The 71,568-nt window shown below is 50.7% G+C and overlaps 1 long non-coding RNA gene and 1 other non-coding gene across 3 annotated transcripts; both read right to left on the bottom strand.

Moving 5' to 3' along the window:
- Positions 1-17,443: 17,443 nt before the first annotated feature.
- On the bottom strand, positions 17,444-17,516 carry TRNAV-AAC (transfer RNA valine (anticodon AAC)). Its single transcript has one exon. It is a non-coding gene; the product is annotated as a tRNA-Val (tRNA).
- Positions 17,517-25,456: 7,940 nt separating this feature from the next.
- LOC127052673 (uncharacterized) lies at positions 25,457-32,114 on the bottom strand. Of its 2 annotated transcripts, none has more exons than XR_007774854.1 (3): positions 32,025-32,114; positions 30,121-30,203; positions 25,457-25,944 (listed from the first exon to the last, which is right to left on the bottom strand). It is a non-coding gene; the product is annotated as an uncharacterized LOC127052673 (long non-coding RNA). The 2 variants fall into 2 exon arrangements; XR_007774853.1 differs by lacking the exon at positions 25,457-25,944 and adding an exon at positions 26,797-26,875.
- Between the last annotated feature and the right edge of the window lie 39,454 nt (positions 32,115-71,568).

Here is a 71,568-nt window from a genome sequence, read left to right as displayed (position 1 = left end):
AGACAACGGAGAATGCTTCATCACATGACACTTTGAGAAGTGGATGTATAGAACGTGATGAAGATAAACTCTGCCTGGCTCAGACAAAAGATAACAGTTGTGCAGTGATGAGGAAGGAGGGAATCTCTGAGTCACCCGTCCACGGTCGTGTCTTCACAGTGCTCCCAAGCTGGAGAGTGAAGAACCCCCTCGGTCCCACCGTGAGACTGAGGAACAGGAGGCCTGTCACCCCCATTCCTGCCGTCCTGCATTCCTGGTGTCCGGCATCCCAGAGGACCTCCGTGCCAGCAACGAAACCCAACCGTCGTCTGGACTCCCCAGTGCTCCTCCTCAACGGTTCTAAATCAGCGGGAGAGTGGAAGGTCCTCGGCGTCGCGCCGGCACCTGGGATCCACTGCACCTGAACAGTGGGGAAAGGTTTCTGTGTTGGGGCATTGTTTAGTGTTTTCTAGTTTCCAAGGGAGGGTTTATGGGCCTGAGCGTTAAGCTCCCAAACCCAGTCACTGTTTCATTGTATTCATTAAGTTTGCATTTTCCCCTGTTCCCCCAGCTTTCTGTACCTTTACCCTGACTACACTTACCTTTGTTTGTGCCAAACCACCTTGTCTCCTCTTTATTTTATTTACACCTCAGAAGGAGGGAGGCAAAATCCACTGGTGATAGAGACAGGAGGGAGTCGAGTTTGTATCTCCTGAGAAAAGGGGCTTTTTCCTTTCCTATTTCTCCCCTACCATTTCTAACATTTTCCTTTGAAGCGTTGCCTTATTCAGCTTGAGGAAACATTAGCTTTTAAGATAAAAACTACGAAATACAGAACTAGAGACATTTTTTAGAAATCTGGGATTTAGACATTTTATTTAAAGCCGAGGGGAGGGGTGTTGGAGTTTCTGAGAAGGTTTTTGTTTGCAAGAAGCAACATTGTTGTGTCTGTTATTGTACCAAGTGGGGAGATGGTTGTCTATAAAGGAAGAGTCAAGACTAAATGCATCCAGTGAGGACGGGATTTGAACCCGTGCTTACAGAGCACAATGGATTAGCAGTCCATCATTTTAACCACTGGGCCACCTTATCTGAGCTGTAACAAAAGAGACAGGAGGAGAAATCTAAGGCCGACAGAGATAGGGACACTAAGGAGTTTTTAAATACTAAGCGTAAGCAGGGTCTGAATGAGCTCCCCCCTCACATCTAGTGAGGAGCTGGGGAAAGACTTCAGGAACAGACCGTGTTTGCATAGACACACCTACTCTGCCTAGCTATGCAGCATGATGGGGCTGCTTCCCCAAAATGACCAGTTTGGGATGGTCTTGGGTTACAAATCACTTTAGGATTGAGTGGCATAAAATGTTATTCTCATAGACTCTAGGACTGGAAGGGACCTCGAGAGGTCATCGAGTCCAGTCCCCTGCCCTCATGGCAGGACCAAATACTGTCTAGACCATCCCTGACAGACATTTATCTAACCTACTCTTAAATATCTCCAGAGATGGAGATTCCACAACTTCCCTAGGCAATCTATTCCAGTGTTTAACTACCCTGACAGTTAGGAACTTTTTCCTAATGTCCAACCTAAATCTCCCTTGCTGCAGTTTAAGCCCATTGTTTCTTGTTCTATCATTGGAGGCTAAGGTGAACAAGTTTTCTCCCTCCTCCTGATGACACCCTTTTAGATACCTGAAAACTGCTATCATGTCCCCTCTCAGTCTTCTCTTTTCCAAACTAAACAAACCCAATTCCTTCAGCCTTCCTTCATTGGTCATGTTCTCAAGACCTTTAATCATTCTTGTTGCTCTTCTCTGGACCCTCTCCAATTTCTCCACATCTTTCTTGAAATGCGGTGCCCAGAACTGGACACAAAACTCCAGTTGAGGCCTAACCAGCGCAGAGTAAAGCGGAAGAATGACTTCTCGTGTCTTGTTTACAACACACCTGTTAATGCATCCCAGAATCATGTTTGCTTTTTTTGCAACAGTATCACACTGTTGACTCATATTAAGCTTGTGGTCCACTATGACCCCTAGATCTCTTTCTGCCATACTCCTTCCTAGACAGTCTCTTCCCATTCTGTATGTGTGAAACTGATTGTTCCTTCCTAAGTGGAGCACTTTGCATTTATCTTTATTGAACTTCATCCTGTTTACCTCAGATCATTTCTCCAACTTGTCCAGATCATTTTGAATTTTGACCCTGTCCTCCAAAGCAGTTGCAATCCCTCCCAGTTTGGTATCATCCGCAAACTTAATAAGCGTACTTTCTATGCCAACATCTAAATCGTTGATGAAGATATTGAACAGAACCTTTCCCAAAACAGAACCCTGCGGAACCCCACTTGTTATACCTTTCCAGCAGGATTGGGAGCCATTAACAACTACTCTCTGAGTACGGTTATCCAGCCAGTTATGCACCCACCTTATAGTAGCCCCATCTAAATTGTACTTTCCTAGCTTATCTATAAGAATATCATGAGAGACTGTATCAAATGCCTTACTAAAGTCTAGGTATATCACATCCACCGCTTCTCCCTTATCCACAAGGCTCGTTATCCTATCGAAGAACGCTATGAGATTAGTTTGACACGATTTGTTCTTTACAAATCCATGCTGGCTATTCCCTATCACCTTACCACCTTCCAAGTGTTTGCAGATGATTTCTTTAATTACCTGCTCCATTATCTTCCCTGGCACAGAAGTTAAACTAACTGGTCTGTAGTTTCCTGGGTTGTTTTTATTTCCCTTTTTATAGATGGGCACTATATTTGCCCCCTTCCAGTCTTCTGGAATCTCCCCCGTCTCCCATGATTTCCCGAAGATAATAGCTAGAGGCTCAGATACCTCTTCCATTAACTCCTTGAGTATTCTAGGATGCATTTCATCAGGCCCTGGTGACTTGCAGGCATCTAACTTTTCTAAGTGATTTTTTACTTGCTCTTTCCTTATTTTCTCTTATAAACCTACCCTCTTCCCGTAAGCATTCACTATACTAGACATTCCTTCAGACTTCTCAGTGAAGACCGAAACAAAGAAGTCATTAAGCATCTCTGCCATTTCCAAGTCTCCCGTTACTGTTTCCCCCTCCTCACTGAGCAGTGGGCCTACCCTGTCCTTAGTCTTCCTCTTGCTTCTAATGTATTGATAAAAAGTCTTCTTGTTTCCCTTTATTCCCATAGCTAGTTTGAGTTCATTTTGTGCCTTTGCTTTTCTAATCTTGCCTCTGCATTCCTGTGTTATTTGCCTATATTCATCCTTCGTGATCTGACCTAGTTTCCATTTTTTATATGACGCCTTTTTATTTTGTAGGTCACGCAAGATCTCAAGGGTAAGCCAAGGTGGTCTTTTGCCACAAATTCTATCTTTCCTAACCTTTGGAATAACTTGCTTTTGGGCCCTTCATAGCGTCCCTTTGAAAAACTGCAAACTTTCCTCAGTTGTTTTTCCTCTCAGACTTAATTCCCATGGGACCTTGCCTATCAGCTCTCTGAGCTTACCAAAATCCGCCTTCCTGAAATCCATTGTCTCTATTCTGCTGTACTCCCTTCTACCCTTCCTTAGAATTGCAAATTCTATAATTTCATGATCACTTTCACCCAAACTTCCTTCTACTTTCAAATTCTCAACAAGTTCGTCCCTATTTGTTAAAATCAAGTCTAGAACAGCTTCCCCCCAGTAGCTTTTTCAACTTTTTGCAATAAAAAGTTGTCTGCAATGCAGTCCAGGAACTTATTGGATCGTCTGTGCCCCGCGGTGTTATTTTCCCAACATATATCTGGATAGTTGAAGTCCCCCATCACCACCAAATCTTGGGCTTTGGATGATTTTGTTAGTTGTTTGAAAAAAGCCTCATCCACCTCTTCCGCCTGATTAGGTGGCCTGTAGTAGACTCCCAGCATGACATCACCTGTGTTTTTTATCCCTTTTAGCCTAACCCAGAGACTCTCCACCCTTCCGTCTCCTATGTCCATCTCCACCTCAGTCCAAGTGTGTACATTTTTAATATATAAGGCAACACCTCCTCCCTTTTTCCCCTGTCTATCCTTCCTGAGCAAACTATACCCATCCACACCAACATTCCAGTCGTGTGTATTATCATACCAAGTTTCAGTAATGCCAATAATGTCATAGTTGTATTTATTTATTAGCACTTCTAGTTCTTCCTGCTTATTACTCATACTTCTTGCATTTGTATAAAGGCATCTAAGATACTGGTTTGATCTTGCCTCCCAGCTTTGCCCTGACCCTCCTTCCTCTCTGCCATTATAGCCCGTGCTCCCTCCTGTTTCCAACCCATTTCCCAGGTCTTGTTCCCCACTTACCTGTGGGCTTTGCTCACCTGTCCATGTCGAACCTAGTTTAAAGCCCTCCTTACTAGGTTAGCCAGTCTGTGCGCAAATAAGGCCTTTCCCCTCTTCGAAAGGTGAATGCCATCTGTTCCTAGCAGTCCTTCCTCAAATAGTATCCCGTGGTCGAGGAAGCCAAAGCCCTCCTGGCGACACCATCTTCGCAGCCAGGCATTCTCCTCCACGATGCATCTGTCTCTGCCCGGACCCCTACGGGTGCATTATGAGTGAAGGGCAGCAGAACAGACCTAGTCCATCCTGATGGAGGGGTAGATGGGTGAGGAATAGCTTTTATTGGACTGCAGAGAAGGATTGAGGACATCACGCTAAAACAGTGGTCCACAAATATTTCACATTGTGCCCTCTTAGCCATGGCTGTGGCCCCTCGGAAGCCACGGTCGAGAAGCAGGGCTGGGAGTGGGGCTGTTGCTTGCTGGGGAGAGGGATGAGGACAGGGGCAAGGGGGTCATCGCTGGGCTGGGAGCCAGAGGCCCAGACTGAGGGTGGGGTTGGGGAAGAGCTGGGACAGAGTGGGGCTGAGTGGTGCTTCCTCCCTGCCCTCCATGGGGGCTGACTCAGGCCCTGAGGTGCCCCCATGAATGTTCCTTTGTGTCTCCCTAGGAGTCATACCCCACATTATGGGGACCACTGAACCCTACTCGCTAAGCAGGGGCTAGTGATGCCAAAGCCCAGGGAAAGGGAGAACAAGTGTGGGGGCCCCAGCACCAGAACCATGCACCCCCTTCTGTCTGTGGCTCTGCCCCCTTCCACCCATAGCCCCATCCACTATCACCTCTGTTCCACCCCTTCCCCCACCAGCCCCACCCTGTCACTCCTTTACCCCTGCCCCGCTGCGGCCCTGAGACCAGAGAAGCTCCGTACCCCTGCTGCAGCCCCTGGGCCGTAGCAGGGAGTGGGAGTTCCTCCAGCCCTGGGGCTGACATAGGGGAGACTTTTGCAGGGTGGCCTAATTTGGCCGGGGTCCCAGTCATGGGCCCCACTGTCCCCTTGGTGATGCAAGGTTTGGGGAGACTGAGCCCCCCCGACCTCCATTACGTGCCGCCCAGGCTACTGCTGCTCAGTGTGGGGCCAGTCTCCCTGTGTTTTCTGCTGCTTGTGCTGGGGAGCCTGGCCGGCACTAGGGGTGGGGCCCCCAGAAGCCACCCAAGGCTCCAGGGGGTCAAAGGGCACCGTGTGGCAGTGCAAAGGTGCTCACTGCTCTCCCCTGCCCCAATGCTCCTCCATGGGCCCATAGAGGGTTGGGGGGAGTGAGGAGCAACACTATGTGCTCCATGCGTCCTGGTCACTTTCCCCACCTGGGCTGTGCTGTGAGGGGAGCATCAGAAGCTGCTGCTCTCTGCCCTCCCCTTATGCAGCCCAGCTGAGGAAAGTGACCTGGATGCAGGGAGCTCGGATGACGTCACTTCTCATCTCCACACCCCCACAGCCCCTAGGGGTACCTGGAGGAGCAGCATCCCAGGGAGGGGCAATGCTAGCTGCTCCATGCACACAGATCACTGTCCGCACGTGGGTGCAGGAGGGGGCGCAGGGGTTGGGGACAAAGGAGCGGGTGAAGGGGTTGGGGTGAAGGGGGTGCAGGAGAGAGGCAGTGGCTGGTGGCACAGGAGGGGGTGCAGGGGTTAGGGGTGAAGGGAATTCAGGAGGGGGCAGTGGCTGGTGGCACAGGAAGGGGTGCAGGGGTTTTGGGTGAAGGGGGTGCAGGAGATGGAAGTGGCTGGTGGCACAGGAGGGGGTGCAGGGGTTAGGGGTGAAGGGGGTGCAGGAGAGGGGCAGGGGTTGAGGCGTAGGGGTTGGGCTGAAGGGGATGCAGGAGAGGGTCAGTGGCTGGTGGCACAGGAGGGGGTGGAGGGATTAGGGTGAAGGGGGTGCAGAAGAGGGGCAGGGGTTGGGGCGCAGGGGTTAGGGGTGAAGGGGGTGCAGGAGAGGGTCAGTGGCTGGTGGCACAGGAGGGGGTGCAGAGTTTAGGGGTGAAGGGGGTTCAGGAGAGGGGCAGTGGCTGGTGGCACAGGAGGGGTTGCAGGGGTTAGGGGTGAAGGGGGTGCAGGCGAGGGGCAGTGGTTGGTGGCACAGGAGGGGGTGGAGGGGTTAGAGGTGAAGGGGGTGCAGGAGATGGCAGTGGCTGGTGGCACAGGAGGGGGTGCAGGGGTTAGGGGTGAAGGGGGTGTAGGAGAGGGTCAGTGGCTGGTGGCACAGGAGGGGGCGCAGGGGTTAGGGGTGAAGAGAGTTCAGGAGGGGGCAGTTTCTGGTGGCACAGGAAGGGGTGCAGGGGTTAGGGGTGAAGGAGGTGCAGGAGAGGGGCAGTGGCTGGTGGCATAGGAGGGGGTGTAGGATTAGGGTGAAGGGGGTGCAGGAGAGGGGCAGTGGCTGGTGGCATAGGAGGGGGTGCAGGGGTTAGGGGAGAAGGGAATTCAGGAGGGGGCAGTGGCTGGTGGCACAGGAAGGGGTGCAGGGGTTAGGGGTCAAGGGGGTTCAGGAGGGGGCAGTGGTTGGTGGCACAATAGGGGAGTATGGGAGTTAAGGGCAAAGGGGACACAGTGTAGGGGTTAGGGCACAGGAGGGGGCAGTAGTTGGGGTGAAGGAGGCACAAGAGTTGGGAGTGCCGGAGCTAGGGGGTAAAGGGAGAGGGAGATCGTCTAGGGGCGACGGGGAAGTGCCAAAGTCTAAGTTTTACCCAGGGCACCATTTCCCCTAACGCTGATCCTTGGTAACATTTCTTGCTGGGAAGGGGAGGGGAGAGAGATGAGGCGTTTTCTCTCTGTTTCTTTCCTCTCCATTTTTTGCTCCTTCCTTCAATTCCAGAATCCTCCCTTATGTTTCAGACTGTGCAGTGACGCCCTCCCAACCCCAGGCCTCTGGAGCCTTTGGAGCAGAAAGATCCCAGGAGCTGAGGGTGAATCCAGGAGCGAGTAGCTGGCAGGAAGGAGTCCTAGCAGTTCTTCTGGGAGCACAGGTGAGGAATGACTCCCCCTTCCCTAGATTCTCCCCATGGGAACAGGGAGGGTTGTGTGATAAATTCCTGTAACTCTTCTGCCCCTCTGAGTTGGCAGAAACAAGGGCTGGGTTCAGTATCTAGGGGTTCTGCTTCAATAAAACAATACAAAACTGGCTCGAGCCCCCACCCAGTGACCTGGGACAATTACACATCACCCCCCTGGGTGCTTCTAGGAGGCAATACTTCCCCTCTTGCAAGCAGGGTGTCTGAGCCGCTCCACTCCACCAGCCATTCCATGAAGCACTCCAGTGGTCCCTGCAAACTGCTCTGCTGGGGCAGCAAAGAGCCACCAAATGTTCTGAGGGCTGGAGAAAAATGCCTTCTAGTGAGTAGTGAAAGAGCTCAACCTGTTCAGCTTATCAAAAGAAGATTGAAAGGTGACTTCACTGAAGTGTTGAAGTGCCTTCAGGGAGAGAAAAGACTGGGTATTAAAGGACTCTTTAATCGAGCAGAGAAAGGCATAACAAGACCCAATGGCCGAAAAGTGAAAAGAGAAATTCATATTACAAATAGGGCGCAAAAATTCAGCAGTGAGGATGATTCCCCACAGGAACAAACTACCAAGGAAGGTGGTAGATTCGCCATATCCTGATGTCATTTAATGAAGACTAGATGCCTTTCTGGAATGTTTTTGCCCCCAAAGTAGCTCTTGTGTCATACAGGAGGCCTGTGAAATGCAGAGGGTCAGATTAGATGCTCTAATGGTCTCTTCTGGCCATAAAATTGACTAATTTCTGAAAAACAGAGTGTAGCATTGGGAGCAGTGTCTGATGTTTTCCTGTCTAGCTGGCTTGCTGCCTAGAACGAACACTCCTGGAGTGGGGTGATCCACAGGGAGTAGCTCAAACCTCCAAAGGTCCAGGCCAGGGGCAGGACATTGGCACAGCAAGGGAGGGGTGTGACAGTGACATCACAAAGGCCTTTTGCAGGACCTCAGACTATTGGTCCAAGGTGGTGGGGAGGTGGTGACCTCACAGAGAGATGCTGACATCAGCCAGGCAGGACAGGGGTGAGGGGCCAGGGAAACCTCTGAGACCCTTGGGGCTTTGCTTCAGCAAGTCTCCTTCTCCAGGTCTCTCTTTGAGGACTGAGAGAGTATTTGGGTTCACGGACGTGAGCGCCAGGAGGAACCTCTTTTGAGTTTTCTCCTTCTCTTGTAGTGATTTTACTAGAAAACAGCCGTCCCTGTTAAGAAGGTAAGAGCCTCCTCGAAGGAAGGGGTATCATGGAGTTGTCAGAGTTCAGATGCCAATGCCCCACCGCCCCCACTGTAAGGAAGCTCCTGCCACCTGCTCTGTGTTTGCAGGGCGGGAGAGAGCAGCATCCACGGCAGAAATTTGCTCCTGGCTGGCAGAGCAGAGCAGCAAGCTTAGCTGTCAGAACTTCCTGGAGCTATAAAAGGGGAGGGTCCCATGGCTCTGTAGCAGAATACAGGGCAGGCGAGTTCACGGCAGGCATTATGGGATACTGGAGGAGGCCAGTTATGGTTATATAATGAACAGTAGCATCAACACTGGCACTCTGTCCCTTTAAGTTTGCTGCAAAAAGCTCTAGGCCTCTCATCGAAGTGGTTTTATTTTGTCACCAAAACAGGGCAGTTTTGTCACCAGATGTGGCATTGCAGTGTATACACCAGCCACGAGCTGCCAACCGAAGGTGGTCAGACACTGTGTTTTAACCAGATGCAAGCACCATCGCTTAGATGGCTAAAGCACTTGCCTTGTAAGCAGGAGATCCTGGGTTCAGGTCCCTAGGGGAGTGGCTTTTGGGGTACATGGTATTGGCTACTGTCAGAAGACAAGATTCAGAGCTAGACGGGCCTTCGGCCTAGCCCTGTGTGGTTTTTCTTATGGTTTAAATTATGCTCAGAGCCACTGATAATAGAGTTATTGAAAGTTTGGGAGATAAGAGCTGATAGGACAGTGGTCCAGTTCCCTCGCAGCTGACCCCCTCCCTCTGAGACACGGGCAGGTCTCAGCTCTCGCACCAAATGCTCATTGTGGCTGCCAGAATCTGTGGGCAGCTCATTTAATTTGCATTGAGGGTTGAGTCCTGCTTTGTGCCCAGTGTCTGAGAATGAAAATCCTAAACCGCCCTTTGAAACAACAAAAGCAGCAGGACGTGTTATTGTCCCTGCCCCAAAGCAGACAGACCAATGGAGAAATGCCACTGAGTCCACGGTAATACTCCACTGCCATTTTACCTTTTTTGCTTGCTAAACTCCCTCCCACCCTTGTGGGGTCCCAGACCCCGGTATTGAGCCTGAGCTGAGATGTCTACAGTGCAAATTTACCACCCCACGGCCCAAGCCCCAGGAGCCGGAGCTGGCATGGGGCAGCCCTGGATGTTTCACTGCAGTGTGGACATAGCCTAGCATTATGTCTACACTGCCATTAGCACACCCAAGTCACTATTCTCAAACCCTGGGTCAGCTGATTCAGGCTTGTGGGGCTTGTGCAACAGGGTAATAAAATTACAGTGTAGACACCTGGGCTTGAGCCCAGCCTCTGAGACTCCACAAGGGGTGAGGGTCTCCGAGCCTGGGCTCCAGTCTGAGCCCAAATGTCTACACTGCAGTTTTTAGCCTCACAACCTGAGCCCCAGGAGCCCAAATCAGATCATCCAGGCCAGCCAGGCCACAGGGATTTTATCTCAGTATAGCTGCACTCTCAGGGTACGTCTACATTGCAATGCAAGCCCAGGGTTAGCAGAAGTCATGTCAGCAGCCCCAACACATAAACCTAAACTATGAGGAAAAGACCCACCCACAAATAAGCTGGGCAGTGTCCTTCTCCCTAAGGTTCGTAAGTCCAGCAACCAAAAGTCATTTAACATGAGCCATCTCCTCTCTGCACCCCACTCACAGCTGTTGTCCTTAGTCAGTGCAAGCCCAGAGGTGCCGCTGTAGAGTTCATCTGCCATCCTGGGTGGAAAAGGGGGAAAATAAGAAGGCACCGTACTCACTATGTTGTCTACGGACTCACTCACCCCTCCACAGCCACCCTGTCCTAAAGTTGGTCTAACACATAAATTTTAGCATGAGGACTCAGGCCCCAGCCCACTTGGCTTTGGAACCAATGTCCCCTGCCTAGCAAGTGCTATTGAATTGAGGGTGAGTCCCTCCATCTGGGTCTGCCAAGCACAGTTCTGCTGCCCTCGATTCACACAAGAAGGACAACAACCCTTTATTTCTCCTGTCCCAATAACAAGGAGACTGGGAATCCAACACCAGCCAAAAGTGATCATTTTGGCAAGCAACCCAACATATAGCCAACATACTGTAAAATCCACATGAAGACTCATACACGAAACCTTGCAAGAAAATCTTCCTGAGGGGGTCTGAAGCACCTGCTGCTGGGGGGAAGGAAGGAGCTGTGGGTTGAGATTGAGGGGCACTGGGAATAGGAGGGGGTTGTGGGTTGGGACAGAGGAGAAGGGTGAAGAGGAGCAGGCTCTGGTTGGGAGTGAGGAGCAGTGAGCATAGGAGGGACTGAGGGTTGGGACTGAGGGGCACTGGGCAAAGAGGGGACATGGGTTTAGGCTGAAGAGTATCCTCATTTGGGGATCCAGCAGAACAGGGGAAGGCAGCAGGTGATTCTAATTCCATAGGGATATTTTGTGTGTGTGCGTGCAGGGGAGGAACATGCTATATGCCCAGAGGCCTTTATTCCTCCAGCCTGCAAGGACAGAGGGGCTGTCAGGAAGTTGCCCCTTCAATCCCCCACACACAAAGGCCCTTCTTAGAAAAGGCAAAATCCTGAAGAGAAAAAACATCAAAGAAGACTCCAGAAAGACAGATTTTTAAGATATAATGAGTAGTTTATTACCTGACCAGGGACTTGAACTCTCAGATTAAAAGTCTGATACTTTACCAACTGAGCTAGTCAGACTCACAAACAAATACAGCAAGTTGGTGCAGAGGAGAAACTAGTCAAGGAAACGAAAGCAGGAAACAAAAGGGGAAACCTGCCGCTCTCTCTGGCCTGGTCAACACTACGAGTTTATGTCACATTAACCCTGCATCCGTCCACACAAAGAAGCCCTTTATATTGATATAAAGGGCTCTTAATACCGGTATCTGTACTCCTCCTTGATGACGAGTAGTGCTGAAATCAGTATTGCCATGTCAGATTAGGGTTAGTGTGGCTGCAATTTGACGCTATTGGTCTCTGGGCGCTATCCCACAGTGCACCATTGTGACTGCTCTGGACAGCAATCTGAACTCGGATGCACTGGCCAGGTAGACAAGAAAAGCCCCGTGAACTTTTGAATTTCATTTCCTGTTTGCCCAGCATGGAGCGCTGATCAGCACAGGTGACTATGCAGTCCCAGAATCAAAAAAGAGCTCCAGCATGGACTGTTCTGGAGATACTGAAGCTGACCTCTGTATGGGGAGATGAATCTGTTTTATCAGAACTCCGTTCCAAAAGGCGAAATACCAAAACATTTGAAAAAATTTCCAAGGCTATGATGGACAGAGGCCACAATAGGGACTCAAAGCAGTGCTGAAACTTAAGGAACTGAGACAAGCGTACCAGAAAGACAAAGAATGAAATGGGGACGCTCATGGAGGGAGGGGCGACTGAGGAATGTAGCTATCCCACAGTTCCCGCCCTCTCCAAAAACCATTTGAATTCTTGGCTGAGTTCCCAAAGCCTGAAGGGTCAAAAACATTGTCGCGGGTTGTTCAGAGTATATGTCGTTCCCCCGCCTCCTGCCCCCATGAAAGCAAAGGGAAAAAAAATCCTCTCTCACCTTTTTTCAGTGTCACTGTATGTCTACTGGATGCTGCTGGCAGATGTGGTGCTGGAGCACTACACAGCAGCATCCCCTTCCCTTCCCTTGCGGACGGCAGACGGTACAGTAGGACAGGTATCCATCATCGTCGTCCCGTGAGTGCTCCTGACTGGCCTCGGTGAGGCCGGCCGGGGGTGCCTGGACAAAGATGGGAATGACTCCCAGGTTCATTCATAGCAGCTGGAGGCTGCGCTCCCCTCCCCCCTTTGATCCCTGCTTGCAGAAGCAATAAAGTCAGTGTTGTTTCAAATTCCTGCATTCTTTATTACTTCATCACACAAATGGGAGGATAACTGCCATGGTAGCCCAGGAGGGGTAGGGGAGGAGGGAAGCAATGGGTAGGGTTGTTGCAGGGGCACCCACTAGAATGGCATGCAGCGCATCATTTCTGCGGGATCTCTAGGGCTCTGACCCGGAGCGCCCGTTTGCCCCTCTGGATCTTTAGTAGGCTTGCCTGATAATCTAGGCAGAACTGACTCTCCATTAGACAAAACTTAAAGAAGAGAATGACCTGGGGAGTCATTCCTATTTTTGTCCATAAGCCCGTGGCCGACCCCATCGAGGCCAGCCAGGAGCACCCATGACAGCAACAGATGGTGCAGTATAACTTGTAACTGTCATTGTCAACTTGCAAAGCAGCAGACGGTACAGTAGGGCTGGTAACCATCTTTGCTAACTTGCAAAAAGCAAGGGGATGCTGCTGTGTAGCACTGCAGTACCACGTCTGTCAGCACTATAAAGAAGACATACAGTGACAGTGAAAAAAGGCTGAACGGGCTCCATGGTTGCTGTGCTATGGCGTCTGCCCGGGCAATCCAGGGAAAAGGGTGCAAAATGATTGTCTGCTGTTGTTTTCATGGAGGGAGGATTGAGTGATGACATTTACCCAGACTCACTCATAACACTATTTTTGCCCCATCAGGCATTGAGATCTCAACCCAGAATTCCAATGGGCAGGGGAGACTGCGGGAACTATGGGACAGTTACCCACAGTGCAACGCTCTGGAAATTGTATAAAGTCGACGACACAGGCCCATACTAAGCACATTAATTCGGCGGTGTGCGTCCATGTACCAAGGCTAGCATCAATTTCCCTGGCCAGGCCCTTTGGAGGTTTGAGCTACTCCCTGTGGTCACCCCACTCAAGGAGCGTTCGTTCTAGGCAGTAAGCTGGCTAGACAGTAAAACTTCAGATGCTGCTCCCAATGCTACACTCAGTTTTTCCGAAAACTAGTATCTGTAAAATTAGTCTACTTTCTGTCCAGAAGAGACCATTACAGCATCTAATCTGACCCCCTGCATATCACAGGCCTCCTGCATGACACTATAGCTACTTCTGGGGGAAAGGCATCTAGTTTTCATTGAATGACTTCAGGGGATGGAGATTCCACCACTTTCCTTGGTAGCTTGTTCCTGTGGTGAATCATCCTCGCTGTTGACTATTTGGGGCTTAGTTGTAATATGAATTTGTCTCTTTTCACCTTCCAATCATTGGGTCTTGTTATGTCTTTCTCTGCTCCATTCAAGAGCCCTTTAATACCCAATCTTTTCTCTCCATTAAGGCACTTCAACACTTCAGTGAAGTCACCTTTCAATCTTCTTTTGATAAGCTAAACAGATGGAGCTCTTTCAATAGCTCACTAGAAGGCATTTTTCTCCAGCCCTCAGAACATTTTGGTGGCTTTTTGCTGCCCCAGCTCCAATTTCACAGTATCTTTTTCAAATGAGGACACCAAAACTGGAGACAGTATTCCAATATTAGTCTCACTGATGCTGTGTCACCTCCTGTGATGTTATTGACATAATCTGTAACTTTATAGATCACCATTGTGACCACTGTTCTATATTTGCAGCCAATATGATAGAAAGGTTGTTGTGAAAGGGGTCTATGGAGAGGTTCTGATTGGCTGATTATAATTATGCTATCTCTAGATGTGTATCATTTTTGTAGTTGACTTTATGAATATTGGCTCTATGCTGTCTGTATTCAAACTTGTGCTATGCTTCCGAGGAACACCCCAGCCAGACAAGTTGGTGTCAGTTCTGCCTAGCCTGCTTCATGGCCCATTAAGGACCATCAGCTCTACAATCAACCCATTGAGAGAAGGTAGATATGCCTTGTGGCTCAGCAAGGTATGCAGGGACCTGCCTATGGACAAAACTCAAAGGTTTTTCTATGCCACGTGCTGGATAGAGTGTCCTTGGGACAAAGAAAACAAAGACCACATGGCAAGAGACTGTAAAAGGCTGATGCCTCGTCTCCATCTTGTCTTCAGTCCTGCTTCATACCTCTGAAGGGACTTTGCTACAAACTGAAGCTCTGTACAAGGGACTGAATGACCCATCCCAGCTGTGGATGGACTCCAGAGACTTGATTTGAACCTGCAGTTTATTCCATCACTGCTACAAGCCTGAACCAAGAACTTTGCCATTACTGTATGTGAAGGGTTAAAATTCATGTGCATATTATATAACAACCTGGTCTATGGATTGTGCCAGCTCTTTTCCAGACCCAAAGTCCAGAGTATAATCAAGGGACTAGAAGCCTAGCAAATAGTGACCAGCTAAAAGAAAGCTGGGTAAACAGAAAGACTTGCTTGCTAAGATAGGCTTGGTCAGCAAATTGCCAGGTGTTGGAGCTAAGAACTAAAGAATTGTATCTTATTCAGAGTTGCAGATTGAACAAAGAATCCCTGTTCCTATTGTGTAAGTCTCTTCTGTAGGGAGACGTTCTTCCCAGAGATCCAACCTTGAGTTTATGAAAAGTTGGCAGATGTCAATATAAGATATGGCATCCTTCCACCTCCCTTCCCAGGGACCAATGCCTTGCCTTAAGACACACAGAAAACAATCTTTATTGCCATATACTTTCACTGTTTCTTTGCTTTAAACTCTAGGAATGTACCTGGAGGACAATCAAAGGAGTTGCTCCTTTCCTATGGACCTCAAATCAGAATTCAGCATAGATATTTTATACTAATAACATTTTATCAAAGTATTCATGAAATGTTAACTTGCTAACTTGAGACCATGGGTGGAGACATTATGTAACCTGTTAACCTTTGGCTACTGTGCTTATCATGTCTTGCTGCAAAACCTATCCCAGAGTTTGGAACTCCCTACCCCGTCTCTTTCCCCCACCCATGGAAAATCTATATATTCTATTGTAATCAATTAACAGTGTCTCTGAGCCTAATAAGCAAGGTGACACTCTGCCACTTCTGTGTGTAATAAACTCCTATTCTTGCCCTCTACATGGTGGAGATTTATGTCCTTCACAGACACCTGCTGAACAAAGAGGAGATTCAGCATCCAGCTTGGCTGAATGTGTCTTCTCTCCCCACAGCTTGGTGATCTTCTGAGGAAATGGAGAAGACTGCCTTTGCCTACCTGCACATTGCTTGCAAAAGAAACAAGTCTTTTTGGTGGCAAGTGTTGAAAGGAGCCACTAGACAAATGTGGAGACAGGAAAAATGTCCCCCAACTCAACTGGCATCTGTGGATGCTGAAGTCACAATACAAAGTGCTAAACAGTATATGAGCACAGGCTGGTGTCAGAAGAGTCTCTACCAAAGCCTTTTCCACCAGCAGGGGCCTCTCTGTGCGCAGAACTCCTGGTAGTGTGATGGCTGCAGGCAGTGGAGAACTCTATTTTGGCATCTCTCTCTCTGTCTCAGTGAGCACCCTCTGTGGTTGTTGAAAGTCTGTGATGGGATCTATGGGATGCAACTAAACAGTGGGACCCCTGAGCCCTTTGTCCTACCACCTGGGCTCCCTCTCACACATGTGATGCTGAGACAAGCTGTGAATCTCTGGTAGATATTGCACTTACACAGACATCCGTAGGTAGGGACACAGCCAACTGAATTACATGAATGCTTCTGCAGCCACTCATAACACTAATGATAGAAAGTCGCCCCCCCTGCAGCTCTGCAGCCTTGCACCCCTGGATCATACCATCTTGCCTTAATCAGAAGCCTGATCAGTGTGAGTTTATTACACAGGGTCCACCCCTCCCTCACTGTGAATAGTACATGAACCAGCCTTGTAATGGAGCTGAGATTTCCCAAGAACTTCAAGCAAAATACACCAGTTTAAGTAGAGCATAAAACAGATTTATTAACTACAGAAAGATGGAGTTTTAAGGATTATAAGTGGTAGGAATAAAAGCTCAAAGGAAATTACCATGGAAATTAAAGATAAATTCACAATCTAAACTTTACACCTTATTACACTAGGGCGTAGTTCAGTTATGCACACAGGAAGGCTTAATGCTCGAGCTGCTGCACATGCTGGGCAGGCTTAAGGTCAGGCTCCCCATGGCAGGAGAGAAGAAGACTCGGCCCCTGGAGGGGCAGGCTGGGGCTTCCTGGATCCCATTTGCTCACAGCCAGCGCCCTGCCCCCACTCCCAAGTCATCCATGGCGCCCCCAGGTCGGCCAGAATGGAGCAGCAGTTTTCACTGCACTACGTCCACTTATGGCTTACAGGCAACTCCCAGACTCACCACAGTCCACCATCTCGGCCAGAAAGGAGCCCACTCAGCCTCACCATTGCTGCTTCTCCTTCCCCCCAGAACCCCGCTTCTCCTGGGCTGCAAGTAGCCATCCCTGGGATGCCAACAGGCAGCCACAGCGGTCTGTCTCCCAGCAGCCAACCGCACCTCCATGGGGTCAGCCCTCAGAAGGGCAGGTGGGGGTTTTCTGGATCCCAGTTGCTCACAGCCAGCCCAGCCTCCACCTCTAAAACCATCAGTCATGCCCCCAGGTTGGCCATAAAGGAGCCGCCATTCTCCACTTGGACTCAGCTTTGCTTGTTTTCCTTTCACCCAGAACCTCCCTTCTTCTCCTGGGCTGCAAGTAGCCACTCCTGGGAAGCCAAGAGGCAGGCACAGGATTCTACCTCCCAGCAGCCAACCACACCTCCCCAGGCTTTGCAGAATGAAGGGTGGTGCTGTACTAACTCCACTTAGCCGCACAGCTTCTTCCCTGCCATCCTCAGCTCAACTTTCCTCTATTGCCCCATTCCTGCCTCACTTCCTCCTTTGGCCAGTCACGCAAAGGAGCCCAGCAGGAAGTGAGAGCCTCTATAGGCCAATCTCCAACAGCAGAGGTGGCCAAGCCACAAGCCTCCAAAGGGTGAGTGGCCTAACTACTCTAGGTTGTCCAGCCTGACACCAAGGTGCTTTTTCCACTGCTGTCAGCATCCTCTGTCATGCAGGGGTTGGAGTTATCCCAGGGACAGGCCAATAGGAGGAGTGGCCTTTCTGAATAACAAGGGGATCTGGGAAAAGGAAGCCAGCATGTTTCTGCCTGGTTTTGAACCAGGGACCTTTTGCGTGTTAGACAAATGTGATAACCACTACACTACAGAAACTCCACCTACTGGGTTGTTGCTCACTCTGGCACAGACCGATGGACAAATCTAGAGAATGTGGTGGTAGCCCCTCGATAGGTCAGCTGGCAGGGCAGAGGACTGGAGCCAGCACTCAGGAAGTCGTCCTTACCTCACCCGTGTGATTCCAGCTTGAGGGAGAGCTTCTTTTTCTTCTCCTTGCTGACAAAGAGCAAGAGAAGAATGAAAGGTCAGGTGGGCCAACTCGGTGCAGAAGCCCATGCTGTCTTTTCCTGCTGCATAGCCTGAAATGAGGGACTCGTGGCAGTTAAAGGAACTGCTGCACTCTCAGAAAACATCCCACCCGTGCATAAAGGAGGATAGAAGAGCCTGTTAGTCTAGCACGCTCCCAACTGAACTGTTTCAGCAGCTGCTAGGTTTCTTTTTGGCCTGTTACTTTTCTGTCTGGGATGTTGTTGTCAGCTGTGGCACAGAAAAAGGACGTCATTGCGAGCTGCCCATGAAGATAAGATTAACTTTTGCCTTCCTTGCTCGGCTTGACTTGCTTCCTCACCCTATTCCTGCCTTAGTTCCTGTGTTACCTGAAGGCAACGGGGGCCCAGCAGTACGAAGAGGAAGTTAGACAGCTAGACCCTGGTGGCAAAAGTTCTACCACCGCTTGCCACCCCACTCTCTTCTCCCAGATTCACATATTGACCGCCAGGGACTTGGTGCCCAACAGCGCAACGGAAGGCAGTGGACAGAACCACCCTCGCCTTGAAGCTCTGGCTCATTAAACCGTATCTTCAGTCGCTGATGGCCAATGAGAAACCAACAGTGCTTGCTATTTTAGCACTTGAAAATGCCATTGGTCAGTCACTGGATCTCTTTAATGCTGTTACATAACAAATGAAAATAGAATCTCAGTGTGACATTCTGTACCTTTGGGAGAGTGTGCTGTAACCCCCATATTCCTCATTTTCATATAATCGTGATCTTATATACAGAGCATGCCTTGTAAGGTATCAGGGGAAAGGATATGATCTGCTGAAAGTCATTTCTCTACCCATAGATGTTTACCATTCATGCATATGAAGTTATGAGAATTGTGCAGTGTGGTTATCACTATGCTGTAAGGTGGGGGAGTCAGCCAAATATTAGCTCCCCAGTGACAACAGCAAGGAAAGTAACCAACACCCGGACAGGGTGTCAAACAACCCATCAACAGCCATTGTTCAGCAAGAGAGCTACAGTGCAATCACTTACCTGCAAGAGGACACCCCAGGGGAATTGCTCAGACTTGCTCGGAGAGACGCAGTGATGCTCACCTGACTCTGAAGGGGGATCAAAGCCAAGAGGGAAGAAAGGACATGATAAAAGCAGAGACATTTGCCATGCTTTGTCTCTCTCGTCCACCTACATCTACAGACACCCCCACACCAAGCAACTGAAGCGCTGACGAAAGGGGAGAGCCTGGCTGAAAAGCCACCAGCCGGCCTGTGGTGAGAAGCATCTAAGTTTGTAAGGGCATTGAAAGGCTTAAGATCAGCTTAGAGTGCATTTTGCTTTTATTTCACAAAAACAACGAGGAGTCCGGTGACACCTTAAGAACTAACAGATTTATTTGGACACAAGCATTCCTGGGTAAAAAGCCCTCTTCTTCAGATGCATGGAGTGAAAATTGCAGATAGAGGCATAAATATATATTGGAACATGATGTAAAGGGAGTTACCATACAAGGGGAGAGCCAGAGTTGAAGGCTAATTCAGTCAGGGTGGATGTGGCTCTCTCCAAGTAATTGTCAGGGAGGTGTCAATACCAAGAGAGGGAAAATTGCTTTTGTAGTGAGCCAGTCACCCCCAGTCCCTCTTCAAGCTCAAATTAATGGTGTTAAGTTTGCAGATCAGTTGTAACTCTGCAATTTCTCTTTGAAGTCTGTTTTTGAAGTTTTTTGAATGGCTTCTTTTAAATGGCTACTTTGAATGGCTACGTTTAATTGTGTTATTGAATATGAACATGTAAAGGTGTTCTGGAAGTCCCATGTGGTCTAGTGGTTAGGATTCTTGGCTTTCACCCAGACAGCCTGGGTTCAATTCCCCACACAGGAACAATGCAGAGCTTCTCCTTGGAGAGGAAACAGGAAACAAAAAGAATGGGAAGGGATCCTGCCAGCAGCAGAGCTGGATAGAGTTGGGAGCAGTACTGGATTTAACATGGTGCCATAGTGCTAGGCCCAAGCTCTGAAGGGACCTGTAACAGTAACTTCCTCCACTCTGCAGAAAGGGAGCCTCAGAGCAGCCTGGATTCAGTAGGGAAGCTGAGACCCATTAGGGCCCTGGGAGCTGTAGTTCCTTGACCAGCTCCCTGCCTTGGAGCAGAGAAGGAACATTTCCCAGCATTCCTTTGGCTGCTATCAACAGGAAAGGGAGGGGGGAAGCTGTGAGACTCCATGCGCTGCAGCTTGCTGTGGCTGGGGGGCTGGCTGCTAGAAGGGGGTGCCACCTGTGAATAGGGAAGAGGTGTGACCAAGGAGTAGAAGGCTTTGGCCCAGGTAGCACCCTCAGAAGACTTCCCAAGACAGGCTGAGGGATGCTGGTGTGACCTCGCCTGGCAGCCCCAAAAGATGGAACTGGGTGGACTAACTGGACAGGGCCCCTCTCTATCTGAAGCTGGGCAAGGGAGGTATGTGGATCCCACCAGAAGGTAAAATGGTAAGTAAGGAAGGGGAGGCTCTACTGGACCTGGACAGCTTCAGATACAGGACAGGAGGATTTCCACTTCTGAGCCATGAAAATAGAAATTGACTTTTCCTTTCCAGATGTATCTAATATTCATAAAGGGAATCTAGCCCCTGCCTTCCAGATCTGAACACCTCAAAATCAGGAGTGCTCAAGCTCAATTTGGGCAGCTGTTACATCATTTCTCCCAAATCAAATATGCTGATCCACTGTCATTTACTCTAGAAAAAGTAGGAGAAAATTGAGCAACAAACGTTGGGGTCTTCACAGTGCTAACGAGGGCTGGAATTGCTATTTTCAACAGGCATTACACTTTTTTTTTTTAGTTTTGTTTGTTTAAAAGGAAGACAGTGATATTGCACTGGCAAATTCCCCTTAGAAACAAAGAATGGAACAAAAGAATAATAAAGGCACCTCAACTTTCCTCATTTATGTAGGACAGTCTTATTAGAAGGATCCAGACATCTTCCAATCACAGAAGCTGATAATTGTTCCACTTTACTGCAGTTCTGTAACCATGCAGGAACCTAGAGGAGGAAAGTGCCTAACTCCAGAGTCTGCAGCTGCCTAGGGCCAGTGCTGAGGATTTAGAGTCCCTAGTGCTGCCCTTGCAAGGTTCAAGCATGCTCATCCTTGGCATTGCCTCCGCTCCTGCCGCTAGTAGCTGCAGCTGTCTAAGGCTGGCCTCTGGCAGTTGCCCCATGGCTGTAGCTAGAGAAACTACAAGTGGCTCTATGACTCCTGGGGCCATTAAGCTAGAGCACCTAAAGACACTGGAGTTAACCTCAAGGAACAGAGGTCACCAGTAGGAAAGGAATGTCGGGGGAGCAGGGAAGGCGGGAGCAGGTCAGGCTTGCAGAGGGAGCTTCCAGCTGGTTGGGAGCATGTCCAAAGTAGAAAGGAAACAAGTATGGGGAGAAGTGGTGGTGACCAGGTAGCAGACTAGCATGTAGATGGGAGCAGAGGGAGAGACACTGGTGTCTTCAGATTCCCAAGGGCTAAGTCCTCACTTTGGGGAAATGGTGTTTGCAGGTGGCTTGCTCACATGGCAGGATGGGGGCTGAGGGAGGGATCTGTCAGAACTGATCAGGTGTCTGCTGGCTTTAGGACTTTGAGCTGAGACTAGGACCACATGCAGTGACTGGTGACATGGGGGGGTACTGGAGACATGGCTAGAGAAGGTCTGAATGAGGAAAGAGATAAATCTATGGGGAGTTTCCTTGGTCACTATGGAAGTTCTGCTCACTGTGGACACTGGTAAACCCACATGGGTGTACAGCTTAATAAGAAAACCGGCGGGCTGAGGGAGCTGTGTATGGCAATGCATATAGCCATGGAGAGGTGTGTGATCAAAATGAAAAATGTCTCTGAGGTTCAGTACCGCGTATACGAAGGCACCAATGGCACTGCCCCACCAGGCCCACACTCGGAGCCCACAGTGACTACACTGGGGCCCACAAATTTGTTTGGTGCCAGGGCCAACAGAAGGTTAATCCAGCCCTGACTGCCTGAGCACTATTTCAGCCTCACATTTTTGGGTGGAACTCCCACAGTGAGAGCTGCAGAGCACTCCCCCGCAACACACACGCACACACTCGTCCTGGTGTTGGGAGGGGAACAGGAGAAAGGACAAAAGAAGAGATGAAGAGAAAGGAGGGAGGGACAGGTGGATGGAGGAAAAGGTGAAACACAAAGGACAAACCCTAATGTCCCCATGATTCTAAGGGACAAAATCCCAGGTGCGGAATAAAATTCTGCCTCCTTAAGCTCATGTTTTCCATGCCTAGAATTCAACTCTCACCAGATGGATCAGACTGAACAGGTTTCACACCTCCAGGAGGCTCTTACCTTCAAAACAGGGACGGCTGTTTTCTAGTAAAATCACTACAAGGGAAGGAGAAAACTGGAAAGAGGTTTCTCCTGGCGCTCACGTCCGTGAACCCTAATACTCTCTCAGTCCTCAGACAGAGACCTGGAGAAGGAGACTTGCTGAAGCAAAGACACAGGGGTCTCTGAGGTTTCCCTAGCCCCTGGCCCCTGACTGATGTCAGGATCTGTCTGTGAGGTCACCACCTGCTCACCAATAGTCTTTGACCAATAGTGTGAGGTCCTGCAAAAGGCCTTTGTGATGTCACTGCCACACCCCGCCCTTGCTGTGCCAATGTCCTGCCCCTGGCCAGGCACTTTGGAGCTTTGAGCTACTCCCTGTGGATCACCTCACTCAAGGAGCTTTTCTATAGAGCATCCTCAGATGTCTAAGCACACGAGTGCCATGGCAATGAACTGACACACAAGGCACCAAGATGAGATCATTAGTAGACTAACCTATAGGAGAAGGACACCCCAGCATTAGTAGGGGAGAAATCCCTACTGAACATGCATTACACCTAGCAGCCCCTGCGTGGGGTCGGGCGGGGGCTGCGGAGGGGAGAGACCTGGGAAAGGGATGGATGGAAAATGTCTGTGCAGCCGGGACATGGCCAGGAGGCGAGGGGAGAAGAGCAGGTGACCCCTGAGGAGCGGGGAGAAAAAGGGAGGGCTGAGATCCCCTCGGAATTACCACTGCCCCCTCCGTGGAGACCCCCCTCCTCTCCTGTCCTGCCCCCTTTCTCCCTAGAGAGCAACAAGCAACATCCAAGCTGACACCCCCTTCCCTCAAACCCCTGAGAAGTTCCCTGTTCCCCTCCCCCCATTGTGCCCCATTTTCTCTCCCCTTTGCCAATGGCCAGTTCAGATCTCAGGTTTGGGGTGTTTCCCCCCATTTTCACCTGCAGTGATTTGTCCTTGTGTAGGTGGGAAATGGTTCCCCCGAGTGATTTCTGAACTGGGCAGAGGCTGGGGGGGGCCTGAGACAGGGACACCTCTGGGCTGGGCTGGGGGGGCCACTCTCTGCTGGCAACACGGCGTGGGAAGGGTCAGGAAGGGGAGGGGGGAGCAAGTGTCCCCCATAGAGAGGGTCCAGCCCCAGGCTGCTACCAGTAGCACATTCCTATCCTGGCCGGGGGGGGGGGGGCTTTCTCCAGCTGGGACCTGCCCCCTAGGCAGCCCCAGGCTCTGACCGCACCAGCCCCGCCTGGAGCCCCCAGTGAGTGAGAGACCCCGGAGGGGGAGGGGGAGGGAGCACTGGGCCCTGACAGGAAAGTGACTCTCTCCCCTCAGATCTTGGTGTTTTCCTCTCATGTTATCAAATATGCAGTTTGTGACACAATTTCTTTGCAAATCTCAAAGATTCAAATAAAATAACCTAAACATTTGTCCCACTTCTCTCTAGTTGTCTATTTCTAATTGAATATGCCCTGAGATTTTCCTGTCTCTAATTATAAAATAATAAGAAAATCTCAGATTTACACCTTTTCTCAGATTATTGAACACAAAATGTTTGCAAATGTTGCCCATTTCCTCTTTAATCATTTATCAAGTATTCATGTGAAACACTCAGATTTTACCTCCTATCAACAACTGATATAAAATCCCTCTGATTTTCCACTTTCCTCTCTATAATTTGCAAAATGGATCCAAAATCTCTGATTTCCACCCTTTGTCTTTCATTTCTGAACACTGATCTGAAAGCTCAGGTTTTCCCTCTGTGTCATTATCAAATGTCAGTGAACAATCCTCTCAAGTTTTGTGCTGTTCCTTATGTTTCTAAATCCCAAAAACTTCTTCCTTCGGGGGAACCTGTTGCCCTGAGTCGCTCTCCATTCTGGATGTTGCAGGGGATTAAATTTCCCAGTGATTGTCTTTCCCCTCTCCTTTGAGGATCATTTGTTCCCTCTTTTAGCTCTGTTAGATATTTGCCAAAGAAAGAGACCAGCCTGATATTTAATACACATCAAAGCCAGAGGCCTCCCCCTGTTTGGGGATCAGTGGTTCGCAGCTGGTAGTGGGAGAGTTGGCTGGCCCCTTTTCTTTTCTCCAGCTGGCACAGGATGAGGGGGTCACTCTGAGTGCAGCATGTCTTGAGAAGTATCCCAAACCACAAGACAAATGGTCTCTGTGAAGGGTTGCTTCCCACAGTGCTGAGATGTAGCCACCTCTGGTAGGGATCCATGGTGGCTACTATTTGCTAGTGACAGGCCACGGAAATTTCTTACCTATTTTGCCCCTCCATGCCAGGCCTGCACAACATACGGCCCACGGGCAACGTGCGGCCCGTGAAGTCTCACTGTGCGTCCTGCAGCCGGGAATCAAAGGGCTCTGGGCTGCCCGTAGCCGCGGGGAATCCAAACCCCTTTAAAGTTCAGCCAAGGTCGGGATTCAAAAGGTTCTGAGCTGCCCGCAGCCGCAGGGAGCCCAGAGCTCTTTAAATCTCAGCCGCGGCCAGGATTTATAGGGCTCTGGGCAGGCGGGCGGGGAGCTCAGAGCTCTTTAAATCCCAGGAACCAGGGCCGGCTTTAGGCCAATTTAACCAATTCCCTTGAATTGGCCTCGCTCCTAAGAGGACCCCGCACCCAAGCCCCAGTACCAGCCAAAGCCAGTGCGCTGTACCAGGGTGGCCAGTTTCCCCAGGGGTCAATTTAAAAGGCCCTGCCCGCACCAGCCCCGCACCTCCTGCCCTGCTTGCACAAGTTCCTGCCTGCAGCCTGCCCATCTCCAGCCAGCCCCACACCCCCTGCCTTGCCTTCAGCCCTGCACCAACCCCTGTCTCCAGCCAGCCCTGCACCCCCTTCCCTGTCTTCAGCCAGCCCCTGCCACACTGCCTGCCCTGCCCGCACCAGCACATTCTGTTAATTTATCTTCAGTGCTTAGTGTGACCTAGTGTGCCTGGGGCAGTCCTCACTGCAAATGCCAAGGTCAGAGCAGGTTGAAAAAGGGAGAGCAGATGCTCCCCATACTGGTGGTAAACACTGAAGTTAAACTCACTGACCAGTCACAAACTGTGCTTCTGATCCCACACACTGGTTAACGAGACTCTGAAAAAAGAAATCACACGGCCCCCTTTATTGCATGACAGTTCTCTGACTCCTAATCAGCAACTAGGTCCTGTACAGTGAGAGGTTATTTAAAAACTCTGCTCACTGTGATACAGCATGGCCAGAGGGCAGCAGGAGAGTGATCCTAGTTGGATCCAGGAAGTGGGTGGGTAGAAGGTTAGCCACATTACCCACGTTTGGATCTCATCCAAAATACCATGCTGCCAGCCAATCCTTTAGCAGTAAAACTAAATGTTTAGAAGAAAGAACAAATGAAAGAATGAAGTTAAATTCCATCCTTCCAGACAATTCTTTAGCATCTAAACTAAAGGTTTAAAAGAAAGAAAGACAGAAAGAATTTAAATGGAAAAGCAGTCAGATACATTCCAAAATGGATATATCAGGTTCTTAGCAGTATTGGTGAGTTGCTGGCTTGAAAGTCTGTCTGGAACGCATTCACAGCTTGGATGGGTCATTCAGTCCTTTGTTCCAGGGTTCAGTTTGTAGAGAAGTTGCTCCAGAGGTAGGAAGGGGGATTGAAGACAAGATGGAGATGATGCAGCTGCGCTTTATATTCCTTTTGCCATGTGGCTTGTACTTCCTGTGTCCCAAACACAAGCTTCACAGCACATGGCATGGAAAAGCTTTGGAGGTTTCATTACACAGGCAAACCCCGGCATGTCTTGCTGACTCAATAGGTGTATCCCCTTGGTCCATAGGTTCATTGTACAGCTGATGACCCTCAATGGGCCATCAAACATGCTAGGCAATGTTGATGCCAATATGTCTGGGGGTGTCACCCAGAAAAACTGCACAAGTCTGGAAATACAGATATACCTTACATATCTGTAACTCACAATACAAAGGTGATAGAAACATAGAAACAAAATTATCATACTTGGCAAATCATAACATTTTCACTGACACTTTACATGGCATACCTAGCATGATTCATTGCAATTTTATCAGATTATATTATTTTATTATTAATACCAAAGTGTCTCACAATTTCATGCAGTCTCACACTTGCTAAACTAGTGAATTCCCAGGACCAGTTCCCAAGGTCCTTGAAGATGCCAAACATTGTGCTTATGAGGGATTGAAATACCCACATATCTGTTGGGAACACACACACAGACACTGTGTCTATCTGTACCCCTGTGTTCACTCTTCTAGAAAATTATGATCAATTTTGTACCCAGTATGGCTTGTGAGGTATCATTAGAAAACGCATAACCTACTGAATATTATCCTCCTGTTAAAATGTGTAGTAACACTGTATGTAAAATTGTGAGATTTTACAGTATGATATTACTGAAAAAGTTACAGTTCTGGGGAACACCCACAGACCAGTTCCTCAGAGACAGCAGGGCAAACAGCTGGTCAAACAGCCATTCTCCTGCAGGGGGAAGGTGTGAAGACATTAAGGGCTGGTCTACACTACAGGGGGAAATCAATCTTAGATACGCAAATTCAGCTACGTGAATAACGTAACTGAAGTCAAATATCTAAGATCAGATTACTCACCCATCCTCACCGCGCGGGATCGATATCCGCTGCTCCCCCTGTCAAATCAGCAACTCCGTTGGGGTTGGTGTTGTTCCGGAATCGATATAAGCGCGCTCGGGGATCGATATATGGCATCTAGATGAGACGCCATATATCGATTCCCGAGCAATCGATTTTAACCCGCCGATACGGTGGGTAGTCTAGATGTAGCCTTACATTCCATCACAGGGACCTATTGAGGCTGTTGTGGAAAACGACCACAGGATTAATATTTGAATCAGCTCAGCCTGAGGCTCTTTTCTTGGTTACAAGCACGCAGGGGGCGACAGCTATTGGAATACTGTTCCCGAGCTAAAAATCACACAAGCCTTTTACAGCTTAAAACCACAAACAATGACACATACGTTGCACGTTAATTTCCTTATTTGGTATATATTGCAAAATATGATGCAGGTCAAAAGCAAGCTGAACAATCAGTTTTCCATATATGGCCTTTCCTGTTATTTTTATTACACCTGGTGATATGGGAGCAAGACTCTCCATGTCTCAAGAAATGTCACTACCAACCTAGGCCATTTTCACATGCTGGGGTGCAATCCAGATCAGCGAGGAGTTGTGTCATCTGTAATCCTGGGTGAGATTCAGTGTTCTGCTGCTGGAGCTCCCCTGTCTGGATACTCCCAGCCAGCGTTCAAGGACGCACTGAGTGTCTGTATGAAAAGTAACCCTGGACTGGCAGCTCTGACTCCAGCCGCCTGCTTGTTACACCCCAAGCACATTCTGGTTTGGGTAGAGAAGGCTCAGGGTTTGAGAGAAGGCTGGGGGTAGGAAGCTTCTCTTCATTATGCTGGACCTAACCCCAGTTTTACTTGAGTAAAGAGGAGATATTTGACATTGTGTGATGCTGCTGCTGTGCTCTGTTCCCAAAGTGTTCTGCAGCAGAGGAGGGTCTCTGGTAGTATGTATGTTACTGGCCTATTGGGGTGATGCTGAGACAGGACAGGGTACAGATGGCATTGTGGCGATGGCATGAACCTTCACTCTTCATTTCCCCTTCCAAGAACAGAAGGGACAGGAATCCTTACCCAGCAAGACCATCGTCTCATAGTTCCCCTGCATGACATCTCTGTAGAGGGCTCTCTGAGTGGGGTCCAGCAGAGTCCCCTCTTCCCTGGAGAAATACAAAGACACCTCCTCGAAGGTCACCGGCCCCTGAAAGAGCAGGAGTCCAATACTCTGTACCTGCTGACCCACTCACAACCCCACTATTCACGGAACAGCAGCACCAGGGAAATGGAAGCTCCGGGAGGCACATGTTAACAGAGTCCCACCCCACCTTGCTTACAGCAGCCAGGAGGCATCAGAGGGTAGAAAGAGAGAACCTTTGTGTCTCCCATCTGACAGACAGAAGCAGGGTCTTCACATTTATCACATAGCTACTAGCCAGAGCTTAATATAGGAGATGGGGCTGTCTCTGGACCCTGATAGTGGCTCCCTGGTAGGAATCCAAGCACTCTCCAAATAAAATATATGGAAGAAAGGGGAAGTCAATCAGAAAGAATAGAAGTTAGAAGGTCAGAATTGTAGTGCCCATCAACAAAGGTTTAGAGAAAATAGAGCCTATCAAACTAACGGGATATCCTTATTGGATGAGATCAAAAGTTTGGTTGCAGCTAATAGTATTGATGTAATATACCTAAACTTCCGTAAGGGACATGACTTGATTAGCACAATATTTTTACTAAAAAAAACTAGAATGATACAAAATAAACACGGCATACATTAAATAGATTGAAAACTCTGATAGTAAATGGGGAACTGTGATCGAGTGGATTTCTTTCTAGCAGGTTCCTGCAGGGATTGGTTCTTGGCCCTGTGCTCTTTAACATTCTTATCCATGACTTAGAAGAGAGTACAAAATCATCACTGATAAAGTTTACAGTTGCCACAAAGATTGGGGTTGGTGGTAATTAATGAAATGTCAGTAGATTCAGGCTCCATCACTGAGAGTCTGGGAAGTTGTCCCAGCCCTGGCTGGAGGGTTATTTCCTGTTCCACAAAGAGGGGAAGTACCATTCCCAACTCCTGTGCCTTGAAATTAGGACCTATCTGACACTACACCCCCATATTCATCATAGTGGTATGATTATAATATGATTAGGACATAATTATGATCTATTTTGTAGAAGATGCATCATGTGTGGTGTCACTGGAAAAGTTCTGATTTGCTGAATATGATTATCCTATTTGTGTGCACATATCATGTTCGTATCTGAAGTTATGGATATTGACTCTGTATCTGTATTTCAAATGTGCTTACTCTGGGTAACAGCCACAATGAGCCTTTCAGGTACAACAATGAAGAAGCCAGACAGTGCTGATGGCTCAACAAAGACAATGGACTGTGGAAGAGCTTAGCCTTCCTGTGAATGTTTCAGCCAGCCTATGAGTCATGGCTACTATGACTCAGCAGGGCCTGTGACCAGACCACATGACACTAAACTCCATTTTAGTACCTGTATTTTTCCACAAACTGGACTAGGAACTGAGTTTGGAACAAAAGGTTCCCACCATATGGAAAAGCTACATAAGGTGGGGTGTGACATCATCTCTTGGCCTCATTCTCCACACAAGAGAACTTCTGGAAATACCTGAGAAAGAAAAACGGATGTGGGGGAAGTGCTGCTCCCAGGATCAAGAGATTTCTAGCTTGTGTATGGAAACTTGGGGGACTGCTTGTACCATCAGTCAGGGTGAGAAATTGCTAATTCAAATTCTATCCATCTAGTATGTTAGGCTTAGTCTGAGTTTTGGTTATTTGCTAAATAATCTGCTTTGATCTGTTTGTTATCACTTATAATCACTTCATCTATCTTTCTGCAGTTAATAAACTTGTTTGATGCTTTATCTTAACCAGCGTATTTTGAGTGAAGTGTCTGGGGAAAATCTCAGCTTGTTGTGCACATCTGTCCCATATCGAGGGGAAGGGGAACTACATTAATGAGCTTGCATTATAGAGATCCCTGTGCACTATAAGATGGTATCATTCTGGATGTATACTACAGCAAGTGTGCAAGGTTGGGGAGTGGGAAATTGGCTCTTGTCTTCTATTTGTCCTTGAGTGGCTTAGGTAACGCACTCAGGTAGCTTAGTTGGCAAAATGGCGCCACCTGCTGTTGTGTTGGGTGATAACAGGCCCTGGAGAGGCTGGCGAAATCTCCAGCAAAGCAGTGTGAGAAGGGCCAGCCCAGCGTGAGGGTTAGAGGACACAGCAGTTCCCAGAAGCTCCACAAACTGCCTCCTGGGGGTGACAACCCATCATGCCCTACACTACACAAGTCTCAGCAGGTTTGTCACATGCTGTCCCCTCCCTTTCTCCACCCGAGATATTTCCTGCTTCCCATCACCTCTAGCAATTCCCACCCTCTTATGCATTTACTGCACCTCAACCTCCAAGAAGAGCCCGCCACCCTGATAATCTCTTACCTGAGCCAGCTCCATTGCAGCCATTTCCTTGTCCCTGGGAGGACGAGATGATCTGCAGCGAAACATGGATGTTATTCTCTGGCCTGCCGGGGTGAAAAGGGCAAGGTGTGAGAATTCAGACTAGGCTTTTGTCCATTCCCCAAGCCGATTCCCCCCAGCTTTTCCCCTGCTAATGCACATTCTAGGTTCTAGCACACTGTGAAGCACAGAGTGACTTATTCCAGTACAGGCCTAGCCCCCTCCCACCAGGTTGTAACTCTCTGACACATGGCGAAACCCTCCCAGTAACAGTCTCTCTCTTACACGTATCAAGTTTGCGGACAACACCAAGCTGGGAGGGGTTGTAAGTGCTTTGGAGGATTGGATTAAAATTCAAAATGATCTGGACAAACGGGAGAAATGATCTGAAGTAAATAGGATCAAATTCAGTAGAGACAAGTGCAAAGTACTCCACGTTGGAAGGAACAATCGGAGGCCAGAGAAGAGCAGAAACAAAGGAGTCACTTTGGGGGATTGTCCCTGTCATTGTCCCCAAGGCAGCTGTCTCAGGTTTACAAAGGTGTTTCATGTTCCAGCCTTTATACAGTCTCTCCTGGGAGTGCCCCTTTCATGGACTTGGCTTAGTTTTAGTTTTTGGTAGTTAACAATCTTGGTTTATTGTTCATCTAACCAGTATGTGTGGATTGAAGTGTGTTGGAAACTCTGTTTGGGATAACAAGCTGGTGCATGTCATTTTCCGCTGATGAAATGACAGACTTCATATGAGCTTGGGTCGTTCAGTAGCGTGCTGGACAGTGCAAGATGCACATTTCTGGGGGAAAGTTGGGCACTTGAGAATTTGCTGGTTTTCTCCTGAGGTGTAATTCATGAGTGGCTGTCTAGCAGCACTCAATACTGTGTAGCTAGGAATGAGTTACATGCTGGAGACTGTGTGTTAATTGGCCAAGAGGGGCTGTTCTCGTAGGAAAACAGTGGAAAAGGCACCCCATGCTGGAGGACTGAGGGGACAGCTATTTAACAGTCCAGATTGTACTCTGGGTAACATCACAGACACTCATTATGACAGAGCCTCTTACAACACAGAGAAAGTAAATCCATGTCCCAGAAATCGAAGACTCCAGAAAGAGGGCAAGTGTCCCTGGCACTGCTTCTTGCTGACAGAGAGGTTCAGAGACAGTGCGAGAATCCTGGAGAAGCTGGGAACAGGAAGCATGGGCTGGCGGGGTTCGGTGGAGAAAGGGAACAGGAAGGGCAGGGATATTACTGAATCCAGGATCTCAGCAGTACTAGATGACAGGATAGCACATAGTGCAGCCCATTGGAAAACACAATCCCAACTATACATACAAAATGATGGGGTCTAAATTAGTTGTTTCCACTCAAGAGATGGATCTTGGAGTCACTGTGGATAGTTCTCTGAAAACATCCACTCAATGTGCAGCAGCAGTGAAAAAAAGTGAACAATGTAGGAAATAATTAAGAAAGTGATAGATATGACAGAATATCTCATAGATCATATTTGTAAAAACAGCAAATAAATCCATGATACACCCACATCTTGAATACTGCATGCACATGTCACCCCATCTCAAAAATAGATATATTGGAATTGGAAAAGGTTCAGAAAAGGGCAACAAAAATGATTAGGGGTATGGGACAGTTACGCCAGACCTAACCCCCAGTTTCACTTGAGCACACAGGAGATATTTGACACTGTGCAATACTGCTCCTGTGCTCTGTTCCCAAAGTGTTCTGCAGCAGAGGAGGGTCTCTGGTATTATGTGTGTCACTGGCCTATTGGGGTGATGCTGAAACAGGACAGGGTACAGATGGCATTGTGGGGGTGGCGTGAACCTTCACTCTTCATTTCCCCTTCCAAGAACAGAAGGGACAGGAACCCTTACCCAGCGAGGTCACAGTCTCATAGTTCTCCTGCATGACATCCCAGTAGAGGGCTCTCTGAGTGGGGTCCAGCAGAGCCCACTCTTCCCTGGTTAAATACATAGCCATCTCCTTGAAGGTCACCAGCCCCTGAAAGAGTAAGAGTCCGACACTAAGGACTTGCTGCCCCACTCACAGCCCCACTATTTGTGGCAGAGAAGAGTGAATCAAATGGAAGCTCTGGGTGGATCATAGTCAGGAGAGTCCCACCTCGACCTGGCTCAGAGTATCCAGCAAATGGCAGGGTGATGGGATGAAGAGAGAGCCCCTTATCTCTCCCAGCATATCCATCACCCCCCTACTAGCCACTGACTGATACAGGAGATGGAGCCCATAGCAGGGTCCAGGGAGAGCTCGCTGGTAGGATGCCCAACATCCTCCTCATTGTGAAGAGCGGGATATGAAGGGAGAGGGAGCTCCAATAAGCCTGACTCATGGGTGTCCCCTTTATATCTCACAGCAGCTGATGGTTAATGAGGTCAGGCTCCAGCACTAGGAGTCTGGTCAGTTTGACTTGCTCCATGTAGGTGGGTTATTTTCTCTCTTCACAAATTAGGGCATTTCCACCTCCAAACCTCCTGGGTCTGTTCCTAGAATCTAGGCCACTTAGTAAATAACTCCCAGCAGGTCTGCCACACCCTGGCCTCCTCCTTTCCCCATGCTGTGATTTTCCTGCCCCGCTCCAACCTCCTAACCAGACTCTGCAAACCTTCCCACCTCTGGTGTATTTGCTCTCCCTTTCCTCCAGCAGGAACCCACCAGCAACCCCCCGATAATCTCTACCTGGACTGACTCCACTGCAGCCATTTCTCTTCCCTGTCCCACGCCAGGCTGGGATGAGTTGGAGCAAAACATTCTGCAGCCTGTCTGGGGGAGAAGGGCAGTTGTGGGCGTTTCAGAACCGGTTTTAGTTAATTTCACATCACAATTCCCCCAGGCCCTTTCCCTGCAGACAGACACCCTAGATTCTGTCATGCTGGGAAATGCTCAATCTGTTTATTACAATTTAGACCTGGCCCCTCCTGCCAGGCTATGTCCACAGACACATTTTTAACCTCCCTTCTCTCTCCCCTCACCCCTTCTCTGAACACAAGGCTAGAAAAGAGCAGAACCAAAGGAGTCACGTGGGGGATACCCTCAGACACTGAACCCACCGCAGCCACACCCCAGCAGGGGGAATATGGAGTCAGGAACTGGCTTTTGCTCTGTCTGATCCTTGTTTTGTTCACTGGAATGTGGTTCTGCCCCAGGATGCAGCAATACATGTGTCTGGGTGGACTAGAGAGCTGGAAATCTCACCTCCACATTCATTTCTCCCACTGCCCCTTTCAGTCTCTCCTTCCCCTGTCCTCTCTCCCTGCCCCTCTGGCTGGGACAGTCCCATTCCTGGGGGCTTTGCTCTCCCATGGCTGGATTTCCTCCTGGCAACCGCTAATGGGAGGAGAAATGAGGTGGCGTTGTTTGTGCAGAGTCTCTTTCTTGCCAGACCCTAGGACATTCCCTGAGGTCTTTCAGTTACCTGGAGACTCTGGCTCAGAATTTAGTAGTAACAGGGCCCAGGACTGCCCTAGGGGGCTAGGACCAGCTGCAGAAAGTCATCCCCTGGGCCGGGCACACAAGAAGCTTTAATTAAGGTCACTTCCCAGCACAGAGCCCCACTGGGGGAGCAGCAGCTGCCAAGCCTGGTCTCCCAGATCACAATGGAGGCTGCAGTATCTGACCCAGGAAGCTGAACCCCAATATCCTGAGCAGAGAGGAACAGAGTGTATGAGCAGCTTCCCTCCTTTAGCTCTCTGGGGAGAGCAGTTAATGGGAGCCCCTCCTCACACGGAGAATGGCTGATCTCATTTGACCCACTGTCCATCTGGAATCACTCCTTGTCTTTCCATACAGTGACTCTGGATTAACAACGGTCTCAATGACACCGGATTTCAGAAAGAATGAGTTCAGAACGCTGTGGAAAAGACCATCGTGTGGCAGTGCTGACTCCCTTCCCACCTCCCTCACCCCCGCAGATCTAGGACAAGGACTGGGGGCAAAAATTTTCCAAACGGAACCGAAAGTTCCTGCAGTTTTCAAAAGAGGAGAAAAGTAAATTCTGTGATTTCACACTAACAGTGTTTGCTAAGTGGACAGAAAGTTATCACAGTGACAGGGCACGTGACTGGGGAATGGACTTGGTGACCTGGTGACTAGGAGCCAGGACTCTGGTACAAGTTGACCAGAGAGAAGGATCATGGTTAGCAGCAGCCCCCAGACACCCCCTAGTACCCAGAGCCCAGACCCCCCAGCCAGGTTCCCCAGACACCCCCCAGCCAGGATCCCATCAGATATTCCCTGGGACGCAGCCCCCAGAGTCCCTGGCCAGAGACCCCAGATACCCCTCAAAGCCCCACCGGCCAGAGAACCCCCACCACACCATGATTGCCAGGTTGGGAATCCCAAAGGGTTCCCCCCATCAAGAGCCCCCAGCAGCCAGGGACCCCATCAAGGGACCCCCCCCCCACTGGGAACTCAGTCCCTCACTGTCTGCCTAGGAACTTCCCCACCCTCCAGAACGATCTACCCTGACATTTGCCTGGGACCCCTTCTCTGCCCAGTGTGACCCCCTGATGCTTTACAGTGCGACCCATCACTCTGCTACCCTGGTATGCCCTCACCTAGTGCCAGGGATCCCCTCCCCCAGCTCTGTGCACTGGGCATGGCAACAAAACCAGGAACCAGCGGGGGAAGCACAGACAGAGCCCCTGGCACAGAACCAGGCTCCCTCTAACTCTCTGTTCCGCCTCCCCAAGAGACACCCACCCCCACTGTTCTGCAGCCACCAGGCCCCCAGCGATACCCACCTCCAGGACCTATAGCCTCAGGGATGGGCACATCAGAACCACCACCCCCGAAAACCCCAAACCTCCACAACCCACCAACCTGACTAGGGTACTCCCTTCCCAGTCACCCAGAGGCCTCCCCCTACCACAATGCCCCTTCAGCTGCAATCTCCCCACACAGACACCTTCCCTGCCCCTGCAAGTGTTACCTCACAGAGTGTCAGAAGTGGCTAGAAAGCTAACACCACCTCCTGCTGGCCAGTCACACAGGCAGAGGGAGCCTGGAGAGTGCTTCTTTAACAGGAGAATGGAAGGCCTGGAGGGCAAGAAAGATCCACGGGCTGTCACTAGCAAATAATGGCCACCATGGATCCACCCCAGAGGCGGCTGCATCTTAGCACATTGGGAAACAACCCATCATATTCAATTAGAAATAAAACAACTAGAGAGAAGTGGGGCAAATGTTTGGGGTATTTTATATCAATCTTTGAGACACGCAGAGAGAACCCTGTCACAAACGACATTTGATAACATGAGAGAAAACCACCAAGATCGGAGGGGATTTGATGTTGCTATTAAATAACTAGTGGAAAAGAGGGACTGTTGGACTGGATTTTATATGACTGTCCAATACATAAGCAGAATGTGATGGTCCCCCCCGGCCACGGGGCAACCATTCACGTGAGCAGCTCAGAGCCCTTTGAGGAGCTGATTTAAGGGCGGGGGGGAGCTGGAAGGCTGCCTGGACAATGGAAGGGGGCCGCAGGGGAATTGGGAAATGGGGTCTGTGCAGTCTCCATGGGGGATGTGCTCCTCCCTTCCCTTCCCTGCCCTCCAGAGAACGGGAACCTCATCTCATCCCACTCCAGTGGGAGCCATGTTCTGGGGAATGACCCAGGGCAACAATTTCCCACCCAAACAAGGACAAATCACTGCAGATAAAATGGGTGGGAAAATCCACCCCCCATCGAAGAGATTTTAAAATGACATTTGAGAAGTATGGAGAGAAAAGGGAAAATCAGAGGCAATTAGAGAGCTGATCATTGTGGGGTGGGGGAGGAGAATCTCCCTGGATTTTATAGCTACGTGTGATAATGAGAGAGAAAAAGGGAAATCTTGAGAGAATGTGTGTGTGGGAGGAAGTGGCAAAAACAGGGACAGGATCCAGTTAACTCACCTCCCTCCCACCCCGGGAATGTCCTGGCTGCACAGAGACAGATCTACCCCCCCAACCCCTGTGACCTCCCACGCCTGCAACTCCGGCTTCTCCTCCCCCCTCGACACCTCCGCCCTCACACCAAAGGGGGGGGCTCTGCCAGCGCCTCCCCCTGAGCTCAACTCCTGCTCCTCCCCGCAGCCCGGATTGTGCCCTTTAGCCCCCCACGAACCTTGACTCCAGCTGCCTGACCCCTCCCCGCCCATCAATTTCCTGCTCTGCGCCCGCCCCTCCCACGCTCCCTGTTACTCCCCCGCCCGCTCCAGCCCCGCCCCCAGCGCCCGGCGGAACGTTACGGCTGCTCCGGGCAGGGGGAAGGGCAGCGGCTTCAGCGGCTGTTACTGGGTATGTGCAGTGCCCGGGAGTAGCACATTGCTATGGGGAGGGATTTAATACACCGCCCCCCCCGCCTGGCCCGAGGGTCGCCCCTCCCACCCACACGACGGCCGGGCCCCGGCCCCCTCATCCCAGCGGGGCGGGCGGGCGGATCCTCCTGCAGCTCCACTGGGGCCGAGGCGCCTTCAAGGCTTCTCCCAGGCTCCCTGGGGCAGAGTCACTTTCCTGCCCCCCCAGCGCCTCTCATTCCCCGGGGGCTCCGGGTCACAATGTCCCACCGCCCTTCCCCCGCCTGCAGCTCCGGCTTCTCCCCTCCCACCCCCGCCAGCCACACCAGGGGGAACCCCCGGGCCGCATTCTCTGTCCCCACCTGGATCCCAGCGGGGCCGGGGGCAGATCCTGGCTGCAGCTGAGAACAGCGGTTCCGCTCCGGCTCGGGCAGCTCCAGCACTGCTGGCAGCACGTGCAGAACCAGGAAGCAGCTGTTCAGCCCGGGCTCCCCGTCACAATATGCCAGAGCCCCGCCCCCAGGAGCTGCCCCACCCCTGAGCTGAGCCAGAGCCCCGGCCACAGGAGCTGCCCCGCCCCCGGGCTGTGCCAGAGCCCCACCCCCAGGAGCTGCCCTGCCCATCGGCTGTGCCAGAGCCCCGCCCCCAGGAGCTGCCCCGCCCCAGGGCTGTGCCAGAGCCCCACCCCCAGGAGCTGCCCTGCCCCTGCTCTGTGCTGGAGCCCCGCCCCGAGGAGCTGCCCTGCCCCTGCTCTGTGCTGGAGCCCCGCCCCGAGGAGCTGTCCCGCCCCCAAACTGAGCCAGAGCCCCGCCCCCAGGAGCTGCCCGCACCTGGGATGTGTCAGAGCCCCGCCCCCTGGAATTTCCCCATGTTGGGTCTCTGAGCTTTGTTCTCCTGCCGCCTTCTTCCCAGGACCCCCTGCTACCTTCCTGTGTCTGCAAACACCCCCCCTCCCCCGGGGCCGGCTGCAGTGCTCGCTGAGGCTGACTCCAGTGGCTGAAGTTGCCTCCATCTCTGCTTCACCTGGAGGGGGAGAGACAAAGAGAGGAGATGGTCCCATTGTGTCAAACCAGAATCAAGGGGCAAGGAAAGAAGGACTGTTTGGAAAGGTGGGTTTTTTGTGTGGGGGGGGTGAGCCCGAGGGATTCAGAAGATTTTGATCAGCAGAGGCTCAGGGAAATTGAGGGGAACCTCCTGTGTGTCTCAGTGTTGCCCAGGGTTTGTACAGCACCTTGCATAATATGAGGTCTGATCTCAGTCATGGTCTGTGCAGCACCTGGGAGCCCTGATGTCTGTTTCCTGATCACAGGCTCTGGGAATGGAGAGAGGGAAACCTCAGCACCTGATAGGTTAATGCAGCCCTGTGTGCAACCCCTGCTAGGGTGATCCGACAGCAAATGTGAAAAATTGGGATGGGGGTGGGGTTAATAGGCACCTATATAAGAAAAAGACCCAAAAATCGGGACATCTAGTCATGCTAGTCCCTGCTGTTCTCATAAGGGGTCGGCTTAGAGAGGGTTTGGCTACACTTGCAGCTGTCCAGCGCTGGGAGTTAAAGCTGTCTTCCTACAGCTGTTTAGGGAAAGCGCTGCAGTGTGGACACACTGACAGCTACCAGCACTCTGTCATGGCCACATTTGCAGCGCTGTTGGGAGTGGTGCATTATGGGCAGCTATCCCAGCATTCAAGTGGCTGCAATGTGCTTTTCAAAAGAGGAGGGTGGGGTGGAGTGTGACACGGAGCGTGGGGGAGACAGAGCGAGTGGATTTTCGGAGCTGACACTGTGTCAGCTCCCTGCCTGGCAAGTTCAAGCCTCCTCCCCCACCCCTCTCTCATTCACTAAATGCAAATAGCCGCCTTTGTTTTTTTCCTCACAGACCAGATAAGCCGCTGATCCAAAACAGACCCCCCCCCGCCTGTGCCCACCCGGCTGCTTCTCTCCTCAAGCAAACACCAGCTGTGGGTGTTCCAAAGGGATCCCCCTGCCTCTGCTCATTCACTGCAAACAGTAACTGTGTTTGGTTTTTAGATAAGCAGCTCCGGGAGCCTTGAGCTCACAACAAAACAAACAGAGGCATCACACCAAAACAAAGAGCGTTATCTCTACTTAAAAGCATTATGGGAAGGTTCCGGAGGTCAGTGACAGCGTAGTAAGATTAATCACTGTTTACACTGGCACCCCAGCGCTGCATCACCAGCTCTGTTCTCTTTATTCCTCTCGTCGAGGTGGAACATATACAGCACTGTAGCCAGGGAGATACAGCGCTGTATGTGCCTTGCCAGTGTGGACGGGGAGTAAGTTACAGCGCTGTAAAGCCACCACCTGCACTGTAACTCTCCAGTGTAGCCAAGGCCTGAGTTGTAGTAATAATAGCAGCCAAGAATCCGGTGGCACCTTATAGACTAACAGACGTATTGGAGCATGAGCTGTCGTGGGTGAATACCCACTTCGTCAGATGCAACAATAGTCCCATATGGGCTAGTGGTCAGGATTCCTGGTTTTCACCCAGGTGGCCTGGGTTCAACATTCTGGTGTGGGAAGAGTGCAGAGCTTTTGCCCAGAGTGGAGGCAGGAAATGAAAGGAACAGGAAGGGATCCTGCCAGCAGTGGAGTTAGACAGTGTAGGGAGGGGACCCCAGAAGTGGGGGTGGGGCAGTGGTTTCGGGGGAGATGAGGGAAGGATCCCAGCAGTGCGGGAAGTTGACAACCTGGAGAGCACAGGCCTGGAATGGGGACCTGGAAGAGTGAATGTGTCCCTCTAAACCCATCAACTGCAGACTAGGCAGGCTTGGAAGAATTGTGTATTTGTTGGTAAATGTCAACTTCTGTGTAAACACACAACCCAATGGCAAAATATTTCCATCAATAATCATCAAAATTGACAGATGGGCAAAGTAAGAAACATGCTGCTTGAGAACTTATCATGTTGTAGGAGCAGCAGTGATCTGTATGCTCTGTATAACCTGTATGCTCAAAAGGTCTGTTAAACTCCCCCAGCTTGTGTCCTTTCCCTCTTTGAATGCCTGTGAAGTGGCTTTCCCCCACTCTCCTTTGTACCTCCAGTGAATGCCCTTCACCCGGCCCATCTGGCCAGTGGTTCGCTGTGTTACATTCTATTGCACCTCAGGGAGACTGATCTTCATCGCACCGTCCATCGCTGCGCTGTGGGACACATACCTTAAAGGATCCTGACATCTCCACTGCCAGGCCTGTCCTGGGAGCGTGAGTATGAGTGTGACACCCTCCCCCATCCCTTCTTATGAGCTTAGCTATCAAGCTAATAAATGTGCTGCTTTCTGCCAAACTCTGGGGGGGAGGGGCATTATTAGTCCTCTCTAAGCTTACTAACTGACCCAATTTTGGGTAACACAAGCAACATTGTTTCATCTGTTATTGTACCAAAGGGGCAGATGGTTGTCTATAAAGGAGGGTGAAGACTAAATGCCTCTGATGAGAATGAGATTTGAACCCATGCAGGCAGAGCATAATGGGGTAGCAGTCCATCACCTTAACCACTCGGTCACCTCATCTGAGCTGTCAAAAAACGGACAGGAGGAGAAATCTAAGGCCAGCAGAGATAGGGACACTAAGGAGTTTTTAAATACTAAGTGTAAGCAGGGTCTGAATGAGCTCCCCTCTCTCACCTAGTGAGGAGCTGGGGAAAGACTTCAGGAACAGACCGTGTTTGCATAGACACACCTACTCTGCCTAGCTATGCAGCATGATGGGGCCGCTTCCCCAAAATGACCAGTTTGGGATGGTCTTGGGTTACAAATCACTTTAGGATTGAGTGGAATGAAATGTTATTCTCCTTCCTGTATGAGTGAAGGGCAGCAGAACATACCTAGTCCGTCCTGATGGAAGGGTAGGTGAGTGAGGAATAGCTTTTATTGGACTGCAGAGAAGTGATTGAGGACGTCACCCTAAACCAGTGGTCCCCAAACATTTCACATTGTGCCCTCTTAGCCATGGCTGTGGCCCCTCAGAAGCCACGGTCAAGAACCGGGGCTGGGAGGAGTGGGGCTGTTGCTTGCTGGGGAGAGGGGTGCGGACAGGGGTAAAGGGGTCGACGCCGGGCTGGGAGCCAGAGTCTCAGGCTGAGGGTGGGGTTGGGGAAGAGCTGTGGCAGAGTGGTGCTCCCTCCCTGCCCTCTATGTGGGCTGGTTCAGGTCCTGAGGTGCCCCCATAAATGTTCCTCTATGTCCCCCTAGGAGTCGCACCCCACATTATGGGGACCACTGAACCCTACTTGCTAAGCCGGGGGTAGTGATGCCAAACCCCCGGGAAAGGGAGAACAAGTGTGGGGGCCCCAGCACCAGAACCATGCCCCTACCTTCTGTCTGTGGCTCTACCCCCTTCCACCCATGGCCCCATCCACTGTCACTTCTGTTCCACCCCTTCCCCAACCAGCCCCACCCTATCACTCCTTTAGCCCCTGCCCCGCTGTGGCCCTGAGACCAGAGAAGCTCTGTGCCCCTGCTGCAGCCCCCGGGCTGTAGCAGGGAGTGGGAGCTCCTCCAGCCCTGGGGCTGACATAGGGGAGACTTTTCCAGGGGGACCTAACTTGGCCAGGGCCCCTGATCATGGGCCCCACTGTCCCTTTGGCAGTGCAAGGTTTGGGGAGGCTGAGCCCCCTTGTCATAAACAGATAGCTAAGGGTTAATGTTCTTTTACCTATAAAGGGGTAACACCAGTAACCTAAAACACCTGACCAGAGGACCAATCAGGAAACAAGACTTTTTCAAATCTGGGTGGAGGGAAGTTTGTGTGTGAGTTCTTTGTTCTTTGTCTTGTGTCTGTGGCGTCTCGGCTATGAGAGTGATTTTTCTATCTCCTGCCTTTCTAATCTTCTGTTTCCAAGTTGTAAGTACAAAGATAATAAGAAAATAAGTTTATATTATTTTTTATGTATTTACATGTGTGTAGTTGCTGGAATGTTTAAATTGTATTCTTTTTGGATAAGGCTGTTTATTCATTTTTTTCTTTTAAGCAAATAACCCTGTATTTGTCACCTTAATACAGAGAGACCATTTTTATGTCCTTTTCTTTCTTTTTATATAAAGCTTTCTTTTTAAGACCTGTTGGATTTTTTCTTTAGTGGGGACTCCAGGGAATTGAGTCTGCAGCTCACCAGGGAATTGGTGGGAGGAAGAAGTCAGGGGGAAAATCTCGTTGTGTTAGATTTACTAGCCTGACTTTGCATACCCTCTGGGTAAGGGGGAAGAGAGATTAGCTATCTTGGTACTTCTATTTCCAGGACTGGAAACAGGGAGGGGGGAGTCCCTCTGTTTAGATTCACGGAGCTTGCTTCTGTATATCTCTCCAGGAACCCAGGGAGGGAACACCTGGAGGGGAGGAGGGGGAAGGGAAATGGTTTATTCCCCTTTGTTGTGAGACTCAAGGCATCTGAGTCTGGGGGTCCCCCGGGGAAGGTTTTGGGGAGACCACAGTGAGCCAGGCACTGTATAAATCCCTGGCTGGTGGCAGCTTTACCAGGTCCAAGCTGGTAACTAAGCTTGGAGGTTTTCATGCTATCACCCATATTTTGGACGCTAAGGTCCAAATCTGGGAAAAAATGTTATGACACCCCTCCCCCCTGAGCCTCCATTACGAGCCGCCCAGGCTACCACTGCTCAGTGTGTGGCCAGTCTCTGTGTTTTCTGCTGCTCGTTCTGGGGAGCCTGGCCGGCCTTAGGGGTGGTGCCCCCGATAGCCGCCCAGGGCTCCAGGGGTCAAAGGGCACCGTGTGGCAGTGCAAAGGTGCTCACTGCTCTCCCCTGCCCCAATGCTCCTCCATGGGTCCATAGAGGTTTGAGGGGGAGTAAGGAGCAACCCTATGTGCTCCATGCGTCCTGGTCACTTTTCCCACTTGGGCTGTGCTGTGAGGGGAGCATCAGAAGCTGCTGCTCTCTGCCCTCCCGCTATGCAGCCCGGCTGAGGAAAGTGACCTGGATGCAGGGAGCTCGGATGATCTCACTTCTTGCCCCCACATCCCACAGCCCCTAGGGGTGCCCAGATGAGCAGCGTTCCAGGGAGGAGTGGGGGGCAGCAATGCCAGCTGCTCCATGCACACAGGTCAGTCTCCCCATGTGGGTGCAGGAGGGGGTGCAAGGGTTTCTGTGATGCCTATTCTATCAATATCGTCACTCAATACCAGGCACTCAAATTCACCAGTCTTAGTACTTAGACGTTTAGCGTTTGTATTTAAGCACTTCTAAAATGTGTCCCATTTTAGCTGTCTGCTATTACATGATGTAATTGAGGGAGACTCTTTCATTTCACTGTTTCTCATCAGAACCTACCTGTACATTATCATCTTCCATCCTCTCCACCTTACTAGGCTATAGAGAATCCCTGTGAATAGTTCCTCTCCTAACGGATGTCTCTGTCTGAACCCTGTGCTCCTCAGCACCTGTCGGCTTCCCCCAGCTCTGAGGCTGCGTCTACACCGCGCACCTTACCACGGTGCAGCTGTGCCACTCTAACCATGCCATTGTAAGGTGCGCTGTGTGGCCGTCCTTATCGCTGAGAGAGAGCTTCCCCAGCAACAAAGCCAAACTACTTCCAATGAGGGGCAGGAGCTTTGTCACCGGGAGCACAGCTCCACCTATGTTGCGCTGTTCACACTGCCGCTTTTCATGGCTCAAATTTTGGCATTCGGGGAGTGTTTTTTCTCACCGCAGAGAGACAAAATTTTTAGCAACAAAAGCCGAAATTAAAAAAAACTCCTCTGCAACCTATTTAATTTTACCTTTATACAACCTTTATACTGCCTCCAGTTCTGGTATCCTCATTTGAAAAAGATGTTGTGAAATTGGAGCTAGGGCAGCAAAGAGCCACCAAATGTTCTGAGGGCTGGAGAAAAATGCCTTCCAGTGAGCTATTGAAAGAGCTCAACCTGTTTAGCTTATCAAAAGAAGATTGAAAGGTGATTTCATTGAAATGTTGAAGGGCCTTAATGGAGAGAAAAGATTGGGTATTTACGGGCTCTTGAATGGAGCAGAGAAAGGCATAACAAGACTCAATGGCTGGAAAGTGAAAAGAGACAAATTCATATTACAACTGAGGCACAATAGTCAACAGCGAGGATGATTCACCACAGGAGCAAGCTACCAAGGAAAGTGGTGGATTCACCATCTCCTGATGTCATTTAATGAAGACTAGATGCCTTTCTGGAATGTGTTTGCCCCCAAAGTAGCTGTTATGTCATACAGTAGGCCTGTGATATGCAGGTTAGATGCTCTAATGGTGTCTTCTGACCATGAAGTCGACTAATTTCTGAAAAACTGAGTGTAGCATTGGGAGCAGCGTCTGATGTTTTCCTGTCTAGCCAGCTTGCTGCCTAGAACGAACGCTCCTTGAGTGGGGTGATCCACAGGGAGTAGCTCAAACCTCCAAAGTGCCTGACTAGAGAACAGCCGTCCCTGTTTAGAAGGTAAGAGCCTCCTGGAGGTTTGAAACCTGTTCAGTCTGATCTATCTGGTGACAAGTGAATTCCAGGCATGGAAAACCCGAGCTTAAGGAGGCAGAATTTTATTGCGCACCTGGGATTTTGTCCCTTAGAATCGCTGGGGACATTAGGGTTTGTCCTTTTTGTTTCACCTCTTCCTCCATCCCTCCCTCCTCTTCTTCTCTTGCTTCTTTTGTCCTTTCTCCTGTTCCCTTCCCAACAACAGGACGGAGGTGTGTGTGTGTGTGTTGCAGGGAAGTCCTCTGCAGCTCCCACTATGGAAGGTCCACCCAAAAATGTGGGACTGAAATAGTGCTCGGGCAGTGATCCTCACCGGTGACCTGGGCCATCCTTTGGGCTCTCTGGTGAGAACCCTAAGCCTCCCGTCCTCAGTCTCTACCCTGATTGGTTGAGCAGGGCGTTATTGACAGGGAGGAGACTCAGGTCCTTGTTGTTCTCTTTTAAGATCAAGTAAATAAGTCAGAACCAGTTCTATCTTTGATTAATTTTGCTGCTTCTCTGCATTAATTGTCTCTGAGCAGTTGATGATTCCCTCTAACATTGCAGTTCTCCTCAAATACTTGCTGAATAATTACTGTCACTGTTGTTGGTCTGGAGCTCATCTGAGAGCACAGTATTCAGGTCATTCAATGTCTGAAATTCAAGATCCGATGGTTTGTTTGAAAATCAGGCCTTTTCGGTCCTATTCCCAACACTGCCTCTGACAGGCTGTGTGACCTAAGACAAGTCAATTCTCCTTTCTCAGCCTTAGCTTCTCCCTCTTTCAAGTAGGGATAATAATGATCCGCTCTTACCTACCTCATGGTGGGTGAAGGATGCGGATCCATTTGGGAGTGTCACTAGAAGTAGTGCATAATATGAAGTTTCCCATCATGTTTACTCAGAGCAGATTATGACATAATAGATTAGCTGAAATAGTCTATTTTATTTGTATTTTTTTATTTTGAAATTGTTAATAGTAGCAACGACTTAGCTCAGATTGAAGCATCTTATCTAATGGTTGAGATGTAAGTGTCTCCTCTTTGTGTGCGAGGAGACAATTTAACACACTCTGACAAAGAGGAGATGCTTTTGTTTTGCAACAAAATATTTTTGCAAAGATCTTTCATCCCACTTGTTATGATTTTGAGAAACAAACTGGTTTAGTCTAAATGGGATTTTCGGAGAGAAACGGTTTGAATGAAATTTTCCCACCATCTCTATTCCTGGGCTCTGGGGTGTTTTCATCTGTCAGAACAGGAGTCAGAACTGGTTGCTTCTCTTTCTGGCTCTGCCATCGCCTTGTTGTGTAGGCCTTGGGTAGGTCACTTCCCTTCTCCCATCTGTCCAATCGGAACAGGAACAGTTCTCGAACTATGGGCAGTTTAGAGCCCAAGTGAGATAAGGGGTATTAAAGCCCTCTGTGAAGGAGAAAGGGGAGTTTCACAGTGTTTAGCACCAAGGAATTCTAAAGTTTGCTAAAATGTCTAGTCTGTGGAAACAAGAAATGGTCGGGGAAAAACTTATTAACGACTGCCTTTTTAAAGCCCATTCAAAAATGTGAGTCCCTATCTTTTAGGTACCTGTGGTTCTTTGCCAGCAGCAGAGAAGAGGTTCCTGCTTCCGTTTTTGTGGCCTTAACAAACCAGGTGTTGTGCCCCAGTTCTCGTCTGAGACCCCTGAAAAAGAACATCTTCCCATCCATGAACAAGACAGGACCTATCTTTCAAAGGGGAACAAAAAGACCTCTGGGACTTACAGACTAGCTAGCCTGACTGCCATAGCTGGAGAGATCCTGCAATACATTCTTAAACATTCAGTTTGTCAGCAGCACCTGCAGGATGATTTGGTTCTTATGACTAGTGAGCGTGGAATTGTCAAGAACAAATCATTCCAAACCAATCCTCTTTCCTTCTTTGGCTGGGTTCTGGGCCTGGTAGAGGTGAGTAAACAATAGATGGGATCTAGCTTGGTGTTACTAAGGCTTTTGACACAGTCCCATAGGACATTCTCAGAAGCAAACGAGGGAAATGCAGTCCAGCTGCAATCAGTGTAATGTGGGTGCAGAGCTGGTTGAAAGCCAAGACTCCAGGAGCCCTTCTCCATGTTTAGCTGCCCAACGGGGAGGGTGAACCTAGTGGGTCTGGCAGGGATCAGTCCGGTGTCAGGTACTATTCTATATTTTCATGAATGATTTGGAAAATGGAGTGGAGAGCATGCTCCTAAAGTTTACAACTGACACCAAGCACTTTGGAGCACAGGATTGAAATTCAAAACACCCTTAACAAATTGGAGACTTGGTCTTCTTGAGCCAAACTCCATGGTTAGGGCTCTCTCTCTACACTGGGCTGAAGTGAAAACCCAGAGCCAAGCACTCCTCCTGGGCAGTGAGCTCCGACCTTGATTGGTCAGATGCTGCTTAGCACTGTCAGAGCAGCTTTTGCTGGGAGATTCTCCCAGCACTTTCCAATAGCGGGAAGGTATGAAATCCCCATTTGACTGCTGGGGACAGAGCCCGAGAGTGGGGAGCAACTTGCCCAAAGTCCCGAGGAAAAGGAAAACAACCAGCAGAGGAACCAATAGGAAACCCAGCAATGGAACTCAGGAGTCGTGGGGGTGTGCTGTGGTGACCAGATGTCCCAATTTTATAGGGGCAGTCCGAATTTTGGGGTCTTATCTAGGATCCTATTACCCCCCACGCCGTCCAGATTTTTCACACTTGCTGTCTGCTCACCCTAGGGTGTGCACATGTGTGGGTCCCAGCTCCTCCCTGCCCCCCTCATTGAAGCAGATGTGCAGGGTTACTGCCCTGGGAAGTGCAGGACACCAGTGGATGTGGGGTTGGCTGGAGGTAGGGTCTGGCTTCAGGCAGGGCAAGGGCTGCGTGGCTGGCTGGCTTCAGGCAGGGGGGTGCATCAGGGGTTGGCTGGAGACAGGTCAGGGAGGATGCGGCTGGTGCAGGGAAAGCAGAAGGTGCAGGGCTGGCTGGAGACAGAGGCTGACTGCTGGCAGGGCAGGGCAGGGGGTGCAGGGCTGGCTGCAGGCAGGGCGTGGGGCAGAGCCGGTGCAAGGAAGTTTCATGCCCTAGGCGAAACTTCCACTTTGCACACCCCCCCCGCACCCCTGCCCTGAGGCGCCCCACCCGTGGCAGCTCCCCCCTCAACCCTGAGGCTCCCCTCTTGCGACAACTCTCCTGCTCTGCCCTGCGGCACCCCCCTCGCCCGAGCTCACCCCTGCTCCTAGCACGAGCACCCTGAGCACGCCGTGGCCACTTCACTTCTCCCACCTCCAAGGCTTGCGGCGCCTAAGCCTGCCAGGCAGTCAAGCACCCTCCTCTGAGCCACAGCAGCCCTGACAGTTGACAATAGAGGCACCTTAACCCCTGAGTTTCTTCAATGTGTCCCCCTCGGGGGTCCAGCTCCGATCACCAGATACCCGGGGTATGTCTATACCACCTGCCGAATCGGTGGGCAGCGATCGATCCAGCGGAGGTTGATATATCGCGTCTAGTGTAGATGCAATACATTGAGTGCTCTCCCCTCGACTGCTGTACTCCAGCTCGGTGAGAGGCGCAGGCAGAGTCTACGGGGAGCTGCAGCAGTCAACTCACCGAGACTGTGACATTATAAGTATAATCTAATATCTCATTGAAAGGTGACAGGGCCAGAAAGAGTTAATTAACTCACCTCACCGACTGACCTGACCCGTGGGTGAACCTTAAAAACTGGTTAACAAGATATGTAAATGAACAGAGCTTTGAAATGCAAGTCTGCAGTGTTAGAGGTAGAAGGGGAAGTGTTTGCTCAGGTCTTGTAATGTAGGCAAACAAGTCTTGTCTATTGCTATAGTTTTAATTCAAAGAGCAAAAAAAGAACATTAACATTTATGATGATACTTGAGTGAAATAGTATTATTGTCTGTGTCTCTTTGAAGGTTGTGGTAATCTGTATCTGAACTGTTTAATGAATAAATTACTCTGTACTAATTGCCAGGATGCTTGGAAGGAGAGTTAAGCCTATTGTTTTCTCAGGCCGAAAGGCTGCTGGAAATGTTTAAGAACCTGGGACACGATCCTTCTTCATCTCAGATCTACTTTGGGTTTCAAGAGGGGGAAACCTTAAGCCACAAGGATTGAGATCCCCAGTCATTGACTGGAGCCACCCTGAATATGGACATTGGATTATAACCTATGGACTATTTCTAAAAGGACTTTTGGCAACTACAAGCTCATCTCTACTTTGTATCTGAACATCAAAAATTGAATTCAAGTCTATATGTCTATTAATCTTTTAACCAATCACTCTCTCTCTTTTCTTTTCTAATAAATTTTAGCTTAGGTAATAAGAATTGGCTATAGCATGTATTTTAGGTAAAATCTAAGTTATAATTGAACCTGGTTATGTGGCTGATCCTTTGGGATCAGAAGAATCATTTCTTTAACATGATGAAGTAAGATTTTCAGCAGTCGTCATCATATCTAACAGGTGTGTCTGGACGGAGGCCTGAGGCTGGGTACTTTAAGGGAACTGCGTGGTTTAAACTTCTAAGTAACCAGTGAGGTACTACAGAAGCTGTTTTGTGCTGGCTTGGTAAATCTAAGTATTGAAATAACCAGCAGCGTTTGGGATTTGTCTGCCCTGTTTTGTTTGCAATTCACTCTGATTGAGTGAGCTGAGCTGGCTCCCACGGGCAGCACCGTCACACCTACTGCCAGGCTGCAGAGGTCCGGGGGATCTTAGGGGCCTTGGGGTGCACAGATACCTATGTCCAGGCCATAGCGGTCCCTGGGGGGCTTAGAGAGTTTGGGGGGGACACAGATACCAATCTCCATGCTCTAGGGGTCCCATGGGGGCTTAGAGGGTTCGTGGGGGGCACATATTCCTACATCCAGGCTGTAGGGTTACCAGGGGGGCTTAGGGGGTTAGTGGGGGGCAAAGATACCTACGTCCAGGCTGGAGGCATCCTGGGAGTCTTAGGGGATTTGTGGGGGCCAAAGACACCTATGATGTCCAGGCTGTAGGGGTACCAGTGGGTTTTAGGGGTTCGAGTGGGCACAGATACGTATGTCCAGGCTGTATCGTTCCCGGGGGGGTTAGAGGTTTCATGAGGGGCACAGATATCTATGTCCAGATTGTAGATGTCCCGGGAGGGGGGGGTTAGGGGGGTTGTAGGAGTGCAAATACCTATGTCCAGGCTGTAGGGGTTCCTGGGGGCTTAGAGGGTTTCTGAGGGGCACATATACCTATGTGCACACTGGAGTGTCGCAAGGGGCTTATGGAGTCTATATGGGGTACAGATACCAATGTTCTGGCTGTATAGGTCCCTCGGGGGCTTAGGGGGTTTGTGGGGGGCACAGATACCTAAGTTCAGGCTGGAGGGATCTCTGAGTGTCTTAGGTGTTTGGTGGGAGGCACAGATACCTACGTCCAGGCTGCAGGGGTCTCGGAGGGGCTTAAGGTCTGTCACGGAGTGTGGGGGAGTCCGGTCCTGCACCCCTCTTCCTGGGACTCACAGTGACTCTCAGCCAGCCAGTAAAACAGAAGGTTTATTGGACAACAGGAGCGAAGGATACAGCAGAGCTTGGAGGCACAAGTAGGACCCCACAATCAAGTCCTTCTAGGGGTTCAGGAAACTTAGTTCCCAGTTTGGGAATCCCTGAATTCCAACCACCCAGACCAAAACCGAAACTGAACTAACCCAACTCCCTCCAGCTGGCCATTTCCTGTGTCCAGCTTCCCGGGCAAAGGTGCTGACCCCTCCCCCCGCCTAGCTCAGGTTACAGGCTGAGCACGTGTCTGCTCCTAAAGTCACCCCCTGCTCTTCCATCCCCCACACAGACAGTCCCTACTCCATCACAGTAATGCACAGAGCATTTCCCGCATGGAGCAACAGTGACACCGTGTGGCCACACTGGGTATTGCACAGAGCATTTCCCGCATGGAGCAACAGTGACACCATGTGGCCCCGCACGGTAACGCACAGATCATTTCACATATGTAGCAACTGTGACACCGTGTGGCCAGGCTGGGTAATGCACAGAGCATTTCTCTCATAGAGGAACAGTGACAACATGTGGCCATGCAGGGTAATGCACAGAGCATCACGCCTATGTAGAGGCTGTAGAGATCCCTGGGGGGCTTAGGGGTCGTGGGGGGCACAGATAGCTACGTCCAGGCTGGAGACATTCTGGTGGGCATTAGGGGCTTCATGAGGGGCACAAATATCTACGTCAGGGCTGGAGAGGTCCCTGGATGGCTTAGGGGGTTGTGGTGAGCATAGATACATACGTCCAGGCTGTAGTGGTCCCTGGGGGTTTAAGGAGTTGGTAAGGGTCACAGAAACCTACGTATGGTCTGGAGGGGTCCCTGGGGGACTTAAGGGTTTGTGGTTGCGCAGATACCTACGTACCGGTTGGAGGGGGCCCTGGGGAGCTTAGGGGGTTTGTGTGGCGTACACATAGCTATAACCAGGCTGGTGGGGGCCCTATGGGTCTTAGAAGGCTGGTGGGGGGCAGAGATATCTATGTAGGGACTGGAGAAGCCCTGGGGAGGGCTTTGGGGGTTCCTGGAAGTCACAAATATCTACGTCCAGGCTGGAGGAGTTCTGGGGGTATTAGGGAGTTGTGCGGGGGCACAGATACCTATATCGAGGCTGTAGGGGTCCTGGGGTTGCTTTGGGGAATTTTGGGGTACAGATACCTACTTCCATGCTGTAGGGGTCGCTGGGAGGATCAGTGGGTTCGTGAGGGTGCACAGATATCTACGTCCGGTCTATAGGGATCCTGGGGGGGGGGGCTTAGGGGTTTGTAAGGGGCACAGATACATTCATCCAGGCAAGAGGGGTCCTAGGGACCTTAGGGGGTTCATGCTGGTCACAGATACCTGCGTCTAGGCTGGAGCGGTTTTGGGGGTCTTAGGAGGGTTGTGTGGGCACAGATACCTATGTCGATGCTGGAGGGGTCCTGTCATGTCTTAGCTGATTCGTGGGGTCAGAGATACCTACATCTAGGCTGGAGGGGTTCCGGGGCGATTAGGTGTGTTTGGGGGGGGAACAGATACCTACATCCTGATGGTAGGTGGCCCTGGGTAGCTTAAGCGGTTTTTGTTGGTCACAGATACAAACATCCATGGTTTAGGGGTCCCGAGGGACTTTGTGGGGCCCTAGGGGTCGCAGATACCTACCTACAGTCTGGAAGGTTCCTGTGGGTATTAAGGGGTGTGTGGGGCATACAGATGCCTACATCTGGGCTTGTGGGTTCCCTGGGGGGCTTAGAGGTTTGTGGAGAGCACAGATACCATTATCCAGGCTAGATGGGTTCTGGTGGGATTAGGGGATTGTGGGGGCCACAGATACCTATGTAAGCAGAAGCAGGATGAACTCTACCCTCACATCTGGTGGTGAATTATGGCAAGTGTGGAAAAGGATTTCAGGGTCTGATCATGTTTGCATAGACACACCCACCATGCGTGACACGGCCACGGCAGCCTGGGATGGTTACTTTGGCAGCTATGGTATCCCCAGTTTATTTGTTGTTGGAGTGTGAGATGTGGAGTGTTGTCACCCTGATTGTGTGGATGAGGAACTGTGAAACAGCTTTGAGACAGGGATTCTCGCCATCAGTGGAGTGGCACTCACTAGACAAGGGAGTGGGCTCCTTGGATGAGCCAGAAACATCAATTACATCTTTTTCTTTTTTAACAGTTGAATAGTAAAGCTGGTTGTTGAACTTCTTAATAACTGAAGCTCCAGGTTCTTGAGCTGAAGTCATTGACGTGCTGTGTTAAATAGTGGGGGAGTTTAAAGCTATATTGTAGAGCAACTGATAGACAAAAGCAGTTTGTGGAACACTTGGAATGGCTCACGGAGTGAAGTAAGCTAAGCAGTTTTTGGAGACAGCTGGAGCAGATCACAGGTTGGCTGGTGGAGAAAAGCAGCTGGTGGACTGAGCTGAGCAGTTTGTGGGAAAGGTAGAAGCAGAATCCCACGGAGAGGCAGGGCAGACAGCAGTGGACCACGTAAGGTGCCCCTTTCTACCCAGGCTGGTAGGGGGGAAAACCCGGCAGATAGACTCTTGAACTCTGGGGCTGCGGGAATGTGGGTGATTATGGGGTTGCTGGAGTCTTGAAATATTTGAGGTATTGTACTTTGGAGTCTTGGGGTGATTTGGGGATTGCTAGATTCTAGAGCCCAGGGAAAAGGACACGGCCTAGTTGAGGTGTTTTCCAAATTTAATGCTATGTTGTTTATCTCACGTTATTAAATATTTTCTGCTATACCCAGATTCTATGATTGCGAGAGGGGAAGTATTGCCTCTTTGGGGCACCTAGGGGTGTGTATGTAAAATTTTCCCATGTCACTGGGTGAGGGCTCGATCTGGTTTGCATTACGTAATAGGGAAGGGACCCTAATGTATTGAACCCAGTCCTTGCTGCTATCAATTCAGCATGGCAGACGGGTTCCACCTATGTCCAGGCTGAAGGGGTCCCTGGGGATTTGAGGGGGTTCCTGGGGGGCACAGAGATCTAGGTCCAGGCTGTAGGGGTCCCTGGGGGACTCAGGGGTTTGGTGGGGGGCACAGATACCTACGTCCCAGCTGCAGGGGACCCAGAGGGGCTTAGGGGGTGTCATGGAGTGTGGTGGAATCTGGCCCTGCACCCCTCTTCCAGGGACACACAGTGACTCAGCCAGCCAGTAAAACAGAGGGTTGTTTTGGCCAACAGGAACGAAGGATACAGCAGGGCTTTGGGGCACAACCAGGACCCGTCAGTCGAGTCCTTCTGGGGGTTCAGGAAGCTTAGTTCTCAGTTGGGATTCTCTGAATTCCAACTACCCAGCTCCAAACCAAAACTGAACTAACTACCTCCAGCCGACCCCTTCCTGTGTCCAGCTTCCCGGGCAAAGGTGCTCACTCTCTCAGCCCTGCCTAGCTCGAGTTACAGGCTTAGGTCCTGTCCCTCACCTAAAGTCACCCCCTGCTCTCCCATCCCCCACACAGACAGTCCCCACTCCATCACAGTAATGCCCAGAGCATTTCGCGCATGGAGGAACAGTAACACTGTGTGGCCATGCAGGGTAATGCCCAGAGCATTTCCCTCGTGGAGCAACAGTGACATCATGTGGCCACACAGGGTAATGCACAGAGCATTTCCTGCATGGAGCAAGAGTGACACCGTGTGGCCATGCAGGGTAATACACAGAGCATTTCCTGCATGGAGCAACAGTGACACCGTGTGGCCACACAGGGTAATGCACAGAGCATTTCCACGCATGGAGCAACAGTGGCACCGTGTGGCCACACAGGGTAATACACAGAGCATTTCCTGCATGGAGCAACAGTGGCACCGTGTGGTCACGCAGGGTAATGCACAGAGCATCGCACCTACGTGGAGGCTGTAGAGATCCCTCGAGGGCTTACGGGGGTTCGTAGGGTCACAGGTACCTACATCCAGTATGGACGGGACCCTGGGAGAGTTAGTGGGGTTGTGAGGGGCATAGGTACTTGCGTCCAGGCTGTAGAGGTCCTGGTGGGGATTAAAGACTTCCTGGAGGACAGCAATATCTACGTCCAGGCTGAAGGGGTCCCTGGACGCTTAGGGGATTGTGGTGAGCACAGTGATCCCTGCGGGTATAGGGACTTGGTGAGGGGCACAGATACCTATGTATGTCCTGGAGGGGTCCCTGAGGGGGGGCTTAGTGGTACTGTAGGAGACACAGATACCTACGTCCAGGCTATAGGCATTCTGGGGGGGCTTAGGGCTTTGGGGGGGCACAGATACCTACATCCAGGCTGGAGGGGTCCTGGGGGCTTAGGTGGTTTGTGGGGAGGGGCACAGATATGTACATCCAGGCTGGAGAGGTTCCGGAGAGGATTAGGGGTTTCTGCGGATGGCAGAGATACCTATCTCCATACTCTAGGGGTCCCGGGGGGCTTAGGGTTTTTTGGGAGGCACAGATATCTATGTACAGGTTGGAGTGGTTCCTGGGGGGTTTAGGGAGTTCCTGGGGGGCACAGATACCTAGGTCCATGCTGTAGGGTTCCCTGGGTGGATTAGGGGTTTTCTGGGTGGCAGAGATACCTACGTCTAGGCTGTAGGGGTCCCTGGGAGGCTTAGGGGGTTTGTGGGGGGCAGAGATACCTTCTTCCAGGCAATAGGTCTTCCAGGGGGAATTAGTGTGTTGGGGGGGCACAGATACCTACGTTCAGGCTGGAGGGTTCCCGGGGCGGGGGCTTACGCCGTTTGTGTTGGGCACAGATATCTGCATCCGGGCTGGAGTGGTCCCTGGGGAGGGTTAGCGGTTTCTGGTGGGCACAGATAACTACCTCCAGGCTGGAGGGGTTTCTCGGCACTTAGGGGTTGTGGGGGGCACAGATACTTCCATCCAGGCTGGAGGGTCCCTGGGGGGCTTAGCGGGTTCATGTGGGGCACAGATACCTAAGTCCAGGCTGGATGGGTCCAGGGGGGGCTTATGGGGTTCAGGGAGCACAGATGCTTATCTCTAGGCTATAGGGGTCCCTGGTGGGCTTAGGGGGGCTTTGGGGGCCCCAGATACCTAAGTCCATGCTGTTGGCGTCCCTACAGGTGCTTATGGGTTCGTGGGGTGCACAGATACTTATGTCCAGTCTGGAGGGGACAGGGAGGGTTCGGGTTTCATGAGGGGCACAGATACAAACCTCCAGGCTGTAGGAGTCCCAGGGAGGCTGTGGGGGTACAGATACCTACATCTAGTCTGGATGGGTCCTGGGGGTTATAGGGGGTTTGTGGGGGGCACAGATACCTAGGTACAGGCTGTCGGTGTCCTGAGGAGATTAGGCGGTTCACTGGGGGCTCAGATACATCCAGGCTGGATGTGTCCCGAGGAGCTTAGGGGGTTTGTGGGGTGCTCAGACACCTGTGTGCAGGCTGTAGGGATCCCTGGGAGGTTAGAGGTTCGTGGGTGTCACAGATAGGGACTTCCAGGCTGAAGGGGTCGCTGGGACGTTTAGGGGGTTTATGGGAGTACAGATACCTACGTCCAGGCTAAAGGGGTAATGGGGGTGCTTAGGGAATCGGGGCGGACACAGATACCTACGTCTAGGGTCTAGGGGTCCCGAGGGGATTGGGGGTTGAGGGGGGAACAGATGCCTACGTCCTAGCTGAAGGGGTCCTGGGTGGTTTAGGAGGTTCGTTGGAGTCACAGATACCTAAGTCCAGGCTGTAGGGGTTCCTGGGGCATTCGGGGATTTCTGGGGGTCACAGATACCTACGTTCAGACTGGAAGGGTTCCAGAGGGCTTAGGAGATTTATAGGGGGACAGATACCAACATCCTGGCTGTAGGGGTTCCCGTGGGGATTAGGTGGTTTATGGGGGGCACAGATTACTCATAGACTCATAGACTCTAGGACTGGAAGGGACCTCGAGAGGTCATCGATTCCAGTCCCCTGCCCTCATGGCAGGACCAAATACTGTCTAGACCATCCCTAATAGACATTTATCTAACCTACTCTTAAATATCTCCAGAGATGGAGATTTCACAACTTCCCTAGGCAATCTATTCCAGTGTTTAACTACCCTGACAGTTAGGAACTTTTTCCTAATGTCCAACCTAAATCTCCCTTGCTGCAGTTTAAGCCCATTGCTTCTTGTTCTATCATTGGAGGCTAAGGTGAACAAGTTTTCTACCTCCTCCTGATGACACCTTTTTAGATACCTGAAAACTGCTATCATGTCCCCTCTCAGTCTTCTCTTTTCCAAACTAAACAAACCCAATTCCTTCAGCCTTCCTTCATAGGTCATGTTCTCAAGACCTTTAATCATTCTTGTTGCTCTTCTCTGGACCCTCTCCAATTTCTCCACATCTTTCTTGAAATGTGGTGCTCAGAACTGGACACAATACTCCAGTTGAGGCCTAACCAGCGTAGAGTAAAGCGGAAGAATGACTTCTCGTGTCTTGTTTACAACACACCTGTTAATGCATCCCAGAATCACATTTGCTTTTTTTGCAACAGTATCACACTGTTGACTCATATTAAGCTTGTGGTCCACTACGACCCCTAGATCTCTTTCTGCCATACTCCTTCCTAGACAGTCTCTTCCCATTCTGTATGTGTGAAACTGATTGTTCCTTCCTAAGTGGAGCACTTTGCATTTATCTTTATTGAACTTCATCCTGTTTACCTCAGACCATTTCTCCAATTTGTCCAGATCATTTTGAATTTTGACCCTGTCCTCCAAAGCAGTTGCAATCCCTCCCAGTTTGGTATCATCCACAAACTTAATAAGCGTACTTTCTATGCCAACATCTAAATTGTTGATGAAGATATTGAACAGAACCGGTCCCAAAACAGACCCCTGCGGAACCCCACTTGTTATACCTTTCCAGCAGGATTGGGAGCCATTAACAACTACTCTCTGAGTACGGTTATCCAGCCAGTTATGCACCCACCTTATAGTAGCCCCATCTAAATTGTACTTTCCTAGTTTATCTATAAGAATATCATGAGAGACCGTATCAAATGCCTTACTAAAGTCTAGGTATATCACATCCACCGCTTCTCCCTTATCCACAAGGCTCGTTATCCTATCAAAGAACGCTATTAGATTAGTTTGACACGATTTGTTCTTTACAAATCCATGCTGGCTATTCCCTATCACCTTACCACCTTCCAAGTGTTTGGAGATGATTTCTTTGATTACCTGCTCCATTATCTTCCCTGGCACAGAAGTTAAACTAACTGGTCTGTAGTTTCCTGGGTTGTTTTTATTTCCCTTTTTATAGATGGGCACTATATTTGCCCCCTTCCAGTCTTCTGGAATCTCCCCCGTCTCCCATGATTTCCCAAAGATAATAGCTAGAGGCTCAGATACCTCTTCCATTAATTCCTTGAGTATTCTAGGATGCATTTCATCAGGCCCTGGTGACTTGCAGGCATCTAACTTTTCTAAGTGATTTTTTACTTGCTCTTTCCTTATTTTCTCTTCTAAACCTACCCTCTTCCCGTAAGCATTCACTATACTAGACCTTCCTTCAGACTTCTCAGTGAAGACTGAAACAAAGAAGTCATTAAGCATCTCTGCCATTTCCAAGTCTCCCGTTACTGTTTCCCCCTCCTGACTGAGCAGTGGGCCTACCCTGTCCTTAGTCTTCCTCTTGCTTCTAATGTATGACAGATACCAATGTCCTGGCTGTAGATGTTCCTCCACGGTGGCCTCAGGGCTGGAAGAGCTCCCACTCCCTTCTATTACCTGGGAGCTGCAGCAGGGGCACAGAGCTTCTCTGGTCTCACTCCTTTACCCCTGCCCCACTGTGGCCCTGACACCAGAGAAGCTCTGTGCCCCTGCTGCAGCCTCTGCGCCATATCAGGGAGTGGGAGCTCCTCCAGCCCTGGGGCCACCGTGAGGGAGACTTTTCCAGGGGGACCCAATTTGGCCAGGGGCCCCCGGGACCCCGACAGCCTGGATGTAGGGTTATGTGCGACCACAGCCCCTCTATGTACCCCAGGAACATCTACAGCCAGGACATTGGTATCTGTACCCCCCGAACCCACAAAGCCCCCCAGGGACCTTTACAGCCAGTATGTTGGTATCTGTGCCCCCCATAAATCTCCTAAGCGCTCCAGGACCCCTCCAGTCTGCATGTAGGTATCTGTGACCCCCATAATTCTCATAAGACCTCTGGGACCCCTCTAGTCTTCACGTAGGTATCTGTGACCCCCAGAAATCCCTGAATGCCCCAGGAACCCCTACAGCCTGGAATTAGGTATCTGTGACTCCAACGAACCTCCTAAACCACCCAAGACACCTCCAGCTATGACGTAGGTATCTGTTCCGCCCTCAACCCCCAATCCCCTCGGGACCCCTAGACCATGGAGGTAGGTATCTGTGTCAGCTCCGATCCCTTAAGCACTCCCATTACCCCTTCAGCCTGGACGTAACTACCTGTGACCCCCACGAACCCCCTAAGCCCCCAGGGATCCCTACAGCCTGGACACAGGTGTCTGAGCACCGCACGAACCCCCTAAGCTCCTCGGGACACATCCAGCCTGGATGTATCTGAGCCCCCAGTGAACCGCCTAATCTCCTCGGGACACCGACAGCCTGTACCTAGGTATCTGTGCCCCCCACAAACCCTCTATACCCCCCAGGACCCCTCCAGCCAATATGTAGGTATCTGTACCCCCACAGCCCCCCTGGGACTCCTACAGCCTGGAGGTTCGTATCTGGGCCCCCCATGAAACCCCAACCCCCCCTGTCCCCTCCAGCCTGGACATAAGTATCTGTGCACCCCATGAACCCATAAGCACCTGTAGGGTCGCCTACAGCATGGACTTAGGTATCTGGGGCCCCCCAAAACCCCCTAAGCCCACCAGGGACCACTACAGCCTAGAGATAAGTATCTGTGCCCCCTGAACCCCATAAGCCCGCCCTGGATCCCTCCAGCCTGGATTTAGGTATCTGTGCCCCCTACGAACCCGCTAAGCTCCCCAGTGACCCTCCAGCCTGGACGGAGGTATCTGTGCCCCCCCCACAGTCCCTAAGTGCCGAGACACCCCTCCAGCCTAGAGGTAGGTATCTTTGCCGAACACAAACTGCCTAAGCCCCCTCCCCCATCGGGAACCTTCCAGCCTGGATCTAGGTATCTGTGCCCCCCCAACACACTAATTCCCCCTGGAAGCCCTATTGCCTGGACTTAGGTATCGCTGCCCCCCACAAACCCCCTAAGCCTCCCAGGGACCCCTACAGCCTAGACGTATGTATCTGTACCCCTCAGAAAACCCCTAATCCACCCGGCGACCCCTACAGCATGGACCTAGGTATCTGTGCCCCCCTAGAACCCCCTAAACCCCCCAGGAACCACTCCAACCTGGACATAGTTATCTGTGCCTCCCAAAAAAACCCTAAGCCCCCCAGGGACACCTAGATCCTGGAGATAGGTATCTCTGCTGTCCACAAAAATTCCTTATACTCCCGGGAACTCTCCAGCCTGGACGTACATAGCTGTGCCCCCCACAACCCCCCTAAGCCCCCCGGGACCCCTCCAGCCTGGATGTAGGTATCTGTGCCCCCCCAAAGCCCTAAGCCCCCCCAGAATGCCTATAGCCTGGACGTAGGTATCTGTGTCTCCTACAGTACCACTAAGCCCCCCCCAGGGACCCCTCCAAGACATACATAGGTATCTGTGCCCCTCACAAAGTCCCTATACCCGCAGGGATCACTGTGCTCACTACAACCCCCTAAGCGTCCAGGGACCCCTTCAGCCTGGACGTAGATATTGCTGTCCTCCAGGAAGCCTTTAATCTCCACCAGGACCTCTACAGCCTGGACGCAAGTACCTATGCCCCTCACAACCCCCCTAACTCTCCCAGGGTCCCGCCCATACTGGATGTGGATATCTGTGACCCTACAAACCCCTGTAAGCCATCGAGGGATCTCTACAGCCTCCACGTAGGTGCGATGCTCTGTGCATTACCCTGTATGGCCACATGGTGTCACTGTTGCTCCATGCAGGAAATGCTCTGTGCATTACCCTGTGTGGCCACACGGTGTCACTGTTGCTCCATGCGGGGAAATGCTCTGTGCATTACCCTGCGTGACCACATGGTGTCACTGTTGCTCCATGCAGGAAATGCTCTGTATACCCTGCGTGGCCACACGGTGCCACTGTTGCTCCATGCAGGAAATGCTCTGTGTATTACCCTGCGTGGCCATACAGTATCACTGTTGCTCCACGGTGGAAATGCTCTGTGCATTACCCTACATGGCCACACAGTGTTACTGTTGCTCCATGCGCGAAATGCTCTGGGCATTACTGTGATGGAGTGGGGACTGTCTGTGTGGGGGATGGGAGAGCAGCGGGTGACTTTAGGTGAGGGACAGGACCTAAGCCTGTAACTAAAGGTAGGCAGCGGGGAGGGGGTCAGCACCTTTGCCCAGGAAGCTGAATAAAGGAAGGGGCTGGCTGGAAGGAGTTAGTTCAGTATTGGTTTGGAGCTGGGTTGTTGGAATTCAGGGAATCCCAAACTGGGAACTAAGCTTCCTGAACCCCAGAAGGACTCGATTGAGGGGTCCTGGTTGTACCCAAAAGCCCTGCTGTATCCTTCATTCCTGTTGGCCAAAAAAACCTTCTGGTTTACTGGCTGGCTGAGTCACTGTGTGTCCCAGGAAGAGGGGTGCAGGGCCAGATTCCACCACACTACGTGACACCCCCTAAGTCCCTCTGGGACCCCTGCAGCCTGGACGTAGGTATCTGTGTCCCCCACCAAACTTCTGAGCCCCCCCCCGACCCCCTACAGCCTGGACCTAGATATCTGTGCCCCCCACGAACTCCCTAAGCCCCCCAGGGACCCCTTGAGCCTGGACGTAGGTGGAACCCTTCTGCCAGGCTGAACTGACAGCAGCAAGGACTGGGTTCAATACATAGGGGTCCCTTGCCTACAATGTAATGCAAACCAGCTCGAGCCCCCATCCAGTGACATGTAAAAATTTTACATACGCACCCCTAGGTGCCTCAAAGAGGCAATACTTCCCCTCTGGCAAGCATAGAGTCTGGGTGTAGTAGACAATGTTTAATAACGTGAGATAAACAACATAGTATTAAATTGGGAAAACACCTCAACTAGGCCGTGTCCTTTTCCCTGGGCTCATGAGTCCAGCAATCCCCAAATCACCCCAAGGCTCCACAGTCCAATATTTCCAATGTTTCAAGAGTCCAGCAACCCCAAAATCACCCACAGTTGCGCAACCCCAGAGTTCAACATTCTATCTGCAGGGTTTTTCCCCCTGCCAGCCTGAGTAGAAAGGGGCACCTTATGTGGTCCACTGCTGACTGCTCTGCCTCTCCATGGGATTCTGCTTTTGCCTTCCCCGCAAACTGCTCAGCTCGGTCCACCAGCTGCTCTGCCAGCCGACCTGTGTTCTGCTCCAGCTGTCCCCCAAAACTGCTAGACTCACCTCATTTCGTGGGCCACTCCCACAAACTGCTCTTGTCTTCCAACTACTGTGTTCTGCAATACAGTTTCAGAGTCCCCCACAAGCTAACACATCTTTTCAGTTATTTCAGCTCAGGAACCTAGAAATTCAACTCTTAAGAGAATAAAAAATCAACACTGCTATTCAACTGTTAAAAGAAAAAAAGTGCAATTGATGACTCTAGCTCACCCAAGGAGCCCACTCCCTTGTCTAGTGAGTGCCACTCAACTGATGGTGAGAATCCCTGTCTCAAAGCTGTTTCACAGTTCCTCATCCACACAATCAGGGTGACAACACTCCACATCTCACACCCCAACAACAAATAAACTGGGGATACCATAGCTGCCAAAGTAACCATCCCAGGCTGCCGTGGCCATGTCACGCACGGTGGGTGTGTCTATGCAAACATGATCAGACCCTGAAATCCTTTTCCACACTTGCCATAATTCACCACCAGATGTGAGGGTAGAGTTCATCCTGCTTCTGCTTACATAGGTATCTGTGCCCCCCACAACCCCCTAATCCCACCAGAACCCATATAGCCTGGATAATGGTATCTGTGCTCTCCACAAACCTCTAAGCCCCCCAGGGAACCCACAAGCCCAGATGTAGGCATCTGTATGCCCCACACACCCCTTAATACCCACAGGAACCTTCCAGACTGTAGGTAGGTATCTGTGACCCCTAGAGCCCCACAAAGTCCCTCGGGACCCCTACAGCATGGATGTTTGTATCTGTGACCAACAAAAACCGCCTAAGCTACCCAGGGCCACCTACCATCAGGATGTAGGTATCTGTTCCCCCCACAAACACAGCTAATCCCCCCGGAACCCCTCCAGCCTAGATGTAGGTATCTCTGACCCCACGAATCTGCTAAGACATGACAGGACCCCTCCAGCATCGACATAGGTATCTGTGCCCACACAACCCTCCTAAGACCCCCAAAACCCCTCCAGCCTAGACGCAGGTATCTGTGACCAGCATGAACCCCCTAAGGTCCCTAGGACCCCTCTTGCCTGGATGAATGTATCTGTGCCCCTTACAAACCCCTAAGCCCCCCCCAGGATCCCTATAGACCGGACGTAGATATCTGTGCACCCTCACGAACCCACTGATCCTCCCAGCGACCCCTACAGCATGGAAGTAGGTATCTGTACCCCAAAATTATCCAAAGCATCCCCAGGACCCCTACAGCCTCGATATAGGTATCTGTGCCCCTGCACAACTCCCTAATACCCCCAGAACTCCTCCAGGCTGGACGTAGATATTTGTGACTTCCAGGAACCCCCAAAGCCCTCCCCAGGACTTCTCCAGTCCCTACATAGGTATCTCTGCCCCCCACCAGCCTTCTAAGACCCATAGGGCCCCCACCAGCCTGGTTATAGCTATGTGTATGCCACACAAACCCCCTAAGCTCCCCAGGGCCCCCTCCAACCGGTATGTAGGTATCTGCGCAACCACAAACCCTTAAGTCCCCCAGGGACCCCTCCAGACCATACGTAGGTTTCTGTGACCCTTACCAATTCCTTAAACCCCCAGGGACCACTACAGCCTGGACGTATGTATCTATGCTCACCACAACCCCCTAAGCCATCCAGGGACCTCTCCAGCCCTGACGTAGATATTTGTGCCCCTCATGAAGCCCCTAATGCCCACCAGAATGTCTCCAGCCTGGACGTAGCTATCTGTGCCCCCCACGACCCTTAAGCCCCCCAGGGATCTCTACAGCCTCTACATAGGCGTGATGCTCTGTGCATTACCCTGCGTGGCCACATGGAATCACTGTTGCTCCATCCAGGAAATGCTCTGTGCATTTCCCTGCATGGCCACATGGTGTCACCGTTGCTCCATGCAGGAAATGCTCTGTCCATTACCTGGTGTGTTCACAAGGTGTCAATGTTGCTCCAAGCGGGAAATGCTCTGTGCATTACCCTGCCTGGCCACACAGTGTCACAGTTGCTCCATATGGGAAATGTTCTGTGCGTTACCGTGCGTGGCCACATAGTTTCACTGTTGCTCCATGCGGGAAATGCTCTGTGCATTACCCAGTGTGGCCACACGGTGTCACTGTTGCTCCATGCGGGAAATGCTCTGTGCATTACTGTGATGGAGTAGGGACTGTCTGTGTGGGGGATGGAAGAGCAGGGGGTGACTTTAGGACCGGACACGTGCTCAGCCTGTAACCTGAGCTAGCCGGGGGGAGGGGTCAGCACCTTTGCCCGGGAAGCTGGACACAGGAAATGGCCAGCTGGAGGGAGTTGGGTTAGTTCAGTTTCGGTTTTGGTCTGGGTGGTTGGAATTCAGGGATTCCCAAACTGGGAACTAAGTTTCCTGAACCCCAAGAAGGACTTGATTGTGGGGTCCTGCTTGTGCCTCCAAGCTCTGCTGTATCCTTCGCTCCTGTTGTCCAATAAACCTTCTGTTTTACTGGCTGGCTGAGAGTCACTGTGAGTCCCAGGAAGAGGGGTGCAGGACCGGACTCCCCCACACTCCGTGACAGACCCTAAGCCCCTCCGAGACCCCTGCAGCCTGGACGTAGGTATCTGTGCCTCCCACCAAACACCTAAGACACTCAGAGATCCCTCCAGCCTGAACTTAGGTATCTGTGCCCCCCACAAACCCCCTAAGCCCCCTGGGGACCTATACATCCAGAGCATTGGTATCTGTACCCCATATAGACTCCATAAGCCCCTTGCGACACTCCAGTGTGCACGTAGGTATATGTGCCCCTCAGAAACCCTCTAAACCCCCAGGAACCCCTACAGCCTGGACATAGGTATTTGCACTCCCACAACCCCCCTAACCCCCCCTCCCGGGACATCTACAATCTGGACGTAGATATCTGTGCCCCTCACGAAACCTCTAACCCCCCCTGGGAACGATACAGCCTGGACATACGTATCTGTGCCCACTCGAACCCCTAAAACCCACTGGTACCCCTACAGCCTGGACATCATAGGTGTCTTTGGCCCCACAAATCCCCTAAGACTCCCAGGATGCCTCCAGCCTGGACGTAGGTATCTTTGCCCCCCACTAACCCCCTAAGCCCCCCTGGTAACCCTACAGCCTGGATGTAGGAATATGTGCCCTCCACCAACCCTCTAAGCCCCCATGGGACCCCTAGAGCATGGAGATTGGTATCTGTGTCCCCCCCAAACTCTCTAATATTCTTTTTTTGCTCTTTGAATTAAAACTATAGCAATAGACAAGACTTGTTTGCTGACATCACAAGACCTGAGCAAACGCCTCCACTTCTACCTCTAACACTGCAGACTTGCATTTCAAAGCTCTGTTCATTTACATATCTTGTTAACCAGTTTTTAAGGTTCACCCACGGGTCAGGTCAGTCGGTGAGGTGAGTTAATTAACTCTTTCTGGCCCTGTCACCTTTCAATGAGATATTAGATTATACTTATAATGTCACAGTCTCGGTGAGTTGACTGCTGCAGCTCCCCGTAGACTCTGCCTGCGCCTCTCACCGAGCTGGAGTACAGCAGTCGAGGGGAGAGCACTCAACGTATTGCATCTACACTAGACGCGATATATCAACCTCCGCTGGATCGATCGCTGCCCACCGATTCAGCAGGTGGTATAGACATACCCCGAGTATCTGGTGATCGGAGCTGGACCCCCGAGGGGGACACATTGAAGAAACTCAGGGGTTAAGGTGCCTCTATTGTCAACTGTCAGGGCTGCTGTGGCTCAGAGGAGGGTGCTTGACTGCCTGGCAGGCTTAGGCGCCGCAAGCCTTGGAGGTGGGAGAAGTGAAGTGGCCACGGCGTGCTCAGGGTGCTCGTGCTAGGAGCAGGGGTGAGCTCGGGCGAGGGGGGTGCTGCAGGGCAGAGCAGGAGAGTTGCCGCAAGAGGGGAGCCTCAGGGTTGAGGGGGGAGCCTCCACAGGTGGGGCGCCTCAGGGCAGGGGTGCGGGGGGGGGAGGGTGCAAGGTGGAAGTTTCGCCTAGGGCATGAAACTTCCTTGCACCGGCCCTGCCCCACGCCCTGCCTGCAGCCAGCCCTGCACCCCCTGCCCTGCCCTGCCGGCAGTCAGCCTCTGTCTCCAGCCAGCCCTGCACCTTCTGCTTTCCCTGCACCAGCCGCATCCTCCCTGACCTGTCTCCAGCCAACCCCTGATGCACCCCCCTGCCTGAAGCCAGCCAGCCACGCAGCCCTTGCCCTGCCTGAAGCCAGACCCTACCTCCAGCCAACCCCACATCCACTGGTGTCCTGCACTTCCCAGGGCAGTAACCCTGCACATCTGCTTCAATGAGGGGGGCAGGGAGCAGCTGGGACCCACACATGTGCACACCCTAGGGTGACCAGACAGCAAGTGTGAAAAATCGGGACGGCGTGGGGGGTAATAGGATCCTAGATAAGACCCCAAAATTCGGACTGTCCCTATACAATTGGGACATCTGGTCACCACAGCACACCCCCACGACTCCTGAGTTCCATTGCTGGGTTTCCTATTGGTTCCTCTGCTGGTTGTTTTCCTTTTCCTGGGGACTTTGGGCAAGTTGCTCCCCACTCTCGGGCTCTGTCCCCAGCAGTCAAATGGGGATTTCATACCTTCCCGCTATTGGAAAGTGCTGGGAGAATCTCCCAGCAAAAGCTGCTCTGACAGTGCTAAGCAGCATCTGACCAATCAAGGTCGGAGCTCACTGCCCAGGAGGAGTGCTTGGCTCTGGGCTTTCACTTCAGCCCAGTGTAGGTAGAGAGCCCTAACCACGGAGTTTGGCTCAAGAAGACCAAGTCTCCAATTTGTTAAGGGTGTTTTGAATTTCAATCCTGTGCTCCAAAGTGCTTGGTGTCAGTTGTAAACTTTAGGAGCATGCTCTCCACTCCGTTTTCCAAATCATTCATGAAAATATAGAATAGTACCTGACACCGGACTGATCCCTGCCAGACCCACTAGGTTCACCCTCCCCGTTGGGCAGCTAAACATGGAGAAGGGCTCCTGGAGTCTTGGCTTTCAACCAGCTCTGCACCCACATTACACTGATTGCAGCTGGACTGCATTTCCCTCGTTTGCTTCTGAGAATGTCCTATGGGACTGTGTCAAAAGCCTTAGTAACACCAAGCTAGATCCCATCTATTCTTTACTCACCTCTACCAGGCCCAGAACCCTGCCAAAGAAGGAAAGAGGATTGGTTTGGAATGATTTGTTCTTGACAATTCCACGCTCACTAGTCATAAGAACCAAATCATCCTGTAGATGCTGCTGACAAACTGAGTGTTTAAGAATGTATTGCAGGATCTCTCCAGCTATGGCAGTCAGGCTAGCTAGTCTGTAAGTCCCAGAGGTCTTTTTGTTCCCCTTTGAAAGATAGGTCCTGTCTTGTTCATGGATGGGAAGATCTTCTTTTTCAGGGGTCTCAGACGAGAACTGGGGCACAACACCTGGTTTGTTAAGGCCACAAAAACGGAGGCAGGAACCTCTTCTCTGCTGCTGGCAAAGAACCACAGGTACCTAAAAGATAGGGACTCACATCTTTGAATGGGCTTTAAAAAGGCAGTGGTTTATTTAGTTTGGCCCCGACCATTTCTTGTTTCCACAGACTAGACATTTTAGCAAACTTTAGAATTCCTTGGTGCTAAACACTGTGAAACTCCCCTTTCTCCTTCACAGAGGGCTTTAATACCCCTTATCTCACTTGGGCTCTAAACTGCCCATAGTTCGAGAACTGTTCCTGTTCCCATTGGACAGATGGGAGAAGGGAAGTGACCTACCCAAGGCCTATACAACAAGGCGATGGCAGAGCCAGAAAGAGAAGCAACCAGTTCTGACTCCTGTTCTAACAGATGAAAACACCCCAGAGCCCAGGAATCGAGATGGTGGGAAAATTTCATTCAAACCGTTTCTGTCCGAAAATCCCATTTAGACTAAACCAGTTTGTTTCTCAAAATCATAACAAGTGGGATGAAAGATCTTTGCAAAAATATTTTGTTGCAAAACAAAAGCATCTCCTCTTTGTCAGAGTGTGTTAAATTGTCTCCTCGCACACAAAGAGGAGACACTTACATCTCAACCATTAGATAAGATGCTTCAATCTGAGCTAAGTCGTTGCTACTATTAACAATTTCAAAATAAAAAAATACAAATAAAATAGACTATTTCAGCTAATCTATTATGTCATAATCTGCTCTGAGTAAACATGATGGGAAACTTCATATTATGCACTACTTCTAGTGACACTCCCAAATGGATCCGCATCCTTCACCCACCATGAGGTAGGTAAGAGCGGATCATTATTATCCCTACTTGAAAGAGGGAGAAGCTAAGGCTGAGAAAGGAGAATTGACTTGTCTTAGGTCACACAGCCCGTCAGAGGCAGTGTTGGGAATAGGACCGAAGAGCCCTGATTTTCAAACAAACCATCGGATCTTGAATTTCAGACATTGAATGACCTGAATACTGTGCTCTCAGATGAGCTCCAGACCAACAACAGTGACAGTAATTATTCAGCAAGTATTTGAGGAGAACTGCAATGTTAGAGGGAATCATCAACTGCTCAGAGACAATTAATGCAGAGAAGCAGCAAAATTAATCAAAGATAGAACTGGTTCTGACTTATTTACTTGATCTTAAAAGAGAACAACAAGGACCTGAGTCTCCTCCCTGTCAATAACGCCCTGCTCAACCAATCAGGGTAGAGACTGAGGACGGGAGGCTTAGGGTTCTCACCAGAGAGCCCAAAGGATGGCCCAGGTCACCGGTGAGGATCACTGCCCGAGCACTATTTCAGTCCCACATTTTTGGGTGGACCTTCCATAGTGGGAGCTGCAGAGGACTTCCCTGCAACACACACACACACACCTCCGTCCTGTTGTTGGGAAGGGAACAGGAGAAAGGACAAAAGAAGCAAGAGAAGAAGAGGAGGGAGGGATGGAGGAAGAGGTGAAACAAAAAAGACAAACCCTAATGTCCCCAGCGATTCTAAGGGACAAAATCCCAGGTGCGCAATAAAATTCTGCCTCCTTAAGCTCGTGTTTTCCATGCCTAGAATTCACTTGTCACCAGATAGATCAGACTGAACAGGTTTCAAACCTCCAGGAGGCTCTTACCTTCTAAACAGGGACGGCTGTTTTCTAGTCAGGCACTTTGGAGGTTTGAGCTACTCCCTGTGGATCACCCCACTCAAGGAGCGTTCGTTCTAGGCAGCAAGCCGGCTAGACAGGAAAACATCAGACGCTGCTCCCAATGCTACACTCAGTTTTTCAGAAATTAGTCGACTTCATGGTCAGAAGACACCATTAGAGCATCTAACCTGCATATAACAGGCCTACTGTATGACATAACAGCTACTTTGGGGGCAAACAAATTCCAGAAAGGCATCTAGTCTTCATTAAATGACATCAGGAGATGGTGAATCCACCACTTTCCTTGGTAGCTTGCTCCTGTGGTGAATCATCCTCGCTGTTGACTATTGTGCCTCAGTTGTAATATGAATTTGTCTCTTTTCAGTTTCCAGCCATTGGGTCTTGTTATGCCTTTCTCTGCTCCATTCAAGAGCCCGTAAATACCCAATCTTTTCTCTCCATTAAGGCCCTTCAACATTTCAATGAAATCACCTTTTAATCTTCTTTTGATAAGCTAAACAGGTTGAGCTCTTTCAATAGCTCACTGGAAGGCATTTTTCTCCAGCCCGCAGAACATTTGGTGGCTCTTTGCTGCCCTAGCTCCAATTTCACAACATCTTTTTCAAATGAGGATACCAGAACTGGAGGCAGTATAAAGGTTATATAAAGGTAAAATTAAATAGGTTGCAGAGGAGTTTTTTTTAATTTCGGCTTTTGTTGCTAAAAATTTTGTCTCTCTGCGGTGAGGAAAAACACTCCCCAAATGCCAAAATTTGAGCCATGAAAAGCGGCAGTGTGAACAGCGCATCATAGGTGGAGCTGTGCTCCCGGTGACAAAGCTCCTGCCCCTCATTGGAGGTAGTTTGGCTTTGTTACCGGGGAAGCTCTCTCTCAGCGATAAGGACGGCCACACAGCGCACCTTACAATGGCATGGTTAGAGTGGCACAGCTGCACCGTGGTAAGGTGCGCGGTGTAGACACAGCCTCAGAGCTGGGGAAAGCCGACAGGCGCTGAGGAGCACAGGGTTCAGACAGAGACATCAGTTAGGATAGGAACTATTCACAGGGATTCTCTATAGCCTAGTAAGGTGGAGAGGATGGAAGATGATAATGTACAGGTAGGTTCTGATGAGAAACAGTGAAATGAAAGTGTCTCCCACAATTACATCATGTAATAGCAGACAGCTAAAATGGGACACATTTTAGAAGTGCTTAAATACAAACGCTAAACGTCTAAGTACTAAGACTGGTGAATTTGAGTGCCTGGTATTGAGTGATGATATTGATAGAATAGGCATCACAGAAACCCTTGCACCCCCTCCTGCACCCACATGGGGAGACTGACCTGTGTGCATGGAGCAGCTGGCATTGCTGCCCCCCACTCCTCCCTGGAACGCTGCTCATCTGGGCACCCCTAGGGGCTGTGGGATGTGGGGGCAAGAAGTGAGATCATCCGAGCTCCCTGCATCCAGGTCACTTTCCTCAGCCGGGCTGCATAGCGGGAGGACAGAGAGCAGCAGCTTCTGATGCTCCCCTCACAGCACAGCCCAAGTGGGAAAAGTGACCAGGACGCATGGAGCACATAGGGTTGCTCCTTACTCCCCTCAAACCTCTATGGACCCATGGAGGAGCATTGGGGCAGGGGAGAGCAGTGAGCACCTTTGCACTGCCACACGGTTCCCTTTGACCCCTGGAGCCCTGGGCGGCTATCGGGGGGCACCACCCCTAAGGCCGGCCAGGCTCCCCAGAACGAGCAGCAGAAAACACAGAGACTGGCCACACACTGAGCAGTGGTAGCCTGGGCGGCTCGTAATGGAGGCTCAGGGGGGAGGGGTGTCTTAATATTTTTTCCCAGATTTGGACCTTAGCGTCCAAAATATGGGTGTTAGCATGAAAACCTCCAAGCTTAGTTACCAGATTGGACCTGGTAAAGCTGCCACCAGCCAGGGATTTATACAGTGCCTGGCTCACTGTGGTCTCCCCAAAACCTTCCCCGGGGGACCCCCAGACTCAGATGCCTTGAATCTCACAACAAAGGGGAATAAACCATTTCCCTTCCCCCTCCTCCCCTCCAGGTGTTCCCTCCCTGGGTTCCTGGAGAGATATACAGAAGCAAGCTCCGTGAATCTAAACAGAGGGACTCCCCTCTCCCTGTTTCCAGTCCTGGAAATAGAAGTACCAAGATAGCTAATCTCTCTTCCCCCTTACCCAGAGGGTATGCAAAGTCAGGCTAGTAAATCAAACACAACGAGATTTTCCCCCTGACTTCTTCCTCCCACCAATTCCCTGGTGAGCTGCAGACTCAATTCCCTGGAGTCCCCACTAAAGAAAAAATTAAACAGGTCTTAAAAGAAAGCTTTATATAAAAAGAAAGAAAAGGACATAAAAATGGTCTCCCTGTATTAAGGTGACAAATACAGGGTTATTTGCTTAAAAGAAAAAAATGAATAAACAGCCTTATCCAAAAAGAATACAATTTAAACATTCCAGCAACTACACACATGTAAATACAAAAAAAAAACAATATAAACTTATTGTCTTATTATCTTTGTACTTACAACTTGGAAACAGAAGATTAGAAAGGCAGGAGATAGAAAAATCACTCTCATAGCCGAGACGCCACAGACACAAGACAAAGAACAAAGAACTCACACACAAACTTCCCTCCACCCAGATTTGAAAAAGTCTTGTTTCCTGATTGGTCCTCTGGTCAGGTGTTTTAGGTTACTGGTGTTACCCCTTTATAGGTAAAAGAACATTAACCCTTAGCTATCTGTTTATGACAAGGGGGCTCAGCCTCCCCAAACCTTGCACTGCCAAGGGGACAGTGGGGCCCATGATCAGGGGCCCTGGCCAAGTTAGGTCCCCCTGGAAAAGTCTCCCCTATGTCAGCCCCAGGGCTGGAGGAGCTCCCACTCTCTGCTACAGCCCGGGGGCTGCAGCAGGGGCACAGAGCTTCTCTGGTCTCAGGGCCACAGCGGGGCAGGGGTAAAGGAGTGATAGGGTGTGGCTGGTGGGGGAAGGGGTGGAACAGAAGTGACAGTGGATGGGGCCATGGGTGGAAGGGGGTAGAGCCACAGACAGAAGGTAACGGCATGGTTCTGGTGCTGGGGCCCCCACACTTGTTCTCCCTTTCCCGGGGGTTTGGCATTACTAGCCCCGGCTTAGCGAGTAGGGTTCAGTGGTCCCCATAATGTGGGGTGCGACTCCTCGGGGGACACAGAGGAACATTCATGGGGGCACCTCAGGACCTGAGCCAGCCCACATAGAGGGCAGGGAGGGAGCACCACTCTTCCACAGTTCTTCCCCAACCCCACCCTCAGCCTGAGACTCTGGCTCCCAGCCCGGTGTCGACCCCTTTACCCCTGGCCGCACCCCTCTCCCCAGCAAGCAACAGCCCCACTCCTCCCAGCCCCGGTTCTTGACCGTGGCTTCCGAGGGGCCACAGCCATGGCTAAGAGGGCACAATGTGAAATGTTTGGGGACCACTGGTTTAGGGTGACGTCCTCAATGACTTCTCTGCTGGGTGAGGAAAGTGGATGGTGGAAGCATGTCACTAGGAGAACCAGACAGAGGATAAGACGGGCCAGCGATGGACAAATAGAACTTAGGAATAGGTTTGCTGAGTTGGGAAATGAAGATGGAACAC

This window comes from Gopherus flavomarginatus, chromosome 5, assembly GCF_025201925.1.
Source record: "Gopherus flavomarginatus isolate rGopFla2 chromosome 5, rGopFla2.mat.asm, whole genome shotgun sequence".
NCBI lineage: Eukaryota > Metazoa > Chordata > Testudines > Testudinidae > Gopherus > Gopherus flavomarginatus.
Note: the sequence above shows the minus strand (reverse complement) of the source record. Positions and strands in the feature narration are given on the sequence as shown.